This window comes from Leptodactylus fuscus, chromosome 2 (genome assembly GCF_031893055.1).
Source record: "Leptodactylus fuscus isolate aLepFus1 chromosome 2, aLepFus1.hap2, whole genome shotgun sequence".
Taxonomy (NCBI): Eukaryota; Metazoa; Chordata; class Amphibia; order Anura; family Leptodactylidae; genus Leptodactylus; species Leptodactylus fuscus.
Window position 1 is genome coordinate 64,801,314 of NC_134266.1, and position 72,089 is coordinate 64,873,402.

General features: G+C 42.8%; 1 protein-coding gene across 1 annotated transcript; it reads right to left on the reverse strand.

Moving 5' to 3' along the window:
- Nucleotides 1-22,526: 22,526 nt before the first annotated feature.
- On the reverse strand, nt 22,527-29,508 carry SUPT4H1 (SPT4 homolog, DSIF elongation factor subunit). The gene is made up of 5 exons (XM_075263900.1): nt 29,408-29,508; nt 27,980-28,086; nt 26,008-26,063; nt 24,975-25,028; nt 22,527-22,858 (listed from the first exon to the last, which is right to left on the reverse strand). Exons 1-5 carry the CDS (start codon nt 29,474-29,476, stop codon nt 22,791-22,793), a joined length of 354 nt encoding a protein of 117 aa, XP_075120001.1. The 5' UTR covers nt 29,477-29,508; the 3' UTR covers nt 22,527-22,790.
- Between the last annotated feature and the right edge of the window lie 42,581 nt (nt 29,509-72,089).

Sequence of the window (72,089 nt, forward strand, 5' to 3'; positions counted from 1 at the left end):
TGTTTCATCCAGTAGCCTAAGTCCAGTATATTGTCAGCTGCAGCTGTTAACCTTTTACTATTGGGACTTGAGGGGAAAACTGAAGTTTTTTTTCCCACATTCTGTATTTTCTATGCGGTTTTTGAAACCAAAAGAGTAGTAGCACATATCTTTGAGGCTGGGTTCATGATAACCCAGCCTCAAAGATATGATAACTACATTTAATTGCAGTAGCACATAGTATATTTTAATGGTTTTCCACATGGTGTTCTCTGCACCACTGCAGTCACACTTCAGGCTGGCGCCGGCGGTGCTTTCACTTAGTATATGAAATAATGATTGATTATGGGTTTCTTCTTTGTTTGTTGCTGCAAGAAGAAATTATTGTAATTATTTTTTTATATATTTAAATTAAAAGTGCCCCTGGCCCCAGTCTGGAATGTGGCTTGTGGTCAATCCTGGAGTCTAAGACCATGTGCGGCAGACCCCTATGAAAAGTAACACATTTTGACTTAAACGTGAAACTTTAAGTTTAACTACTAGTGAAGAAGAAAAAAAAAAATTCTCTGATCTATTTTTTAAATGCCACAAAATAGACATCAGCTTGTTTTATATTGATAAAAAACATGGATCCATTGGGTCCATGTGTCTGTGCAAAGATTGTGCATGTTGTTTTTTTGATGGATATTAAAAATTATTCCTTTCAGGTTATGACTTGAGCCTCTTTAAAAAAAAGGGAAAGAAAACAAAACACTGTCATGTCAAACAACATTAACCCTTTCATCGCCAGGCATGTATGCTATACGTGCTCCCAAGGTGGCACTTCAATAGCGGAGGACGTAGTTAGAACGTCCTCCCTACTAATGCCGATATCTCTGGACTGCATCAACATATCTTGATGCTTTAAAATTCATTTTAAAGAAGAGACTCTCATCTTTAAAATGATACCAGGGGCTTGATGATTTTACTTACAGTTTTGTAGTGATTCACTGTTGAAAACACTATTTGGCATTGAGATCCAACTGCAGATCTCAATTCCCGACAGCGTTTCAACAGTGAATTTCTCCAAAACTGTACATTCAATCATTGAGTTCTTGATATCATTTTAAAGATGAGATTCTCCTCTTTAAAATGCAATTGAAAGCATCAAGATATGTTGATGCAGTCCAAAGATATAGAGCTCCAAAGTGTCCCCCCCTCCTGTCTAATCAAGCAATTTGCGATCTAACAAGAAAGGAAGAGGGACACGGAGCAGTGCAGCAGAGAGAGAGAGAGACAGAGAAATCTGATCTGACGATCTGACTCTCTGCATAACTTGTATGTGACAGCAGGAGGGGGGTGGCAGGGACTCTATTGTCCCTATTAACCCTTCTCCTGCCAATCAGAGCGTATACTATACATTTGTCTCTGATTGTCACATACAGTTATAATGTAATTCCCCCCTGAGCTTTTCTAGTGGGGTATTCTTATGTTATACCTCCTGAACATAACCAGGAAGTTTATTGGCGCTGTGACCCAGACGTTTACCATTGCCCAGGTCGCAAGCCAAAAAAAAAAGTCGCACCAAACACTTACACAACATATACATAAAGTCGCAAATAAAGTTTACACTTCACCCAATCCCTGTCCTGTCTATACCTAAGCTTTCTACAGTAAAATACGTCTCTAGTGATATCTATTACACACTAAAATAATAGTAATAACGATTATCACTAGAGATTAACGTATAGATTGCTAAAATTATTATAGGGGGATGAAAAATAACATTTTTATGTAAAGTCCTATTTAATTTGCATGCACAAAATGGGATGGCGCATTTCTGCGATTTTGGCGATTCTTTAACATCCGCCCCTGTAAATATATACATGTGTGGTATGTATGAACTCCTCACATATTGCAGTTTTATGGACAGTACATTATGTTTGCAGAAAGGGATTTCTTGAGCCGCACTTTAGTGGCAAATTTGAATTTTTGCACAATTTTTGCTAGCAATCTCTGTTTGCGGCAAAGTTGAATGAAGGTGGTTGTATATATAAACTATTAAATTGTGTTTTTATATACGGTATGCTGTGTACTCTGAAAAAAGTTAGATTTTGGTATCACAGTCACAGTTTGGTAGGTGCAGCTTTTTAACATATTAGTGAACAACAGCAAAATCCTACTTGTCTTCTGTATTCGTGTTTTTGGGAGTCCGAGCTCTTGTTGTAGTTGATGTTTGCGGTACATATAGTATATTTACACATTGTATACACCATAAGCTATTATTTTAAAAGTATTTTGTATATGAATGTGAGATTGAACATGAGTTTTAGGTGCAAATATGTGTTTTAGCGTATTTTTTAAAAAAATTATTTGTGTTGGTCGCAAAGTTGCATGAAGGTGGATGTGGCTATCGATGACCCATTAAGACATTTGTAATCTTCAGATTGTCTACTTTCAAAAAATATATAGGGTTTAGGGGTTCACTTACTTTTCATGGTGTGTAATCCCTACATTTTATAGGATGATACTTTTAACATTTCCAGCTTCAAAGCAGAATTTTGTTCCTTCCAGTTCTAGCGATTTTCTGAAGACACGTGCATGCGGGTTCAGGCCATAGTGATATGTATGAACTCTGCACATGTTGAACTCTTATTTTTAGGAGGTTTGGTGCATTTAATTTTTTGTTTGGTTCCCGCTTTTAACAACTAATATACATTTATTTGCATTTTTTCATAAATCATTCACTTTAAATCAAAATTGCATGGAGGTGCCTGTTCGTATACAGTACCAAGTGGCATTCTGACAATGCAGCAGGTGTCTACTTTAAGAAAATATATAGGTATGGGGGGGTTGAATGCTTTTTTAATGTTGCAATTTAGGTTTGATTTGTCCATCTCAAAACTGTGAAAATTGCTCTGGCTACTGGAGGCAGGGGTGAACCTACCTATTTCGCCGCCCGAGGCGGACGACAGAAAGCCGGGGGATGGAGCAGAGTGGGCGGGGCGGAGCGAAGGGGGCGTGGTGGAGCGGCGTTAGCAGGCATAGAGCAGGCAGGGAGAGGACCTGCTCTCTGCCTGAGCGTGAGGGGAGGCCGCTGGAGCAGCGCTGCTCCAGCGGCCTCCCCAATCCACTGCTCAGTGATGGTGACGCTAAGCCAGTCCAGGACAGCTTGTCCTGGACTGGCTTAGGTAAGCAAAAATGCCGCCCTCCCCGGGGCCCTGGCATAGCGTCGCTGGAAGCGGTCGCTTCAGGTCGCCTCATGGGAGGTGCGACGCTGACTGGAGGTGCAAAATTTCCAGAGACCCTTGGCAGCGAAAAGGTTAAAAAGGGACAATTGCACCATTTTAAAGAAAAAAAGAGGCAAAGTGCACATAGCTTATAAAGTCACATCTGAAGTAAAACATGCACAACATTCAGCAAGTAGTGGGACCTGTAGGAAGGGCTTAATCACATGACATTGTATAATGGCCACTTTAAAATTCATTACGCTCTATCAGTGGCGTAACTACCGCCGTAACAGCAGAGGCAGCTGCCACAGGGCCAGGGACATTAGGGGGCCGGGGACAGCCGCTACCGCTGCATTTTTTATTTTTTTTTAATAGGCCGTTACCGGCTGGAGTAACTCCAGACGGTAACGGGCCCTATATACGTACCGATCCTGGCAGGGGCCAGGATAGGTAAGTGATGGTGCGGGCCCCACAAGCACTATTATACTCGGGGGTCTTTTCGGACCCCTGAGTATAACGATCAGAGGCCAAGGAGAGGTAAGATAACATAAAAACTGTGTTACTTACCTCTCCAGGCAGGTCACATGACGTCCCGGAAGATGACCGACAGTGACGGAGAATGCAGAGGAGTCGGGAGATAGGTAAGTAACAGACCCCAGAGTATAATAATTGTTCATGGGTGTCCACAATGGGACATAATACTGTGTACTGGGGCCAGTATGGGGACATAATACTGTGTACTGGGGCCAGTATGGGATCATAATACTGTGTACTGGGGCCAGTATGGGGACATAATACTGTGTACTGGGGCCAGTATAGGATCATAATACTGTGTACTGGGGCCAGTATGGGGACATAATACTGTGTACTGGGGCTACTATAAGGGACATAATACTGTGTACTGGGGCCACTATAAGGGACATAATACTGTGTACTGGGGCCACTATAAGGGACATAATACTGTGTACTGGGGCCACTGTAAGGGACATAATACTGTGTACTGGGGCCACTATGGGGACATAATACTGTGTACTGGGGCCACTATGGGGACATAATACTGTGTACTGGGGCCACTATAAGGGACATAATACTGTGTACTGGGGCCACTATAAAGGACATAATACTGTGTACTGGGGCCACTATAAGGGACATAATACTGTGTACTGGGGCCACTATAAGGGACATAATACTGTGTACTGGGGCCACTATAAGGGACATAATACTGTGTACTGGGGCCACTATAAGGAACATAATACTGTGTACTGGGGCCACTATGGGGACATAATACTGTGTACTGGGGCCACTATGGGGACATAATACTGTGAGCAGGGGCCAATCTAAGATATTATAGTGTGCGTAGAAATGCGTGGGGGGCGGGGAGGCGGTGTTAGGGGTCAGTTGGTCGAGGTCTTCAGTGTTGGTCGGGGGGGGGGGGGGGGGGGCGCCCATGTCAAAAGTTTGCGACGGGGCCCTGCCATTCCTAGTTACGCCGCTCGGCTCTATGTATGTCCATCAAAATAGACTAAGATAGAGCATTTCTGATTTTTGATGGTTGTGAAAAATGGTCTGTCAAATAAATTGGACATGTGAATAGAACCATAGAAATTAGTGATTTTAGAAAAAAGGCATGTGTGTCATGTGTATAAGGCCTTAGACTAGACAGTTAAACTGTGCAAAGTGTCTGATGCTGTTTGATAAATCTGATGTATTAGACTGTTTAATCTAACATCGCACTGTTTATAAATTAATTTAGTCATTCTGACCCTTAAGATGACCAGACACATTAGATGTCTCCGCCAAACCAGTCGATTTTGAAAGATGTAGCTGGTTTAGGAATGTGTATGCGCACATTCTCAGTTCTTCTCTGATGGCAGAGGTTAGCAAAAATAAGGAAGCATGCGTGTGTCTTTGTGGTAGTTGGGCAAGGTAGCTGTTTCCTGAACTAGCTTTCAGCCAGAGCTGTCTAAAGTGTTTGATTTTAGTCCAAGGCTACATGCGCATGACAAGGGAAAAAAAACATTAAAAATAGATGAAATTGTCAGTTTTTACAGTAAAATTTCCATTAGACGAGTTATTTTTCATCAGTTTTCTGGCTGTGTGTCAGTTTTTAAAATCCTTTTTGCATAACTTCATTGATCTCTTTTAGGCCCCATCCTATTTTTTTTGTCATAAACTAATACATCACTCAAAAATTGACCTCACCAGACTACAAAAACAGACAAAGATAGGATATGTGCTACCGTTTAGCTGAAATATTCAATGCACCCATTGATTCCGATTCTTCTAAAAATGGAGATGTAAAGGAGGTTTTTTTTGTTTTTTTTTTTTGTTTTTTTTTAAAAACACAGATTTGTACATGGAGCCCCACATATACATGACTGAGTTTCAGCCCTAGTGGGGGTGGGGTGGTAGAGCTGAACAGCTGTTTTGGGGGGGTTTTTTAACCGTTTTGCCTCCCATAAAAATTTGGATAAACCGTAATTAAAGCAACTGACATTCCTCAAAATGGTAGTTTAAAATGTACATCTTGCTCCCCCCCCCCCCCAAAAAAAAAGAATATTCTAGTTCCCATAACTTGTGATAATTTTACTTGAGAGTCATCCATTGAGATGGCCTCAAATAACATAACGCAGCTAAAAATGCTGCCTAAAAATCTGCTGTGCTTTCTATTGAGTTTCTGCTGCACTTTTAGGCCAGGGCCCCACGGGCTGGAGACGCCATGATTTGCCAGAAAAAATTGCGGTGTTTTACAGAAAAAAATAAACTGGATGGGATTCAAACGAATCCCATCCGACTTTGCGGTAAAAACCGCTGTGCGGACACACCGTGATTTCCAACAATGGCATGTTTTTGGAAATCGCTGTATTTCAATTATAATTACAGAAACACCGGTGGTTTCCCCATAGATATAATTGTAATAAAGTCCAGAAGAAAACTCCACAAACTTTCTGTTTTAAGCACTGTGGGAAGAACAGCGATGCATTGCTGCCGCATTTTTTCTCCCCCGCAGCGCTTTATTGCTGCGGGATGTCCTGTGGAGCCTTCGCCTTAGGCCAGGGCCCCACCTTGCGGAAACGCAGCTTTTTTTGTTGCAGATTTTGTTGCGGTTTTTGGAGCCAAAGCAAAGAATGGCTACAAAAGGAATAGGAAATATATAGGAAGCTTTTAGACTTCTCCCTTCTGCTCAACCCACTTCTGGCTTTGGATCAAAAAAACGCAACAAAATCTGCAACAAAAAAAGCTATGTTTCTGCAACGTGGGGCCTTAGCCTTAGACCGGGGCCCCACTGGACGTAAACGCCACAATTTGCCCACAGCAGAGACGCTGCGGGAAAAATCGCAGCGTTTTACAGTGCAAGCAAAGAGGATGGTATTCATGGAAATGCCATGCCCACTTTGCGGAAGAAATCGCAGCGCGGACTCGCTGCGATTTGCAAAGCCGTTACGGCTATGCAAATCGCAGCATGTCAATTATATCTACGGAAACGCTGGCAGCTTTCCCGTAGATATAATGTCTGCAGAGGAAAACTCTGTGAACTTTCTCTTCAAAGCGCTGCGGAAAGAACCTCAATGTGTTCACTCCGCGGTTCTTTCCGCAGCGCTTTAGCGCTGCGAATACGGCCCGTGGGGCCTTAGCCTTAAAGTGTTTTTTCTCCTCCTTTTCAATATATAGAAAGTGCTCGTGATTCCAGAGCAACAATTAACATGCTGCACTTTATGAAAACGCAGCCTTTATTTCCTACAATTGTGTGGATGAGATTGAACAAAATCTCATTCTCTTTGCTGGTACTGGAAAATAAATAAATAAAATAAAAAGCTTTATTCCTTAGCTGCAATCTGCCGTAGCCAAAAACATGGTGCCTTAGCCTTAGGTTAATTGCACACGACCATGCTATTTCAGTGTGCCGTCCTAGTTTTGCCTGGATAGCACACTGACCATTAATTTTAATGGGCCATGGACAGTATTGTGTTTGTCATGGGTCTGTGTGCCAGCCGTGAATCTTTGCCACAAAACTCAGAGCATGTCCTATTCTGCTTGGTCTTTGTGGAGTAGCCCATAGAAACTTATGGGATACAAAACAACTGGGTTAGGTCCATATTTGCTGAACAAATACCAAGCTACCGCCAGGATGTTTTTGTTTTTTTTCAGATTCGCAGATACGGATGCAATACTGATAGTTTTTGTGGATATACGACACTGTTACTGAAGACACACGGATCGTAGAAACTGAACACTGTGCCATATTTTGTAGACTGCAAATTGAACATGGTCACGTGCATGATGCTGTAAGCAGTTTCATATCATGGCAAAAGTCGTGCACATGACTGAAGTCTTGCATCATATTAATCATTCATTTTCACCATTTTTCAATTGCTACAGATAAAGCTATAATACTATTGTACTAGAGATGGGCAACTATGGCCCAATTCAAAAATAATTGGGCATTTTACTTCAATTATGATTAATAGCAATTTAGGCCACACCCCTTTTAAAACCATAGCCCTTTTTCATGATGGCTGTGTATTACAGCTGACTTTACTGTGCAAAACAATAAAGCAAGGTGTTCAGATACTTGCAACCTTTTAACATGTTCCCTTAAAACATGTGCAAGGATCATTCTGACCAATAAATAAATTCATCAGATTACATTTTAGAACCACTGAAGTAATAATTGAAATTGTATCAGTAGCTGAATCAATGGGACATGGGAGTAATCCACAGTGTTAAAGGCATCATGGTGCCAGCTAGAAACCAGCACACCCACTGTAAAGTCTCAAAATGAATGACCTTTGTGCTTACAACGCAGGATTTTATTTTTTTGTTATTCTTTAACAGATGGCATAATGAAGGTTATTTTAATTTTTACAGGGAGACTACAGGAAACCTTTGTCATAGATGTCATTGAAATGACTATTGATAAAGCCCATGGACAAGTGTAGTAGCAATTCTAGACAATGCCATTGCTAAATTGAAGATTGCAGGGAAATCTCTGAGATTAGGATAGTATCCTTGTAATTGTATAACATACATGCTGTGCTCAATTACATCACAAGCATCTGACCAGCAGATGTACAGCCCTACTAACAGGAGAAATTATTTGGTTTGGCAGTTTTAAGGTTTCAGCCTAATAGAAGGGAAACAAGAGATATACACCATGTAGAGATACGGCTAGACGCAGGAGTATTTTATGAGGCAGCACACAAAGAATTAGCCTAGGGATGCACAAAATGAGATTCTTAGCTGGATCTCTGTAATATTGCTATCAGCTACAGTATAATCTCTGTTTTGCCTGGGCTACAAAACACACACATCAAAGTTTCCACTTAGCTGAGGCAGGCAGAAGTGTGACCTACTTAGTATTTTGCTTATGCCATTGTTTTTTTTTCTTGCTGTACTGTTAACCACTTGAGACACTGAGCTATGGGGGTCGATCGCCATCACGCCATACACTGAAGAAATTTTAGTCTAGAGATACCTTATAACCAATGTACTCATCTTAATGTCTTACAATTTGTCAAAGCCATGTCTTCACATATAGCAGTACATAACATTATAGTGTTTATCATGCAGGTGGGACTATGCAATGAATCTTCCAGAATATCAGATTATAGAACAAATGTTAGAGCATCATCCACATATACATGCATTTACTTATTTCTAGAGTAGTAGTGTAAAAAAAAACAAAAAAAACTACAGCTTCTCAATATCCTAGGCTTAAGTATTGCATAAAAAAATAAATTCTAATAAGAGAAAAAAAAGGGTGCTGATCACAATTTTTGCTTAAACCCCCCCCCCCCCAAAAAAAAAAAACAAAACAAAAACCCAGGTCTTTACTGAAAGCTTGGCCTGAATTACACATTTGTATGCCATACCGTTGCACTGAGACACGACACACTATGCAGTATACATCTTTTTGTAGGAGCCATTGGCAGCAAAGTGCAACCCATGTACATACAAATCAGGCACACTAATCCAGTCTCACTTTTACACAGTGCAAATTTAGACAACACTAGATTTTCTAATGTCTAACACAGTTTGAAAACCTGGCGTATTACTCTGTCTAATCTAACTTTAAGTATTAGTTGGCTTAATTCCTCACTAAGTGCACCAAGTTTTTGGTGCAAGTTTTACATATTTTGAACAAGTTCCACCCACCTGTTAAGGTACAGAAGGATCGTCACCTGAAAGCACTGACGTACAATGCCACAGAGTCATTTCAATTGTACAACTTCTAAGTGCATGCGCAGAGTGGCTGTATAGTAGAGTTATCACAGTAGGTGATTCTGAGTGAGATCTTTAGATGGTTGAAAATAAGTTACTACTTAATATACTACCTATTGGCTTACTTTGGGCTACAATTTTACAGCAATATTTAATAACTCTAATCCATCTTAGAGAATTGTTGACTTTTTCATCAGATTACATTTAGGCACATAAGGCTGGGTGTAAACAGCATGTTTTTTTAAACTGCAGTCCTGTCTATAGACCATGGTACTATACACATTTCACCTTTATGCCAACCCCCAGTACACCAAAGGTTCAGTTTAATCACCTTTAACAAATGAGTGAGATACAGAGTAACCTATGCTAGGCATTACTGTGATTAAAAACTGCACTATGTTCTTTAGCAAAAGAAAGTGCCATGTGTACCCATAGTTTAACTTATTATATCCTGATCTGCAGTATGACACCATCATTGCGTGCAGCTCTTTTATAGAAGTGCAGTTTATTCGAGTGAATAAGCCCAAGCTGAGACAAAGACTCAACACCAGTGACCTTAGCAAGAGCAACACTGCCCTGTAAAGAGATCTGATGCCTTTATTATGTTGCTTGGTAAAGATCGTTAGGGAGCGCCTCCCCCCCCCCCCCCAAACCATAGCATTACAATTTAAGAGCCAGCATGGATCCAAACTTGCATATTTTTCTGCAGTGTGGATAGGATTCACTCAAATCCCAAACCAAATTTGGTTTATGCCAAATGGAGCCCCATCTTGAAGCAGCAGAAATCTGTTGATTGGCAAAAATGTTAATGGTCACCATATGCAACCCCTGGCAAAAAATTATGTAATCACCAGTCCCTGAGGATGTTCCTTAATTTTTTTTATTTTTTTTTAATGTAGATTGTGAGCCCCACACAGAGCTCACAATGTACATTTTTCCTTATCAGTATGTCTTTTTTGGAATATGGGATGGAAATCCATGCAAACACAGGGAAAACATACAAACTCCTTGCAGATGTTTTGTTTTTGTTTTTTTGCCCTTGGCGGGATTTCAAGACCAGGACTCCAGCGCTGCAAGGCTGCAGTGCTAACCACTGAGCCACTGTGTGGCCCCTCCCTTCAGTTTAATTTTATAGAAAAAAAAAAAAAGCAGATCACAGTCATGAAAAAAAACTAAAGGCATTTCATATGGCAACTTTCTGGCTTTAAGAAACACTAAAAGAAATCCAGAAAAATAATTGTGGTAGCCAGCAACATATTTTTTAGAACAAGCACAGGGAATAAATTATGGAATCACTCAATTCTGAGGAAAAGAAATTATTTTGTTTTTCATGATTCCATAGTTTTTTCCTCAGAATTGAGTGATTCCGTAATTTATTACCTGTGCTTGTTCTAAAAATATAACTTACTGGCTGCCGCAATTATTTTTCTTGATTTCTTTTAGTGTTTCTTAAAGCCAGAAAGTTGCCATATGAAATGCCTTTAGTTTTTTTTCATGGCTGTGATCTGCTTTTTTTTCTACAAGATTAAACTGAAGGAACAGCCTCAGGGACTGGTGATTCCATAATTTTTGCCGGGATTGTAATACATAGATAGTTGGCTCCTTTAGAGCAACAAGCAGTGTATGTGTTCTAATAGGAAAGGATATTCCCTGGCTTTCATATTGACAAGCTGATGTAAGACAGTAAAGTTATAGTCACTTAATACTCATTGAAAGACAAGTATAACAGGTAAACACACATAAGTACCAGAGTTTATTGATGTAAAAAGCTACAGACATGATTTTACTTATTGCTTTTCTAATTCTTGTCCCAAGACCGCGCTTCAAGTGTCTTTGTTCTTCAGATGACGTCCTGTAGTGCCCAGTACACTCATCCATAAAGTAGGAAACACTACAGCGTTCAGTCCTCTCTAGTAGTGCTTTCTACTTTATGGGTAACTGCACTGTATGTCAGTCTTCAAATTCCATCTGGATTTGTCTTCTCTGGATGTGTCTTGATGTCAGATTTCAGTATTTGTAACATTATATAAACTCCCCTAAAAACCTGTTCATCTAATCGTATACAATTTACTCAAACTATCCAAAAAGATGAAACTTCTGTATACAATTCTAGAATGTCTAATGAGCATATTCAGATAAGTCATGTTTAGTGGAAAAAGGTAAACCTGCTCTAGTGCCACCGTCTGAAAGGTAACTCCTATACTACCCCTTGTAACACAATACAAGTTACTTATTTCAAAATGTAGCTGGTTATACAGAAATTATATTATATAAGTTTAAGAAACAAAATCATGGTGTATCTTGCATTTCCGTAGATGTTGTCTTGTAGCGCCCAGTACACTCATCCATAAAGTAGGAAACACTACAGCGTTAAGGGCTGTCTAGTAGTGCTTTCTACTTTATGGATGGCTGCACTGCATGTCCATGCTTCCACAGATAAATCTGCTCCTTTTATCCAGGGTGGCCATTGCTGCGGTTTCCTCCAATATCACACTTACCAAAAAGAGATACAGGTGCTGTAATGACTTTCCATTGACCATCTACATCCTGCAAGACACCAAGAACAATTTGCAGTCAAGGGCGCGTTCAAAGTTTTAATGTATACCAAGTGTACTGAAACTATACACAAAATCTCAGTTATACAGCTAAAGAAAACTGCAATTTTGATGAAATCTAAAGAAAATTTACAAGTCAGTTTTGTCAGAAGGCCATGGACACAAGTTACCTTTACCACAGTAGATCAGTATTTCTACAAATGCTTTATGGAAAAACTTAGACCTTTCATCTGTATAAGCTTTGACTTTAGACCACCACAACTGTGAGTTAAGGTTGTCCCTTCATTCAGAGTGTAACATTGCAAGTAGAACATCAGCAGATCATGTGACTACTTAAATAGTTGTCTATCAACTACTCACATCTGTTGTTATTGTAATCAATGGACTAGCCAGCCTAGATTTTATCTACTGTTGTACACCATATAGCTTAAGGTAAATATGATGAAGTGTCCAATAGGCAGCAGCCCCCCCGGCCCCCCAGATACTTATGCCTATGCACCTGTAGAACTAGACAGTCATGTGAAGAGTGGCAAAAGTTGAAAATGTTTTATAACAGGACTTTAGTTTACTATGTACACTGGATGCTTTAAGAAAAATGTAGCATGTAATGTATGGTCAGTGAAAAGCTATTAAATGTGGTATTTAATTAGACTTTGTGTTACTACATAACAGCTAACGATTTTAAGCAAATATACAGCACTTAAGGGCTAGTTCTCACGGGGGCAAAGAGGTGGATTTTGACAGTGGATTTCACCTCAAAATCCACCTCCATACAATGGTGGTCTATGGAGACCACTAGCGCTCTTCAGGCGGATTCCGCGGCTCACCTGAATTGATTTGAGCCGACTTCGGAGGGGGAATCCACAACCGTGACGGTTGTGGCAGGCGGGTTTTGACCCGAGAGTGACGGGGAGCCATGTCACTCTCGGTGCCAAAATCCACCCCACCGCCCCCCGTGTGAACGAGCCCTTAGATGCATTATGCTTTATATGAAAACATTAGATTAAGTTTGCAGACAATATATTTGGAAAACAGAATTATCTTAATATCATTCTAAAAAAAAAAAATATTGCAGATTCAGGAATCTATAAGATAAGGCGTTGCACCCATTTCATGCTCATGGACAGTTACTGTATGCATATCTGTCCCTGTGGTACAACAGGTGTCGTTTCTAAACCAGGCCAGTACCTCGAGTGTTTTTTGAAGCCACATGTACATTATCCAGGTGGCATCTTCAACGGTTCTAAACTTCCTGAGCAGCTGAAATAAAAGTTCCTTCAGAGACATGCATCATTAATCCTGTCTTCAGTCAGTTAGTCCGCACCCTATTAGTGAGGAGAAATGCAGCCTGAGTATCATTTGTCAGATCACCTCCTCCCGCCAAACTACGTTTCACTTCTGCTTTTTCTGACTCATACATGTCTTCAATATTCATGAAGCTTGTATCTTCAAGTAGAACAGTGCATGACAGGAAATGGTGGCCATTTGAACCACGCCATAATATAGTCTGACATGTAGGCTTAAGGGGGCCATTTATGACACATCAAGCGATTAGTCATTTTTACTGGTTCATGTAGGCGATACCAGTACGGCACTTTGTTTCGGACCCTTGAGTTTATTAAGATATTTTACTAGCTGTAAAGGAGAAATTAACTTGATATAGCAAGTTTGTACAGTTAAGGTTCAGACTTTATTTCATTACAATATAACAATTCCCTTGTTCATAGTCTTCTACCTCAAGCATATAGTTACATGTATTGCCAATCACTAGTAGTGTTCATGATACAGACAGATGAGCGCTAGTGATGTCTAGTAGCATTTGACTGCTTAAGTTGAAATTGATATATTCTTTGCAACCACAGTCTTATTAGGATACATGTAACATACAAATATATAGCTGTACAAAGCATCCAAATAGGAAAACTGATTAAGATAATCTTGCAACATACCACAGACTGTGTACAGGAAGACAACTTAGTTATATGCAAGTAAAGCTTATGAGATATTAACGGCAAATAACACAGACTGCCCTACATATTGAGAAAAGAGGAAGAGTCTGGTTTATCTTTATGTGTATGAAGGATCGTGACAATTGTATGGCTGACAGTACACTTAAAATGGGAATATTCAGCCAAGTTACTGGAGCAGATGTGATCGGCAGCTAACGGAGACTTCTAGCATGGCTCGTCTCCACACCAGATAAAATATGTGAAAGATCTGTTACACAAGAGAAGACAGCCCAACCCGCAATGTTGGCAGTATTGGTCAACTATCTTAAGCTGATAAGGGCCTCCCAACTCTCTTTAGATGGGTGTCAAGGGATAGAAGGATAGTGTATGCCTTAACTCCTCATGCGTGATCCTTCATCACCTCAAGAGATAGAGGGATCCAGTGGCTTATTCCAAGTGAAGACACTTGGTTAAATCAAGCATGCATATGTATGAGTGGGCTGGAGGAATAGCTGTTGGTCAGACAGCCTATTGAAGGTGAAGGGAAATCTTAAATCCATTTGGTTGACATATTAGGTCACAGTCAGTAGAATACTATGGTCAACTTTACCATACAACAGTGATTCAAGCATTATGTTCTAGAATGTTTCACTATACAAGCTCGATATATAGGCATAGTTTCAGGAAGTTCAAAAATAAAATTGCAATATAGAAGGTAGATATATTGACTAAGTTCACAGGTTTATATGAGCCAATGAATATACCAAAAGCTTAATTTTATGGTGCCAGATAATCTAGCAAGTGTATAGCACTCCTCACAAGAGAAGGACAACACCAAGCTTACATTACGTTCTAGCTGCAGGGCTGTACTTTGAGGAACAGGCGATTGCCAAACTGTTCCTAAAACTATGCAACGCCATACAAGACTATGATCTAGTCTTCAGCGTTACACTTTCACTTGACACTTTTACTTGATCAGTTGACTTTAGAAAGGATAGGTACGTTCCATACTATTTACATAGAACATTAGACCTTAAAGAAATGAATACATGTTTATGTAAAACCTGAGTTAAGGGAAAAAGCTACAATGAGTTATAGAAAACCTACCCAGTCTTCATGAGAGAACACACTGTATTTTGACCACTATGCACTTACTGTAAGCGTTCACTGCTTGGGTTTATGGGGTGCTCCTTCTTCGTAATCCAGTGCAGCTTAAGCCTTGCCTTCACCAGAGACCGATGGGTAAAAGGATGGAAAGCAGGCCACCCTCCCCTTTTAACCTTTCCCAATGGCCAACGTCACTAACCACAGATAGAGGAACTAGATCTAACTCCACCCATGCACCATACAGCGAAACCTTAATGTCTGAAGAGGGGCAACTGTGTGTCGCAAGTGATGTCTTACAGAAAAAACACAAATTGAAAGATCTGGAAACTTAGTGAAATGTAGCAGCATATTTAGAGGAAGTCATCCAAGAGCCATCCCCCAATATTGGATCCCTGGGAGATATTTTATGTACAACAGAATTACTTTCCCTATAAGCAAGACATAACCACATACCTAAATACTAGTAGCCAAGTCTATATATTACACATGCACATCCACGAAGATAGAAGTTTTTTGCCCCTGGCTGGAACCCCCCCCTTCCCCCCCAAAACAATAGCTAGGCAGATAAATCCATTGCACAACCTGGCCTACAGAGATATCTGGTGCAACACATTGACTGTAGTAGCTTCCTACATTCCTCTGTCACACAAAGCCTAAAAAGCAATATGCACTTCTAGTGATGAAACTTAGATAGCTGGTAATCCACATTGTGATCCATACCTTATTATCTCTGACGTGACAACATATAGGTCTAGCAAACCCAACATATGCAAGGATAGAAGACGATGGCATACAAAGATCTGAATACCAAGGAATAGCAAGACTATATACATGAGGTGTGTAGCTGGGGCAACGATTAAAGTGACAGTCAGCACTTGTACATGGAAGCTGCTAAAGATACAAGTTATCTCCTCAAGCAGCCTCCTCCACAACTTGCTGTGGTTTGCATTCAGAACAGAGCAGAGCAATGGGGGTGGGTGGGGGGAGAGAACCTTGGTGAACAACAGTCAAGACTCAGTACCCAAAAGCTATTAACGGCAGCCCACAAATAAACCATGTACTGGATAGCATAGGTTATGCTGCTAACACTAAAGTATAAAAAATTAAAATTATATTTAAGAAGGAACACAACAGAGACTCTGCATGAAGAACTCACAATATAACTTGCTTGGACCATAGTTGTCCATAAATGAACAATTAACCTTCATTTGCAATGCAGAAAACAAAACTTACTTATGTGACTACCAGTGGTGTAATTAACGGGGCAGCAGGGGTAGTGGCTGCCACAGGGCCCAGGACATTAAGAGCCTGGTGACAGCCGCTACCGCTGCGTTTTTTTTTTCTTTTCTTAATAGGCCGTTACCGGCCGTTACCCGTTACCGGTAACGGGCCATATTTACTTACCGATCCTGGCAAGGGCCGGGATCGGTAAGTGACGCCATGGTCCCCACAAACACTATTATTATCTTTTCAGACCCCTGAGTATAATGATCAGAGGTCCAGGGGAGGTAAGGTAACATACAAAACAGTGTTACTTACCTCTCTGGGCAGGCTTCTATGATTCTCCCTGACGTCACATAATCGGGGCCTGCGTCCCGGGTCATGTGACATTCCGAACATCATTGAAGATGGCCGACACCACCGAGGACTGCAGCGGAGCCGGAAATAGGTAAGAAACAGTGTTTTTTATGTTGGTATCCCCTTCGGTCTCCGATTATTATACTCTGGGGTTATTATACTGTGTGAAGGGGTCACTATGGGGCATAATACTGTGTGTAGGGGCCACTATGGGGCATAATACTGTGTGTAGGGGCCACTATGGGGCATAATAGAGAGCACAGGAATGCGGGGTGAAGGGGGACGATCAGGGTCTTCGGCAGGTGTCGGTGGATGGGGGGCCCATGTCAAAAGTTCGGCCCGGGGCCCAGCTGTTCCTGGTTACGCCACTGGTGACTACTGACATTCTACCAGGCACTGGACAGTAGCAAGGCCATTTTAATCACAGAGGTGACCGCAGCATTCCTAACCACATCCAATACTAAGCCCCCCAGACACTGTCTGCACCTTTACATGCATATGCTGTAGGTGTAGATGCTTAACCAGCAACCTAGTCCTATAGCAGAGATGGACTAGGGATTGGGGCTCATACAACTCTTCCCCAATTGTACTCTTTCTTTCCCAATCCAACTCCAGGCTGAAAAGTCTTGACAACATATTCCCTGGAGCCTAAAACACATATGAAAGAAATCTAGATGAAATAAATCCTCCCGCCATGACTTCCATCATCACTGTCTCACAATATTAATAATGAAAATAAATGCCAGATGTTGGTTAAAAGGTCAGTGGAAAAGTCCTCGCTGTGTATGATAAAGTGGAATTAAAAAGTAGCAAAAAAACACCAATATGACAAATAAGAGGTTAGAATCATCATAGCACAGGAACGTTATTGATCATGGCTTGGGATATAGGCTGCTATATGGTAACCTTGAATGAAATGCGCCTGGATAATGAGCTGTTGTTACACGTCACCTCATAAAAAGGGGAGACAACATGGCGGTCTAGTGGTCAGCACTGTTACTGTGCAAGGCTGGGTTCATGGACAACCTCTTCATGGGATTTGTATGTTATCCCTGTGTATGTGTGAATTTTCTCTCACGCTCCACTCATGAGTTCTGCTTGGGACAATCAGAGGTGATGGGGTCTGTAAAGTAGGAGGAAGTGATATGAACCAAAAAAACACAGGAAGCTTAACATTGAAGACTATAAAATCTGTAAAATAATGAACGTGAGAAACATTGTTAGACATAATGCCTAACACATTACAGAACTGCTGAATATTTTTTGCATTATTTTTAAAGCCAAAACCAAGCGTGCATGCTGAGGCCTGGGCCCCACGGGCCGGAAACGATGAGATTTACCCACGGCGGAATCGCCGTGGGAAAAATTGCGTCGTTTTACAGTATCTGTTTTACTGTATCTGATTCGTGTGAATCCCATGCACACCTTGCGTTTAAAACTGCAGCACAGACACGCTACGATTTCCAAAACCAGAGCAGTTTTGGAAGTCACAGCATGTCAATTATAGCTATGGAAATGCCAGTGGCCTTTCTGTAGATATAATTGTAACAGAAAGTCCCCGGAGGAAAACTCTGTGAAATTCCTGTTCAAAGTGCTGCGGGAAGAACCACAATGCGTACCCGCTGCGGTTTTTCCTGCAGCGCTGTGAACCGTCCAGTGGGGCCTTAGGCTTGGTTCACACATCAGTATGCCATCCGTCCATTTGAATTCAGTTTGAGACTAAAAACGGACTGATACACATACTGATTGTATACTGATACCTTTTTATGCTGATAGCAAATGCTAGAGGACACATAAGGGGATTAAAAGTAACAATTGTAAACAGAGTAGAGATAAGGACATATAATAAATGTCCTTATCTTTACTCTGTTTACAATTGCTACTTTTAATCCCCTTATGTGTCCTCTAGGGGCCGGACAGCGTTTGCTATCAGCATAAAAAGGTGTCAGTATACAATCAGTATGTGCATCAGTCCGTTTTTTTGTCTCAAAGTGAATTCAAACGGACGGATGGCATTCTGATGTGTGAACCAAGCCTAACGCTAGGTTCACACCTGCGTTCAGCTGTCCGTTCTGTGGTTTCCGTCTTCTGCATGCCAGAAGACAGAAACCACAGACCGGGTCCGGCCGTGAGTGGTGGTGATTGTTTTATGCTCTCCGCCGCGAAACCGGATTTTTTAAATCCGGACATAGAGTACTGCATGTCCGACTGTGTCCAGATTAAAAAACCCAGTTTCGCGGCAGAGAGCGCAAAACGCTCACTGCCGCACATCTTTCTCACCCATTCAAATGAATGGGTGAGAAAGACTCCTGCAGGTTTCCATCTCCTGCTCTGTTTTATGCAGGAAACGGAAACCTGCAGTACGGAGAGGAGAGCGCAGATGTGAACGAGCCCTTAGCCTGAAAGTTTCTGTTATCCTTTGTTTGTGTTTAGGATCCAATAAGGGCTAGTTCACATGGGGTTCTGTGTACACATTCCGTCGCGGCATTCCGCGATGGATTAGGCCCAAATTAATGTGCCAAAGCCTCACGCCACGGACGCCGCTGCTGATTGAATCCACGGCAAGATAGGGCAGCTCGCTTCTTTTTTCCCGCTAAAAGCTAGTGGAACAAAGAAGTGAGTGGCTCCCATTGAAGTTAACGGGGGTAGCGGATTTTGAGGCGGATTCTGCATCAAAATCTGTTGCCAACTTGCCCTGTGTAAACTAGCCCTAATGGTGTTGGCTAAAAAAAAAAAACTTATGCAAAATACAGACCAAATTTGTAATGTTTGCATGGCCATATATTGTAGATGCACATTTCTTACACTATTAAAAGAAGTTGGAAATGTTCTGCTCCTTCTACTCTCAATGCCAATGGAAAAAAGTCTGTTTATCCTTAGTTTGGGTTCACACTGTGCTTTTTTGCTGAAGGACTGCCTGTGTTTTTTTTAATTACAGTAATGAGTAGCTCATGTTACTATGCATCTCACTTGTATGGTAACAGCCATTATATCAGAAGTTTTAATTGTAACTTTTTCCTGCCACAGGCATGTAATGATTTTTGGTTTTCTCTCCCAACTTCCAAACTATTCTCCGAGTGGGGGGCAGAGTAGAGTTTCTCATAGAATTGTGTTCCTGGGTTCACGAATTTAGTAAATAGCATTCAATGTCTGAAGTGCCCTCAACTTGGATTCTAACAATTGATCGGTTTTGTTGGCTAATCTATAAAAGCGTGCTTGGGTCCAATATACTGCCTTCTCGGTTTGGTGTATTAGGACAGAGTCAAACTGTAGTTTAACATATCTAATACTCTTAATTAAGTATTGCGAGGGTCGCAGCTGGTCAGCAATTTCAAGTTTCATGAGTTTATGTTCTAACCCGCCAGAACCTTAGTCTGTTCTCTTTTTAGGCGAGAGGCTTCCGCTATGAGGGTACCACAGATTGTGGACTTATGGGCTGCCCAGTTAATAGCTGGGTCAGTAACCGAGGCTGTTTTAAGGGTAAAAACATGATGAAATGCCTCTTTGGTGCATTCCTGGATACCAGTATCAGTTAGGAGGAATTAGTTTAAAATTTTTTATTTTTTTTTTCCAGGATGTTTGGTAGCAAAAGAAAGAAAAAAATGAAGTGTCCAGCTTGATCTTGCCAAAGACTGTGCAGTGCAAATCCCCATTGGAAAGCAGTCTATAGTGTCTGGGTACAAGTCTGCCTCAAATCCCTCTTCACTTTCCACCATGTGAAAGGCTCCTTAGTGTACTCCCTATTCCATCATATAGTTCCTCTATGAAGAGACTTCACACTAAAATCTGAGGCCGTTTCTAAGATAAGACTATTGCTGTGTGCATGATACCTTAGTTGCCTCATACACAAATGGAATGAAGACATAATACCAGTAGGATAGAATCAAAATACACTACAAGGAAGGCTCAAGTAAAATCAGTAATAGTAAGAATAGAATTATTGTAATCTTGTATGGTATGAAATATTTGTTAGTTGTAATCTTTGAAGCCTTCTATTTGTTCTTTCCTCCTGTAATCTCACTAAGGCTTGGTTCACACATCAGTATGCCATCCGTCCATTTGAATTCAGTTTGAGACTAAAAATGGACTGACTCCTTTTTATGCTGATAGCAAATGCTGTCCATCCCATAGAGGACAGATAAAAAAGTAGCAATTGTAAACAGAATAGTGATAAGGACATAAATGTTCTTATCTCTACTCGGTTTACAATTTTCTACTTTTAATCCCCTTATTTGTCCTCTACGGGATGGACAGCGTTTGCTATCAGCATAAAAAGGTGTCAGTATGCAATCAGTATGTGCATCAGTCCGTTTTAGGGTTGGTTCATTCTAGCGCTTGTATTCCGTCCGCAAGGAGACCCCCCCCCCCGGACGGAATACCAATGCTAATACAAGCGCTGTGCAGTTAAGCACATGGAGCTCATAGACTATAATGGGCTCCGTGTGCTTGCCGCGTACTGCCTGCACAATTCATTCATGCGGGCAGTGCGCGGCAAGCACACGGAGCCCATTATAATCTATGGGCTCCATGTGCTTTGCAAGCACATCGCTTGCAATTGCATTCCGTCCGGGAGGGGGTCTCCATGCGGACTCCTTGCGGACGGAATACAAGCGCTAGTGTGAACCAACCTTTAAAGTCTCAAACTGAATTCAAATGGACGGATGGCATACTGATGTGTGAACCAAGCCTTAGGCTGGGGCCCCCATGTTGCAAAAAACACAGCATTGTAACCACCATGTTTCACAGTACTTGCGAAGTAGGTGGGATTGCAGAAAAAAAATCTGCAGCAGAAAAGCTGCAACTTGAAACACACATTTTGCAAATTGTATGTCACTTATACTTATGGAAATGATGGCGTTTTCCGTAAAGGTGGGGCCTTAGCCTAAATATATTTCCCTTTGCCATCAGCACTATCTCCTCCCCTACCTCAGCTGCTAAGACCTGTAACAAGTGCACTGCTTTTTTACCTACCCATGAAAGTTAATGTTTGCAGCACTTTTTTTCTTCAGTGTTATACAGTATAAACCAGGGCTCTTTTTTTTTTATTATATACCAGTTCCTTGGATAAGCAAGATTGTTCGCTAACAGTTCTGGCAAAATAATAATAGCTACATAAACTGTAATATAAAACGGAATACATTCGCTGAACGAAGAGTCACCAGGTCATACATGTTGGTTTTAAAGAAGTGATTGTAAAGATAGACTGAATGTTGACTGCAGACTCGATAGAGCTAGTTTCCTGCCCCCTCTACGAGAAAGCTTCTCTTTCTGCCTCCCTTCTGACCGCACAGGAAGTGACAAAGCTTCTTACGACTTGCCGGTTTTAGGGCCGCGAGTTTAAGAGAAGCTGTTGTATCCATATATGGAAATATGTGGCACGTTGAAATGTAACCCTTTCTAACTCCTACAAAATCTGCTTCAAGTTCAAAAGGCAACCCTAAACACTATCATGACAAATAAATAAAATAATATGGCTATTAAAACATACATCAAAGCTTGTGGGGGTGCATATATACTCATTCAAGGATAAAACCTGGGCTCTGTGCTATTTAGGGAGACGGGGGAGAGACACTTTTAGTCACCATGTTCTTTCAGTTTAGCTCTCACAGTAACTCTTAGCCACTTCCTTTCCACAGCTCTAGTAGATTTAAGACTTGTGACGTCTATGTGGTGGGGAAGGGGTTAAGAGCGAACTGTGGTGTCGCTGCGCAGTTTCACACTTACTAGTTATTTTAAACAGTATGTAACTGTCTGTCAGGTTCCGGAAATAGGCAGCAATGGAGGTCTCTGCAGTTTCGTGTAGCAAGACGACATAGATGATATGACAAGAATATCAATTTGACATTTATTTAAAAAAAAAAACAAAGAAAAGAAAAAAAAAAAAACAACACAGAAATATATCATTGTGTGTATACCAGAATAGGATCTTATACAGCAAATCATCTTTATTGTTTGTTTTTTTCCTTAAACAAGACTGCAAAAATATCCCCAGAACTCTTCTCTGGTTTTTATCTGTCTGATGTAAGAACAGAGACATAATGTGCCTGTATATGCGGTGCACTCAGTGGCACAACCCTCCCCCCCCTAACTACAGGGAAACCACAGCTTCAGCAACATAACAGGAAAGTAAAACCAACGGAAGAGAAGACATAGACATCAACCCAATCTCTGCTTCGGCCCTTCTGTTGCAGTCACGTCTTGATGGCAGTGTCTCTGGATTTGTAAACCACGCCACGGCTCTTCAGCTCACGTACAATACCTATAACAAAGTCAGAGTACAAGTGAAAGATAATTAGATGATGTCTATTTGCTTCCTGTAATATGCACAACCCAGTCTACGGTCTAAAACCAAACACCCATGTATGGATATACAGCATGCATAGCTCCAGTTATAAGAAAAGCTGCCGTACGTGATGGGAAATGACTGAAAACATTGAATTAATCCTTAAGCTGGTCATCGATGTAATGCTTATTTATTCGTGACTTAGAAGAATACTTATAGTATATGAGATACAGTTGGTTTTAACCAATGTAAAACTGCTGCATTAGTCTAAACACAAAGGGATTGTCCAAATGATTTTTTTTTTTAAACCACTTGGTAAATAATAATAACTCACGTTACTGATCCCTAAGCTCCTGTATATGGACCTCCAGCAACATGCGACCACTACAAGCAATCACTGGCAACAGCAGTAACTTTAGGCTGAGTTCACACAGAGTTTTTTGCTCAGGAATTTGGTCAGGAATCCACCTAAAAAAAAAAAAAAAAAAAAAAAAAAAAAGCCTCCCAATAGAATCCTATTGGGAGGCTTTTTTTTGGAGGCTGATTTTGAGGCAGATTCCAGACCAAAATACTCAGTGTGAACTCAGCCTTGGGCTGAAGCCCCATATTGCGGAAATGCAGCTATTTTTTATTGCAGATTTTACCGCGTTTTTTGGGTTTTTTTTAGCCAAAGTCAGGAAATACTGAGCAGAAGGGAGAAGTATAAGAACTTCCTAGATATTTCCCATTCCTTTTGTAGCCAATCTTGGCTTTGTCTCATAAACCCGTAGCAAAATGTGCAACAAAAAAAGCTGTATTCCCGTAGAGCAGTAGACAGTCCGTTTCCAGAAATGAGGAAACGGATCGTCACTGGATAATCAGATAACGTCCCTGGGGCCGTCACATCATGACGGCCCCAGGTATATGGGTAACTATTCATTTTGATCATTGATATTATTTATAAAAGTAGGAGGGGGAAGGGTACTTAGAGTAGTGTAGGGATTTTAAGTTATCCCAGACAAGCCCTTTAAAATTCTCAGATGTCACACTATTACCTATGCACATATATGAGAAGTCAGCTCAAAGCCTGGATACACACACATTTTGAGTCAAAGCCAGGAGTGGATCCAGTAGGAAGGAAAAGTAAGAACCAATGACTAATATTTCTCCTTTGTTGTGTCCACTCCTGTGTTTTAATCTGAAAACAATGTAAAAACCGCTACAAAAAACACATGTAAGCTTAGTCAAATAGCAATTCCTTAGCACACTTAAAGGGGTTGGCCACTTTCAGACCAATATTGAAAAACAAATGTAAAATAAAAAGATATACAATTTTCCAATATATTTTCTGTATCAATTCCTCACGGTTTTCTAGATCTCTGCTTGTAGTCATTCATGCTGTTACTTCTAGTGGATAAAAGTCTGACCATGGTCATGTGATTTACGGTCTATGGTCATGTGATTTACGGTCTATGGTCATGTGATGAGTACACAGGTGCACAGCTAGTTATAGTCACAGCACAGTAATCAGACATCTGCCTGATAATCAGCTGTGCACCTGTGTACATCACATGACCATGGACCGTAAATCACATGACCATGGTCAGAGTTTTATCTCCTATTTTTTTATATTTTTATATTTATTTATTTTTTTATATTTGTCAATATTGGTCTGAAAGTGGCCAACCCCTTTAAAGACTTAAAAACACAAACCATTATAATGCCTATTAGGATATAGTTACACAATAAACTGTCAACATGCAACTATTAAAAAGAGACTGTCACCAGAGCCTGGCATAATAACCAAGCCTCGCAGATAGGTTAGAGTCAATCTGTGTTTTCCCCTTGTGAATTAGTGCATCTGCTGCAGATATATTAATGTTGATGCCAATTCTTAAAGAGTTTTTTGACAATCAAAGCATCAAGATTCAGAGCGTAAGTGAATAAACTATCGAATTAATGATCCCCTAATGTGGCCACTGAACAACATCACATCTGATATATCTACAATATATGGCACTACAACAATCATTTACTGTATATAAAGCAGCAACAGTAAATGGTACCATTTAGGAACCCTATTTTAGTAAGGATTAGGTTGTCAAACATTTACCTTGCGGTAGTCGCCCCGTGACAGATACGGCATACACCCCAGGTTTGAAGTTAGCTGAGTGAGAGAGAAAGAAAACGCTCAGTATATCAGCTGGATAGAGTAAAATGACATAGGATTCCCTGCCTACATATATTTGTCCTGCAATCTAAGAAATACGGCAAAAAGACATTTTACTTAGGCTGGATTCCACATGGATGGCTGTCTGTGAGCCAGAACAATGGTTCATACATCAGCCAGATTTACCAGCGGAAACAAAGCTCAGCTGAACTGAAATTTCCACGTCAATTTAGCTAAGCAGTGTTCCAGCCTATACAAAGTCTGTTTACAAAGCAGTAAATGGTCCTAATGCTTTGGGATCCACTCTCTACTCACAGTTGTAATAACAGATCTTCAGCCAAAGTTGTCTTATACAAATTGATTTCTGCCGGCAGAAGACGGAAAGCTGTCAGAGCGGGTCCGGCCGTTAGCGGTGGAGAGCGTTTTATGCTCTCCACCGCGAAACCGGTTTTTAAAACCGGACACAGAGTACTGCATGTCCGACTCTGTGTCCGATTTTAAAAAACCGGTTTCGCGGCGGAGAACATAAAACGTTCACTGCCGTTCACGGCCGGACATCTTTCATACCCATTCAACTGAATGGGTTTGAAAGAGTCCTGCAGGTTTCCGTCTCCTGCCTCTGTTTTGTGCAGGAAACGGAAACCTGCAGAACGGAGACCGGGCGCAGATGTGAACGAGCCCTTAGCTGCTTACTTGACTGCTCCAATGCTCTGAATGCACATGGGGACAAACAAAGATGTCACTTATAAAAACTAGTGCAGAAAGATGCAAAGTTTTAAAAATACACTACCCACCGGGGAACCCCTTTAAGGCTGGGAACCACCGTTTACAGTAGTTAAGCTCTGACCCCTGTATTCTATACCCCCAAATAGAGAAGTTGCTCCAGTTGGATGTAGAGTATAGAAGCTGAACTTTATAGGAACCTTTAAGTACCAGTTAACAAATCTTCCCCAACTTTTGGGTAAAGCGCACTCACTTATTCTCTGCCACTTGGATACCCAGCTGTCATCAGGACTCATCATTGCAACAATCCTGCAAAAAGAATTCAGGCAAAGTCATTTCCGTATACTCTGATGATGTTCCAATAAAATATAATCCTTATGTAAATATTTGTTACTGGAAAACTATCTTTTAGAGAGGTATCAATGTAACTTATTTCTTTTACAGCTCTAGATTAGGTATCTGAGTCTATTTCCCTTGCTCACTCTATGCAAATTGATTATGAGGCCAGAAATCTTCTTAATGGTATAGGATGCAATACGACATATTAGTAGCCCTGTCTTAAGTTTAGGTTGTGCAAACTTTTTTTTTTATGTAGATTGTGAGCCCCATATAGGAATCACAATGTACTTTTTATCAGTATTTCTTTGTAGAATGGGAAGAAATCCACACAAACACAGGGAGAACACACAAACTCCTTGCAGATGTTGTACCTGGCAGGATTCAAACCCAGGACTCCAGCGCTGCAAGGCTGCACTGCTAACCACTGAGCCACTGTGTTGCCCCAGGCTGTGTGAACTTAAGTGTTCAGACCGGGGTGTTTCGATGCTACATTTCCCTCCAATATTTTATAGGACGTGCTGTACAAATATTTAAACGGAGCATCGGAACACCTTCGAGCTACAAAAAAGGTCATGTGCATGAAGCCCAACTTTAAGCCACCCATCATCTGGCTTACTTTGTGGCACACTGGCTCATTTTGTTCTCTCTGGCTAATGCACATATGCTAGTTATTTGGCATGCCAGAGGAAGAATTCTGGAAAATGTAGCTTACATCTCCCCACTGACCACAGAGACTGCTACAGTGCTGTTTGGCGCACCCATAGGTGACTTTTGGTCATTGTCAAAGAATGTAATTTGATCCAGCATGCATTTACTGTTCACTTGAAAAACAACTTATTCATTTAGATGGGATACAATAAATGAAGTGACATTTCACTTTTTGATGCATTTTAGCAGATGACTTTCCCCAGTGAAGTCAAAAGACAATCTGCATAGTATCAGTATGACACTGTTGTCTGTTTTTCTAGGTCTATAAAAGCACATTTTGCAGAACCGAGATAACAAGCTTTAATGGAGTCTACTGCCATCACATTACAGTAATAAACATTGTATCCTTATTAGGCATATCACTTGTAGAGTTGTAGAAAAACAGCTTTAGGCTAAGGCCCCACAGTACGGAAACGCTTCACTAATGCGAAGAACGACTGCAGCGGGAACACATCACAGTTCTTCCCGCAGCGCTTTAAACAGAAAATTCATGGAGGATTCCTCCGCTGACTTTCTGTTACCCTTATATCTATGGGAAAGCCGCTGACGTTTCCGTAGATATAACTGACATGCTGCGATTTTCAAAACCGTGCTGGTTTTGGAAATCGCAGCATGTCCGTGCTGCGGTTTTTCCCACAAAGAGGGCATGGTGTTCGCATGAATCCCATCCACTTTGCATGTACTGTATAACGTGATTTTTCCCGCAGCGCAAATTGCGGCGTTCCCAGCCCTTGGGCCCCTGGCCTTAACGTTGTACATGAAAGAGGCAATTGGTGCACTAGGATGAGGCCTTCAGCTCTAGAATTGTTCTTGCTGCTCAAGCAGGATGTAATAGAATATCAACTCCATCTGTATGAGGTGGTGCAGGCAGGAGATTACAATGGTTTGAGTAGCAGAAGCAGTGCTCCTGATCTAAAGGCATGCTCCCAGTGCACCAACTGCCTCATCTGCATAAGACTTCAAAGTTGCTTTTCTTGAAATCTGCAAAAGTGACATACATAACAGGTATGTAGTTTATCACTGTAATGGGCTCTGTAACATAGTGGTGGCAGCTGAATATGCTCAGGGGACGTGGTAGACTCACTTTAACCAGGGAATCTATACTGAGCAGCGACAGCCAGAAACCTCATTATACTTACAAATAGAGAAAAAATGCCGACAATATAAAAGAAACCTACCCGTCAAAAGAAGAGCTTGTGCAATCATATACCATCTCCCTATTGCCCTTCATCTGTAAGTAGGCATCACAGTTATCACATCCATCGTATTCAAACTGGTCAATGGTCTGCAAGAGAAATTAATAACAAATATAATTGGGATATGACAACCTGTTATCAGAGCTCCAGACTCTAATACACAATAGGACAAATGTCATAGTTCTAATTAGTAGGAAGTGATACAAAAATAACGAGGCTTGTTTGCTATGAACTCCGTAAAGATGCTTTTGTGGTTTTATAAGCAAGTTGGAAGAGATGTAACTTTCTGCTGATAACCAAGAGAACGATTGTTGGCCATTGCATTGCTGAACTGGACACAGACAACGGTCTAATGCCCAGCAAGTATCATAAAATAACAAATGTAGTAGTGTCAACAAGTGGACGCTGCAGTGACATTGTTGACACTACTAAGGTAATCTCTGATTGGCTGCAGAGTTCACATGCTGTATTGGCACATCATTGCTGGATAAACACAGTAAAAACACCAGGAGAGAACTGGCATGGTAGCTGTAGAGGTTTGGTAGGGAGAATATCACCCCTTTTATTTTTTTTGACAATCAGCTGATTTATTTAAAAAAAAAAAAAAAAAACACAGTTGGGAAACTTCAAGACTTTTGCTTAAAGGGGTTGTCCAGAATAAACTATTTTTTCTTTTATATATATTAGGACAGGGAAGGTTGAAAACGAAAACCCAAACACCACCATTCTCACCTGTCCCAAATGCTCTGGTGTTTCCGAACGTGGTCTGATTTTGCTACTCTGCTGTTTTCATACAGCGCAAGGTCCTGCCACACTGTGATGTCCTGTGTCCCTTTCCCATAGTACAGGACACAGGATATCACAGGTAATGATGTCCATTAATGGCTGAGGCCATTAATAGTCACATGTAGTGGGGACTTCCACCAGAAGAAAGCACCGGAGTAGCAGGGCCAATCTGCGCTGGAAGACACCAGATCAATGGGAACAGGAGAGTATGGTTTTTATTTTCTCACCTTCCCCAGCCAAAAAAAATGGTTACCCTAGGCAACCCCTTTAATATGTGATGGGCACTGGACGGTTGCCTTGGCACTTTAAATGAGATTGGAAAGCTAAATTCGTTTTGCTCCCCTCCATTGACCCGGAAGTAGTTCATTTATGTTACGTTTACTGATCTATACAGATCTCCATCATATGGTCGTTACAAACACATACCGTGCAAACACAGTAACCGGTACCGGATACGTGACCACCTCCTGCTGACTCTGCGGCCAACCAGCATATAAAAGCTCTACAAGTCTCAGCATAACATGTACACGTAAATGGCTCGTGCCTTCACTCCGGTGTGGACAACGCAACAAATAACACAAGTATTACTTTACACACAAGTCGTCCATCTCTTAAACCTCTTACCTTTACCAAGGAACACAGTAAACACGCTCTCAGGTGCCTCAAATCTTTCGGTACGGTTTCCAACGCCATTGCTGTGCAAACCGGAAACACGTCGCCGCTGCAGGAAGTAAAGACAATTTCTGTAGCACACGCGGCGTCTCTATGGTGGACGCTCTGTGACTGCTCCGGAAACTCTATTGTCTGCTAGCGAGTGAGCGGTCACGTGATGTGATGGCCGCGTGTTCTGTTCTATGCGATGTGATGTTGTACAATACGGAAGTGTCTGCTCTAGCTCCTGGGTGGAGGCATATGGCTGCTACTCATCAATCACATACTTACTTAGAGACGGGAATGGCAGGTGTGGCTGTCTCTTAACTGCCTTATTTTAAATTGTCCAGGGTTATTTTTTTTTTATTAGTCTGGTGGAGGTGAAAAAAATGTAAAAAAATAATCCCCTGTCCTTGGTGCTCCGGTGTCCTCCCACTGCGGTCCAGTCCTGCTGCACAAATGCCTTTTTATGCGTAGGTCCTCATCAGCTGTGATGTCCTGAGGCCGCTGACTGGTCTCAGCAGTCACGTGCGGAGGGGACTTGTGCTGAAAGAAACATTGGAGCAGCAGGACAGGACCATGCTGGGAGACACTGGGGACAGGTGAGGGCGGGTTCACATCTGCGCCCCGATCTCTGCTTTCAGGTTTCCGTCTTCTGCCGACAGGCGATGTAAGCTCAGCAGACAGTGCCTACCCGTGAGCGTTTTGTGGTCTCACGGCAAAACCTTTTTTTTTTTTAACCGGTCACAAAGTCCTACATGTCTGACTTTGTGTGTAGTTAAAAAAAATAAACCTGTTTCACTGCGGAGACCACGAAACGCTCACGGCCAGACACTTTGCAAACCCATTAAAATGAGAAGTGGCTGCTGTTTCCATCTTTACAGTTTCTTGGGCAGAAGATGAAAACTTGCAAAGCGGAGACCAAGTGCAGGTGTGAACACGCCCTGAGTATGTTTTTTGTTTTGTTTTTTTTCACCTCTCCCGGCCTAATTAACATTGATGTTTGAAAATGTCCTTAGAGAATCCTCAGCAGAACTCTTATGTAAAGTCTAGAGGTTATGCTTATTGCCGTAAGCTACGGTGACAAAACATTTTTACATGCTGTGTAAAATCTTGCCTCCTATCTGCTGCGGACGGCCTTCTGCTCCTCCCGACGGGAAATCATGCCATAGGGTCATTCCACATCAGCTGCAGCTGGTGCTGGAAGTATTGCAATGATTGCTCGGGAATCCAGCAGGTATAATTTCTCACCGGCCAGTGAAAGAAGCTAGCTGGTCCATGAGGATGCATAAAATTTATTAATGCATCATGGTCGTCGACTGAAATTTCAGAAATATTTCCCATCCACCAGTTGCTATCGTAAATACAGGCAATGTATCAGCTGCAACAGCAATGGGACGACAATACAGCTTCTCTGAACCGATTATGTTGCAAATTCAGCAACAATTCCAGACCACTTAGACTGAACATTATGGCTTGGGAACCAACAAAAGATACCCAATATTAGGCTTGGGATCCTAGGCAAAGACACCCACCCTCAGGCTTCGGAACCTGCGATAAAGAGACCGCCCGTGGCTGGCCTTGCATGGCTATCGGCCATGGCTCCTAGGCGATGGGGCTGCCAATTCTCGAAAGACAGTATTATTACAATTCTTAATAGGATTATAATACCAATTCTTAGGGAATTGGTAGTGGTATAACCACCATGGACCAACGCAAGGGTTTGAATAGTGCAGTTACCATTCATTGCGTATGATTAAAAAAAACCATGTTCGGTGGCATTTTTCTTTTCTTAAACTGAGAGGCTCCAAAAAAAAACAAAAAACGATCCTTGTAGAGAAAAATGTGCTCTTTCCAATGATATCAGAGCTGATAGATTTTAGGGGTACCCTTTTTGAGAAATTTGACCTAAAATAGGTAAAATTTGAATTTTATATGTTTTTCATCATATGTGGGTGTGAATATCTCCACAAATACATATGCTTTGACCATGATATTGCAGCAATGCAAAGTCATGTAGATGTTTGGTGTACAGGGCAAAGCACCAGTTACTATTGTTTTTTGGTCTTGAGTTATATTTGGGCAAAGTTTGGCATAAATGTCATGCGGCGTGATTTTCAAGCTACTTTGACACAAAATTGCGGCCGATATATTGTTTTGTGATAGCCGGTAATAATTTTATCATGTTTAGCAGCAAAAGTTGAGCTAGTATGTCAAATTTCAGCACCATAACCAGTATAGAACTCTAATGGCTATGTGCCAAAGTTTGCAAAATCCTCTTAGCTGATTTTATAGTGAAAGGTCAACAGTGCCCCAGGTATTTGATAACTGGCCCTAAAAATTTACAGAACCTCGTTTCAAACATACATGTACATCCTTATAAATTTTCAGCAAAATCGGAGATGGTTGAGTGGGAAGCACTGGTCCACTTGACATGGAATGACCCCATAGTCCACACAGTGCAGATATTCCTACTATTCCTATCGGTGCCGGTACCGTAGCTCTTCACTGTCAGAAGGGCGTTCCTGACAGTCAGTCAAGAATGCCCTTCCTCACAGCAGCGCCTATAGTGCTGTACTGTGAGAGCGGTGAGGATCCCCCCCATCAGTACAGTATGAATACTATCAGGAAGAGAGGCAGGTGTTCCCGCTCTCACAGTACAGCGCTATAGGCAGTACAATCAGTCAGGAACGCCCTTCTGACTGTGAAGAGCTACGGTACCGGCACCAATAGCTCTTCACCTGGGGCACAGATCGTGAAAGCCAACAGTGCACTGAATTCAGCGCACTGTCGGCTTTCCAGCGGTATATATAACCGCATGTGCGCCAACTCATGAAAAGTCCTCTTTAAACCACATATGGCATCCCACAGCAACAAAGCTTGACAGCAATACATTACGATTCTTCCTGCATCGCTTTATACAGAAAGTTCGCAAAATTTTCCTCTGTGGACTTTCTGCTTCAATTATACCTATAGGGACACTACTGGCATTTCTGAAGGTATCATTGACATGCTGCGATTTCCAAAACTATAATAGTGTCTGCAGCGTTTTTATTTTTTTATTTTTGCCACATAGTAGGGAATCCACTTGGCTGTGAATGTAAAACGTGGTGTTTTTTTCTGCAGGTACACCATGACATTTACGCCATAGTTACGCCCCGGTCTAAATGTTGTGCACATGTTAACACGTGCTTAGATGTGCCTTTATAAGCTATGTGCACTTTGCCCCTTTTTTGTTCAAAAAGGCATAATTGTCCCTTTTTAAATGGGTTGTCCCATCACAAAGATCCTATCTATACTGCTTGTTAATGTGAATGTAAGACTTTTCCTAAATACACTGCTTCAGCAAAACTGCTTTGTTTGTCCACTATATTACCTTATTCATTTTTTTTTTGACACAACCCTTGACTTTTCTGGTCATAAGTCAAGTGATGTATCTGCTGCTCTGAGGGAGGAGGGACTAAGTGCACGGGAGCGAGCCTGGAGGGGGGGTAGTTTACCCTTTGGGGGGAAGGGGCCGCCAATAAAGACCTGGCATCCGCTGTAATAGAGAGGGGGATGCCGGAGAGGGTTAGACGTCGGCACAGATGCCTGCAACATCGCTATGCTCCTGCCCTGCATGAAGCCAGCAGCAGCAGGAGCGATGCTGCTATTCGGGGGGGGGGAGGAGCGGAAAAACAGCGGATGCCGGGTCTGTATTCACATATGCAAAGCCAGCGGCGAGATGCCGCTGGCCCTGCGTGCAAGCTCATAGATGAGATCCGCTGTAATAGAGAGAGGCGGATGCCGGGTCTGTATTCGCATTGTGAAGGCTGGTCTCACTATCTATGAGCGTGCACGCAGGGCCAGCGGCATCTCGCCGCTGGCTTTGCATATGTAACCCTACCCACCAATGACACAACAAAGCAGGAAGACAGAAGATTTTACAGCAACGAAGACTGGTGAGTATGCGACGTGGGACTACCCCTTTAATGCTGTCTGACCTGAAGGGCTTGACTGAAGCTTTCTTCCGTTATGTATGTTACTTATCTAACAGAAGAAAAAGTTGTGCATGCAGGAATTTTTCTTCATTAAAAGTAAACAAACATGACGGAAGACAGTGTCCATCGTGGTTTTTTTTTTTTTTTTTAACAATAGAGTCAATGGGAACAGACACAGGCAGATGTGGGGGCATTAAAAATAAATGTGAAAATACAGTTTGTTTGTTTTTTTTTCCTAGAGGTCAGGGACATTGAAAAAAGGCTTGAGAAACCAGCAGGTTCAGTCTAATAACACATAGATATTAAGTCTGTGCTTCCCGAGCTGTCGCAAACTATTGCAACTATTTTGCAACGTATAGCTAAATAATGGAGACCACAGCTCTAAATAGCCAGTTATCTACCTGGTTCATCTGCAGACATTACTGGGTTGTGACATCTTCAGCAGGAAAGGCTGCTCATAGTGCTATACCCAGAATTGCTGACTTATAGCAAGTAAAATAATACTTGTGTAGAAGCCTGTGTTTTCATTTCTACAAACTCCCATCAAAAACATTCCAAGTAGTGGCCATCTTTCAATTACTGCAAAAAGAAAAAAAAAAACTCTTATATGTCAGTATGTCGAATGAATAGGAGCTAATCTTCAGCAATATGCCGGAGCTATTACATAGTGTACAGACCCAACTGCTTCTGGGTCTATGGGCTGCGTATTTGAGTAGTTGGAAGCAGCTGATATGAGTTAGTCTAAGATGATACTGGGTGTCACTTTCATACCTGCACCTATCCTCAGGATAAGTCATCAACATTTATAAGGCGATCCAACCACTGTAATATCTGTATGTCTGTAATACTCAAGGAATTATAAGTATAATCAAAATATATATGTTATTACATCTTTTACATTAGTTTATGGAGGAGAGATGAACAAGGAAACATCTTGTTGACCACTCTGATCAGCATTTTGTCCCTGATAGCATAAAATATGAAGGGTCACTCAATAATGTGAATTCTCCCTTAAAGGGGTTTTCAGGGTTTTATTAATTAAAGAGGACCTTTTACCTCCTGGGGCACGTGGGAACTATCGGCTTTCATGTTCTGTGCCCCTGATGAAGAGCTATCGGTGCCGATACCATAGCTCTTCACTGTCAGAAGGGCGTTTCTAACAGTCAGTCAGGAACGCCCTTCCTCACAGTAGCGTCTATTGCGCTGTACTGTGAGAGGGGGCATTGCTTACCGCCCAGCGATGATGATTGGTATGGTCGAGCACTATCAGGAGGGGAGGGAGGCGTTCCTCACCGCTCTCATAGTACAGTGTTATAGGAGCTGCTGTGAAGAAGGGCATTCTGACTGTCTGACTGTAAGAAATGCCCTTCTGACGGTGAAGAGCTACGGTACCAGCACCGATAGCTCTTCACCAGGGGCACAGAATGTGAAAGCCAATAGTGCGCTGAATTCAGCGCACTATCAGCTTTCTAGCGGTGTAGTACACCACATGTGTCCCAAGATGTGAAAGGTCCACTTTAATGACCTAACTTTACAAAAACTGCGACTGCAGCCCAACTGCTTAAAAAAGCTCATTTATAAACTCATATCTTTTATGCAAGATTGTCTGAAACACATTGGCCAGTATAAGCAGGGATGCGCTGCCAACAGTCAATGAAACTTTATGGGGGCCAAGAGATAGCTGCAGTGATTATCTTATCCCTTGTGTACTTTGCATCAGCCTGTGCAAAGGCCAGTGCAAAATAGGTGGCAACCTATTAAGAAACAATATAGTTTTGAAATGCTAATTATATACTTAGTTTTGCGTCTCTTCCAGTGGAACATTATCTGCATTTTTCAAGGAATACAAAATTGTTAGAATTTTGCTACTTATTATGATCTGTTTCCAGCCAAATATGCAAACAAAGCATATTTTCGAGTTTCTAAGGCTATATTCAAGTGTATAGCTATAATGTAAATCAACTGCTAATCTTCTATTTCTAACACGAAAAGATGGTCACCAAATGGAGAGTTTCAGCACTGTCAAATCTTTAAAGCGTTTTGATACATTTAAACATATGAGAAAAGATGTATGGCCAGATCAGAATTTGAAGGTATCACTCTTCATTCCATCTGTTTGTCTTGCTTGCAAAGGGCAGAATAGCTCACTATGCTACACTAGTCTGTCCAATCATGTCAATAAGATCTGTGTTGTCACGGGATGTTTAGAGTCTATACTATAGGCAATGTGTAATATATATTTCGTGTGGAATGTATTCTCTAACCTGTTGTATACATCAATGTGTAGTTGGCTGATTAGGGTCTAGTGTGTTAGCACATTGTATGCAAATACCTCTAACTAGCGAGGACAAGTGAGGACAATGGGTGGAGATAATCTGATTGGTGTCTCCAAGAAGATGTTGGATGGTGCATTGTCCAAAGGAGACAGGGAGTCTGACTCAGCCCTTCCCACCCACAGATATAGGATGGAACAGTGTTAGTTTATGTTTGTAGTTAGCAGTTAGTATGGGTTAGCCGGCCTGTGAACTGCTCTGCAGAGAGCCAGGATTTAGTTAAAGGATCAAGGAACCAAAGCTATCATTGAGTTGTGACTTCCGTGGACTTATTGTTATTTCGGCTGATGTGACCGCTGCCGGCTACTAACTTTGTGGAATACAATAAATTGCTGCTATCTCCGTCCTCTTTTGTCCCTGTTGATTCAAGAGATCTTCAGCTCTTTGACAACTGGTTGGCAGCGGTGGGATCAACAGCGGACAGCGAGATGGACTACAACAGCCCAGCAATTAATGGAGCCACAACCTCAGAATACAGGAACTGGACTATGGCAAATCTACAAATAAGGGCCCGGGAACTAAACCTGAGTTATCAGGGAAGAACGAAAGATCAACTGATCGAGGCACTGGAGGAGATGACCCTGCAAAGCGACAATGAGGAGGGCTGCCCCCAGGAGACAGTAGAGATACGGGAGCAGCAGGTACAGACCCAAAAGAGCAGATGGGTTGTTTTGTATGAGGAGGAATTGGCAGTGCTGGGGCTAGAAGCAACTGCAGAGCAAAGGAGTAGAGCATTACAGAGGGCTCAGGAAAACAAGAAGGAGGAACAGAGAATAGCGCATGAAAAGGAAAGAATGGCGCATGAAATGCGAATGGCTGAGATAACTAAGGGGAATTATAATCAAACGCCGACACCTAGCCCAACAGTGAGAGAACCACAATATGTGTCCCATAAACACTTCAAGACCTTTGATGAAGCGGCTGGGGATGTTGATGGATATTTTCAGGACTTCGAACACCAGTGCCGCCTGATGGAAGTCCCAGAGAAGGATTGGGTCCGGTATCTGGTGGGGCACCTACGAGATGGGGCTGCGGAACCTCTCAGAGCCATGGACCCTAGTGGTCAGCGGGACTATGAGGCCATTAAAAGAGTGGTGCAGAAGTATTATGCAGTCGCTCCAGAGACCTACCGAGTTCAGTTCCGCCTTTGTCTTACAATGGAGGAAGCTCCTTCCACATGTTCGCCCACAAGTTGAAGCAAGCATGCAAGCACTGGCTAGAAGGAGAGGGGGCTGTCACAGTCGATAAGGTCCTCCAAGTCATACTTAAGGAACAGTTCTATTCCCAGTGCCCCGCTGAGATCCATGAGTGAGTGCTGGAACGGAACCCAGCCACAGTTGAGCAAGCTGCTTCTCTTGCAGATGAGGGCCTGACCATCAAGCCGCAGTGGAAGAGGTTGTTTGCAGACGAGCGGAAAACTACCACAGCCCCCCAGACACCCTTCAGCCAGCCACCCACCTTTCGTGTCCGGCCTCAGGATTACACTTCACCCTCTACCCCTGCCCCAGCCCATCGGCCTCCAGCTATGAACAACCCTGTTCCTAGACAATGACCTACTGTTAGAACTCTAGAGCGATGATGTTTTGGGTGGGGGCGGCCTGGACATTTGCAAACTAGCTGCCCTGCTAACTTGGGGGCACGGGCCACAGTGGCATCTCGGCCTATTCACTACCTGGGAACCACCCCTAAGACAGAAAGTTTGGCCCCATTCCCAGATGACTCCATGAATGACCCATCTGTTCCACCTCCAGGGGTCTATGGGATTCAGCCCTCTGCCACGCATCCCGCAAACCCTCAGCGGAAGCACTTGCAGGAGGTACTCCTGGATGGCCGAACAGTTGTTGGATTCTGGGACTCGGGAGCTTTCCTAACGGTAGCGGACCCCCGAGTAGTTCGACCCGAGGCCCTAGAGGAGGGCCCTGGCCTTTCTATCGAGTTGGCAGGGGGTACTCGGAGACGTGTTCCTAAAGCTACCGTGGAACTCGACTATGGTTATGGACCAAAACGATGTGCAATTGGTGTGATGAGCGGGCTGCCGGCCGATGTTCTGTTAGGCAACGATGTTGGAAATCTACAGTGCCACTTTGTGGGAGCAGTGACCCGAAGCCAAGCTCAGAGAGAAGCCAATATGGATCGATCAGATTTTCTGCCAGATGCCATCCCAGCGGCCTCAACTTCCCAACTGGTGAGTGACTTTTCCCTTGGGGCTAATAATCCTGTGATTTGGGACAAAACACAGTTTAGGAGGGAGGTAGAAACGGACCCTACATTGGATAGTTTCCGAGCCCGGGCTGAGATTGGACAGATAGGAGAAGGTGGTGAGAAGATTATTAAGGAAGATGGACTCCTCTACCGGGTTACAGAGGCTTGCTCTCCAGATAAACCCTGGACTTATTGTAGACGGCTTGTTGTTCTCCAGCGATACCGGGCCTCCCTACTGCACCTTGCCCATGACATTCCCATTGCTGGCCATCAAGGGAAAACTCGCACAGAACGGAGTCTTACTCACTTGTTCTATTGGCCTGGGATCTCTCAGGCTGTTGTGCAGTTCTGTCGGACTTGTGATGTATGTCAGCGTAGAGGCCGACCAGGGGACCACCCAAGAGCCCCCTTACAGCCTTTGCCCGTCATCGATGAACCCTTCCAACGAGTGGCTGTTGATATCATCGGGCCTTTGGCTAGACCTAGTAAATCTGGGAAACAATATATATTGACAGTAGTTGACTATGCCACCCGATACCTGGAAACTGTGGCACTATCCCGTGTCTCTGCCGCCAAAGTAGCCGAGGCCCTTGTGACTGTCTTCACCAGAGTTGGCTTCCCAAGTGAGATCTTGTCAGACCAGGGTACCCAATTTATGTCCGAACTGGTACAGCGTCTATGGCATACCTGCGGGGTGCGGGCGATCAGGACCACCCCTTACTACCCCCAGACCAATGGACTATGTGAGCGTTTTAATGGTACTCTAAAGAACATGTTAAAAGCCTTTACTGAGACTGATCCAGACTGGGAAAGGTACCTACCACATCTCCTGTTTGCATATCGGGAAGTGCCCCAGGAATCTACTGGATTTTCCCCCTTTGAACTGCTGTATGGCAGGAAAGTTCATGGTCCGTTAACCTTAGTCAAGGAGCACTGGGAGGGGCCAGTGGAGGATACCGGAATTCCTGTTGTCCCTTATGTTCTGAAGCTTCGGGTCATGCTGGCCTGGTTGGCCCATTTTGCTAAAGAGCAGGTCCAGAGGGCGCAGACTCAACAAAAGACTTGGTATGACTGCAAAGCACGCTATCGGGAATGTATTGAGGGGCAACAAGTTCTTATGATTGTCCCACATCCCCAAAATAAGCTACAGACCACCTGGGAAGGGCCTTTTAGAGTCCTCCGAAAGCTCAATGACACCAACTACCTCTTACCACTAGATGAGCAGGGGCTCCGACAAAAGACTGTCCATATTAATATGATTAAGGAGTATCACGATCGGGCTCCACCTATGATTGCCATGTGCCAACTTGCCTCTGAGGAGCGCTCCGAAGGAGACTCCCTCCCGGATCTCCTAGAAATGGATCTCCTAGAAAGCGAGAGGGAGTGTCCAATATACTCCATCAGCACTGTTAGGATCACATCTTCCATCTTGTATTCTGTCAGCCATCTTGTAACCTTTTTCTTATATAAGCTTCATAAGGATGTCTGTTTAGAGTCTAAGAGACCCCTTTAAGGGATAAGGCGTGTGGAATGTTGATGGTTGGGTTATAACTCCTTATCTATTTGTGGTCATCTTTGAGGGTGGGTGTAGAAACCGGTTCAAATAACCTGTTGATCGTTAGCCCCAAGGCCGGAGTGGACCAGTATGTGATCATTATCTCTCTTGCTGTGATATACATCTAGAATTAGTGTAAGATGTTGGTTTACACATAAATATTTTAGATTCTTCTTTAAAGGTCATCCCAGGTTGGAGTGTAATAATGAGATGCAGACCTTATCCAATAGTCATGTGCCACAGCTTATGTTATAACCAATCATGTCAAGTCCAACCTGCTTTTGTCTGTATAAATATTGACTCCTTGTAACAATAAATCAGAACTCTTTTGATACACCACCATCTTGTGTCTTAATCAGTTCTCCAGGCTTAAAGAAGATGGCTGCAGTCCATCTAGGCCTGTTAATTAATTATTTAATTTGGAGCCCTGCAACATACTCTTCCCCAACAGCACAGGGCCGCGTTTTCCTCCAGACCAGGGCAAACCAGGCTGACCCAACACAATGTGGACACCCCCGGTGTCCCACCAATGCAACAAGCACCTTACCGGGTCCCTGAATCTGTCAAAAACATCATGTGCAAAGAGCTGGAGGATATGCTAGCCCTAGGGGTTATCCAAGCCTCGCACAGTCCCTGGGCCTCTCCAGTGGTGCTTGTATCCAAAAAGGATGGCAGTACGAAATTTTGTGTGGACTACAGGCGACTGAATGACCATACTATGAGTGACCCCTACCCTATATCACGCATTGATGAGCTTGTGGACAAACTCGCTGCGGCTAAGTATGTCACCACCTTGGATCTCAGCAAGGGGTACTGGCAGATTCCCCTGACCGCTGCAGGGAGGGAAAGGTCAGCGTTCATAACCCCTTTCGGACTGTTTGAATTCCTAAGCACGCCTTTTGGAATGAAGAATGCCCCAGCAACTTTCCAGAGGATGGTGGACCAGCTACTTCAGGGATGCAGAGACTTTGCCTGTGCTTACTTGGATGACATCGCAATCTTTAGCCACACGTGGGAGGACGACTTGCATCATGTTGAGGCTGATCTAGATTGGATACAGGAGGCCGGCCTGACAATTAGACCAGACAAATGCCAGATAGGTCTGGGCGAGGTGCAATACTTGGGGCATAGAGTGGGAGGGGGAAAACTGCGACCAGAGCCCGCTAAGATACAGGCTATTAGAGACTGGCCCATACCACAGACCAAGAAACAGATCATGGTGTTCTTAGGTACTGCTAGTTATTACCAAAAATTTGTCCCTAATTTCAGCTCCGTGGCCAAGCCCCTGACGGACCTGACAAAGAAGAACCTGCCCAGAGTGGTGAGCTGGACCCTGGCCTGCGACAGAGCTTTTAACCAACTGAAGGACGCCCTTGCCTGCTCACCTGTCCTTGCTTCCCCGGATTATAAACGAAGGTTTATTGTTCAGACAGACGCCTCCACATATGGACTGGGAGCCGTCCTCAGCCAAGTAAATGCCGCCGGGGAGGAGCACCCCATTGCCTACCTCTGCCGGAAGCTGCAGGACCAAGAAGTAGCATATGCCACTATAGAGAAGGAATGCTTGGCAGTAGTTTGGGCCCTCAAGAAGTTACAGCCGTACCTGTATGGTCGGGAGTTCACCGTAGTTACCGACCACAACCCTCTCACTTGGCTGCAGAGAGTCGCTGGGGACAATGGACGACTGTTGAGGTGGAGTCTGGCCCTTCAACCCTACAACTTTACCATTCAGTACCGCCGAGGGAGCCAACACCAGAACGCAGATGGGTTATCCCGGCAGGAGGACATATGAGCTATAGAGACTGATGTGCATTCCCCAATTTACCTGTGTAGGCCAATTGCGTCATGTACATGTTTTGGAAGGGGGAGAGGTTGTCACGGGATGTTTAGAGTCTATACTATAGGCAATGTGTAATATATATTTCGTGTGGAATGTATTTTCTAACCTGTTGTATACATCAATGTGTAGTTGGCAGATTAGGGTCTAGTGTGTTAGCACATTGTATGCAAATACCTCTAACTAGCGAGGACAAGTGAGGACAATGGGTGGAGATAATCTGATTGGTGTCTCCAAGAAGATGTTGGACGGTGCATTGTCCAAAGGAGACAGGGAGTCTGCTCTCTTTGGCATAGGTGAGGGGGGAAGGATCTGTGACTCAGCCCTTCCCACCCACAGATATAGGATGGAATAGTGTTAGTTTATGTTTGTAGTTAGCAGTTAGTATGGGTTAGCCAGCCTGTGAACAGCTCTGCAGAGAGCCAGGATTTAGATAAAGGACCAAGGAACCAAGCTATCATTGAGTTGCGACTTCCGTGGACTTATTGTTATTTCGGCTGATGTGACTGCTGCCGGCTACTAACTTTGTGGAATACAATAAATTGCTGCTGTCTCCCGTCCTCTTTTGTCCCTGTTGATTCAAGAGCTCTTCCGGAGGAAAGACGTATACCTCAGCTCTGTGACATGTGTGTTAAAAAAACCCAACCCCATAAGCAGGTCGTAAGGGTTGTGATCAATATTAAAGGGTCTGTCCTTGAGATAGGTCAACATTATCTGATTATTGGGGGTCTGATACTTAATTCTCCTGTCAACCAGCTGTTTATAGCACAAGTTATGAAGCTGGAAGAAACCTCACTCATCACTTTTGAAAAAAAAAAAGGGTCTTGGCAGTGCTTAGTGAGAGAATACATGGGCTCTCACTGCCGAAAACATCATTATAGTTTATACCAGAAACTTGTGGCAACAGTTCCTTTCAGCATAAATTTCACTTCCACTCGGAGGTCCAGAAATTTTCATTATTCATTAAAGGGGTTTTCTGGGCAAAAAAAAAAATCATTTTACAAAAAAGGTCTGTTAGTGCTATTATTGGGTTAAAGGGGTATTCCCATGTACATAATCATATCTATATTTTTAGATTAAAAGTTAAACACTTTTGCAAATATAAGTAATTAAACTTTCTGCAAAGTTTTAAAGATTTTCTCTAGCTATCTTAGTGGTGACATCTGTTGTCTTGATCAGTTGCCAATGGTTATGACTAGAGATGAGCGAACACTGTTCAGATCAGCTGATCCGAACAGCACGCTCCCATAGAAATGAATGGAAGCACCTGGCACGTATGCTTTGCCGGTGGCCGGTCGCTTAACCCCCCACGTGCCGGTCGCTTCCATTCATTTCTATGGGAGCGTGCTGTTCGGAACGGCTGTTCTGAACAGTGTTCGCTCATCTCTAGTTACGACCACTAATGCAGAAACTTTCTATGGCCTGGACCTTGTCAGGAACCCAGCTATGACTTTCTTATTGTAGCCGGGTTTATCAGGCAGTAACACTACATGTATCAGAAGATATCCCGGCCACAATAAGGGAATCATGGCTGATTTTCTGACCTTAGAAAGTTCCTGCATTCATGGCCGTATCCACTGGCAACAGATCAAGACCACAAGATATTTAGAGAAAATCTTTAAAACTCTGCACAATGTTTAATTACTTATATTTGAAAAAAATGCTTAACTTTTAATTATCTACAAATTTAAAAATAATTATGTAGATGGGAATTCCCCCTTAATAAGTGCAACCAAATACCTTTAGCCGTGTTTTGAGTGATTTCTAGGCTTCTGAGTGAGCTCCTGGCATCTTCTGCACATGTATACATCCCTAACTTTATGTGGTTTGTTTCCTACATGTTCCATGATGCCTCACTTCTCCTCGCTCTCTCACAGACCCCCTCCCTTTCCCACACACTCCCCACTCTCTGTTTCCCTAGCTAGCCCTCCACTACATCATCAGTAGCCATCTGTAGACTGCCAGTTCTAACACACCACACCTTCCTCTCTCACTCATTGACCCCCTCCCTGTTTGTTATTTTCCACCATGAAAATAAGTCAATGAAATAAGACAATAAAAATAAGACATGCAATAGCTAACAATCGCCGGCTTGTCTTACATATTGTATGTACTTGTGATTCCCCCTGTGAAGAAAGTTAGGTGCATGGGGATCGGAAGTACATCCAATAAGTAAGACACATATTTGTGATGTTTCCAGGCATGCGCAATAGAGTAGACTGGCTTGGGAACGCTATTGCGCATGCCTAGTTTTAAACTGTTCTGCGCTGATCTATGACAGGAGGTTCAGGCAGGAAGAAAGGTAAGTATGACAGGGAGGGGTGTAGCAAGGGGAGGGGAAGGTTTTGGGCAAAAAAGCCTTCCCTTGACTCCAATGGGCTCCTTTTTAAAGAACCCATTGAAGTCTATGGGAGGCTTTTTTTTCAGCGCTGAAATTCCACACCAAATTCCTCACCATTTTCCTCCACGTGAATGGACCCTAAGAAAAGACATTTGAAAAATATGCAAAATGTGTACCTAGTTGTTCATCAATTTGCTGCTGAATATTTTACACCACACTGGCCTAGTGCCCTCCTAGACTATATAAACTGTGGGATAACTAAAGTGGTTTCAGAGGTTGCAGTCACACACAGGTGGTGTCTGAGAAAGTACCGTACATCTTCTGCCATGGAAGGGGACATTTGTCTAAGTGGGTTGTACAGAGATGTAAGGCATACAATTGTACTCTAATACTGTACATAGAAAAATCTTCTGATTGAAACCTTCAATTATAAGGTTCTGTTCACATCTGCATTGTAGCTTCTGTGTTGGGTGAATGACACTAGGGTTGGCAGCTGGCCGGTAAGCTACTGAACTAGACAGTATTTTTTTTTGCCAGCCTTATTGGAGACCAACATTTTCACATGCCTCCCAGATCCAGGGGCACAGTTCTGGATTTTGGGTGCTGTTCCGCTGTTCTGGGATGCAGGTAGCATGGCCTATTACAACTTCATTTGGGTCCTCTTGAATATAACAGTGGAGCAGAGAGCCGTCTTCTCCCTGCACCTCCATTTGCTTTGTGGTACCCTATGTCTGCTACTTGATTCAGCCAGATTCCTTCCTCGGGAAGGATTTTTTTCCCTGAAATGGGGCAATTGGCATAAGCCTCATGGGGTTTTCCCCTGGATCAACACTGTAGGGATTGTAGGGTTATAGGTTGGACCTGATGGACTGATGTCTATCCAATGTCTACTATGTAACTGTGTAATACAATGATGATACTTTATGATGATATGTCCCTGTGTTTGGTTCAAAAACAAGCAGCAAAATCTTCAACAAAAGAAGCTGCGTTTCTGCAATTTGGGGCCTCAGCCTAAGGCTGAAGCCCCACATTGCGGAAATGCAGCTTTTTTTGTTGTAGATTTTGCTGAGGTTTTTTGAGCTAAAGCCAAGAATGGCTACAAATGAAATTGGAAAAATATAGGAAGTCTTTATACGTCTAACTTCTGCTCAATCTAGTCCTGGCTTTGGCTCAAAAAAACGCAACAAAAATCTGCAACAAAAAAAGCTGCGTTTCCGCAAGGTGGGGCCCTGGCCTAAAGGAAAGTTTCTGGTTGCAAATGAAATGATAATTATTCTGACATAGTTTTTCCATTATCTTCTATCATTTCCAGAAAGTTTTTACAAAAGTCTCAGCTATTATCAGATCAGATTAAATAAATAAAGATAGAGACCTTTTTTTTAGTTTATCTCAACCACGTTTGTCATGTAAACCACATACCATCACAGTCCTACATGATATGTATTATATTCTAAAGTACTGTAGATACAAATGAAACGTAGACAAATTGATAGGTGCACTGCAGCAGTCAATCAACCGGCTTTAGGGCCTGTGCAGACGGAGTTAACGCGAGCGCATTTTAGTATAATACATGTGTATAGAATACACATGTAAAAATAACACTCCCATTGACTTCAATGAAATTTTTAACGCGTGAAAATACGCGTCACATTTTTTGGCGCGTATTTTGACGCATTTTTTCATGTGTAAAAAATTTCATTGAAGTCAATGGGAGTGTTATTTTTACACGAGTATTCTATACACGTGTATTATGCTAAAATGCGCTCGTGTTAACTCCCTGTGCACGGGCCCTTAGGGATGGGTTGAACCTGAACTTCAGCGCTGAAGTTTGGGTTCAGGTTCCCCAACCCACGATGTTCGTCACGAACTCTAACTGTGCGGTTCGAGCTCACCCACCATTACACACTACCCATGTACAGGGGTGCATCTCCCCCTGTGGTTTGCACCTTTGAAAAAGTAGCATTTCAATGCAGTATAAAATATTAGTCCAGAGAAACCACACCACTTTCTCAGACAAAAAAGGAAAATAATGAGCCTGGTGTAAAAGGTTTCAAAATAGGCTCAAATACATGATACATCTTGCAGACAGATTATTATTATTATTATTATTATTATTATTATTATTATTATTATTATTATTATTATTAGAAGAATATAGGCACAAGTTGTTTATAAATATCCCCCAGTGTGTCATCTCCTGTTCTACAGATGAAACTTCCATAGAGTGTGATGGAGCGAAAACTCACAGAAAGAAATAGTTTTTTGGGGGGATCTCCTGAAAGGGGTGGTCTTCTGGGGAGGTTTCACTGTATATGCAGTATGTTGATTTAGTTCAATGGAGATAATTGAGGAAGGGTACAAGGATATGTTATCAGTATCTTTCATATGATAAGTTCTACATTCAAGCAATATATTAAAATTGTATATAAAAATGTTTGTTTTTTTTTACATGTTTTTAAGGGCCTCTTGCATTTTTTGTGACAAGTTACAGACAGCAAATTCGTTAGTTTCTTCCGACAAAGTGATGTGCAGGTTAACACCCTGTATACGCAGTCACCATGAACTGCACACTTGTCAACGGAACATTTTGTATGGCCCATCACAGCTCTGGTGTTAGTGGGTCTTGTGGCTGGGAGGGGACCTGACTTGTTTCTTGTAATGGGGCCCAGGAAGCTGAATCTAGATCACTGTGGTAACTTCAATGCTGTGTAGGTTTTCGGCAGTGAACATTTTCTTGGCGGTGAAGCAGTTAAAGCGTTGCTGAGATGAGCAGTGTGTAATCACTTCCCCTGTGTTGTATATAGAGAGAGGAAGGAGTGGTTTGTCAGGCTTATCTCTGTACACTGACTAGAGATATAGAGAAATGAAAGCTCAGTGCAGGGTCAGGCCAGAAACACTTTTTAATTTCAACATACTTTTCTTAATGCTGAAAAAAAAAATTATATATATTCTTATATTCTTTAAGTTAATATTCTTTATATTACTTCTTCTGTCTGAAGTCTGTATGCCATCACTCGGTTTAATGGGTTCAGTCTGTAAAGAAAGAATAAATAGTTGCGTTATCAGCTGATAAAATGTGTATACATTTTTTGGGACATCCTGTATATATATATATATATATATATATATATATATATATATATACAGGGTGTCCCAAAAAATGTATTCACATATATATATAGACATTTACAATGATGAAGGCGAAAATGATAGATTATGTAGCGTTGCAACAACATATATACAGTATACTGTGACCCCTGCCAATTGAATATTGAATATGCGCCCTTATTACAGCTATGCAATTAATGGGAGTTCTCATTGATAGGCAGATTATTAGTGAAGGCTGTGGTCCTGAACATTGGACTCTTTTGCATTCATTTCTTTTATTTGCAAAGTGTGCAACACAAGATAGAAGGCCATGTTAGAACTCAGCACATCAGCTTAGTAAATATGTATTTTCTCAGTTGTGCCAAATACGTGAGCCACGAATACACATGTAAAAATAAGACTCCCATTGACTTCAATGACATTTTTTACACGAGTAAAAAATGCTCCAAAAAACGTGCCAAAAAACAGTTGTTTTTTTTTCCAAAAACAGAACATCCTCTGTCCATGTCTTGCATTGCAGTACCAATATACACTGGGTGAAGGGATACCATACTTCTATTGGACAAACTGGGCACCCAAAATGACAAAATAATAACCCGTCTAAAACTTAACTTTTATTAAAATAAATAAATAAAATCCCAACAACGTTATAACCCCACAATGAAGGTCCCACTACTCAAATAGTTCAGATGCTTATCCCAGAGATACAATATGGTTCCTGGGACCTCGATGATGGGTCCCGGTACTTAGTCAGTCCAACGACTCTGACGTACCAAGCACAGCTTGTGGAAAAAACATGTAGGACCCATGTGATAGGAGATAGCTGTAATTGGTGGGGATACTACTGTTGAGACCACCACCATCTCAAAAATGAAGGTGCCTTGTACCTTGTATAGTTAAAGGCAGCAGGTGTATTGTCAATTGGTTTTAAAGTGTTATCTGGGGAATAACAAATCTTAACAGTAAATTCCCTGCACTTTTAATACTCTGCTAGTGAGAAGCATATGACTTAGATATGAACATCAAAACACTAGCAGGAAGAATGATTGATAAAGAGATACACAGTCGCACATCACAGCTCAAAGACGGTGTTACTACATCTGTAATGAAGAAAAGATAGAAGAAATATATCGTCCTTGTAAAACTGGAGCAGTAATGGTCTGACACTGCTGAAATGCTTTCTGGAGAGTTATTTCATCCATGTGATATGTGAATGTGTCAGTCTCAGTGTGATTGAGCGCATGCTAATGTTTTACTGTTGTGGAAAGAATACGCGTGCCGCCATTTATTTTCTACAGGATCTATTCTCTAGCCTTGGATCCATGTTTCATTAGACTGTCTAGGTGACTGTTCAGTTCTGAGATAATAAGATAGAAAGTGGAATTTGAGAATAGGGAAAGGGTTGGTAAATTGCTGAGGAGTTGAAGATGACATCTGTGCAGCTTGTTCTTGTAAGAACCCTGTAATTTGTGTGCTGGAGAACAATTGCGTTGGCGTGCGGTAATCTGTCGGTACGATGCATTCCTCACTGGAAAATCATTGTTGGTTTCCACGAATGATAATTTTCTTACTTTTCTCTGCAGTCACAAACATCTATACACAAATGTAAAGATCAGCAGAATATGGAACAATCCCTTTAAGGCTATGGACCCCTTATTGCGGAAACACAGCTTTTTTTGTTGCAGATTTTGTTGCGGTTTTTTGAGCCAAAGCCAAGAATGGATACAAAAGGAATGGGAAATATATAGGAAGCTCTTATATTTCTACCATTTGCTCAATCCATTTCAGGCTTTTTCTCAAAAAAACGCAACAAAATCTGCAACAAAAGAAGCTGCGTTTCTGCAACATGGGGCCTCAGCCTAAGGGGGGTTTTGCGATAGGAATGGCCTATTCTTAGGGCACTCAGCATCTGGACTAATGTAAAGAAAAAGCTGCACAAGAAGGTTGGCCTTTACATGCATCTGACTTAAGGAAAATGTTCGTTGTTGTACCGTGTTAGCCAGTGGGTTGGAAATATAAAAAAAAAAAACGAAAACTTGGTAATCTTCAGTAGTTGATACCTTTTTAATGGCTAACTCATAATGATGACAAATGGCTGACGTTTCGGAACGCTAGGCTCCTTTCTCAAAGCAAATTTAAAAACATTTTTGAAGGATGCATATATATATATATATATATATATATATATATATATATATATACAGAGCAGGCACAAAGGGTGTTAGATTTCAGGAGGCGGGGGGGGTTGGTTGTTAGTAATTGGTGAGACAATGTAAGCATTTGGTAGAGACAATGTGGTATTTGGTGAAGACAATGTAAACACTTACAGGTCCTTATCAGTTCGCACTGTAAAAAGACATGAAACCCTGTGATGCATTAAGTCCACACTCTAGTGTCTGAAGCAGTGTCATGAATTTATATTCATGTATGCGCCTTTCTCTCTTTGATCTGAAATTCCCTCTCAAAACCAGAATTTTCATGTCATTGGTGATGTTGTGATCCCCCCTGCAGAAATGTTTAGACACAGGAAGGTCAGTTCTTTGTTTTTTAATTGTATGGCGATGTGAGTTCATACGCAGTCTAAGCTGCTGTCCGGTCTCTCCAACATACAGATTATCAGTGGAGTATTTGGTACACATAATTAACCCCTTCCCGACATGCGCCGTAATAGTACGGCGCGTGTCGGGTCTGTAACTATGGCGACCGCCCGGGAGCCGGGCGGCCTTCATAGCCGCCGGGTGTCTACTGCTTTAAGCAGTAGACAACCGGCTCTAATGCCTCCGATCGGTCCCCGGACCGATCGGAGGCATTAACCCCTCCGGCGCTGCTGTCAAAGGCGCCGGAGGCGCCATCTTCCCGGCGGCGCATGGGCGCCGCCATTTTGGCAGGGATCGCCGGCTCCTGGAGCATGCTCCAGGGCCGACCCCCCGTTGCCATGACAGCCGGGAGCCTTGTTAAGGGCTCCCAGCCAGTCTGCAAATTCTCTCTTTTGCAGGCTGGTGTATACAGCCTGCAAAAGAGATGATGATTTTTTGCAATGCATTGCAATGCATTAGCATTGTAATGCATTGCATTAGTGATCAGACCCCCTGGGGTTCAACACCCCTAGGGGGTCTAATAAATGCAAAAAAAAAATAAAAAAAAAATATAAAAAAATATAAAAAGTATTAAAAGTTCAAATCACCCCCCTTTCCCTAGAACAAATATAAAAGTAGTTAAAAACTGTGAAACATATACATGTTAGGTATCCCCGCGTCCGAAATCGCCCGCTCTACAAATCTATAAAAATATTTTTCCTGTTCGGTAAACGCCGTAGCAGGAAAAATAGTCAAAAGTGCCGAACCGCCGTTTTTTCACTGTTTTAATTCTGATAAAAATTTGAATAAAAAGTGATCAAAGCAATAACATTTCCCGAAAATGGTAGAACTAAAAAGTACACCCGGCCCCGCAAAAAAGACGCCCTATGCATCCCCGTACACCTATGTATAAAAAAGTTACGGCCGTCGGAATATGGCGACTTTTAGAAAAAAATTTTTTTAACACCGTTTTGGAATTTTTTTTAGGGGTCAAAATGTAAATAAAACCATATAAATTTGGTATCCCTGGAACCGTACCGAAACACAGAATACAGGGGACATGTCATTTTGGCTGCACAGTGAACGCCGTAAAACCAAAGCCCGTAAGAAAGTCGCAGAAATGCATTTTTTCTTCAAATCCACCCCATTCTGAATTTTTTTCCTGCTTCCCAGTACATTATATAGAATAATTAATGGTGGCATCATGAAGAAAAAATTGTCCCACAAAAATTAAGACCTCATATGACTCTGGGAGCGGAGAAATAAAAAAGTTATGGGGTTTAGAAGGAGGGGAGTCAAAAACGAAAAACGAAAATCAAAAAATGCCATCGGCGGGAAGGGGTTAAATACACTACATTGGATGTGTTGCAGGTGAAGGTACCTGGAATTTTATATTCCCTGTTAGAGTTTGGTATCTCTATCCTGTCAGTGGTCAGTATGTGGGGGCAGGTTTTGCACCTCTTATTTCCACATGGAAATGTTCCTGTGTTAGTTGGAGGTGACAGGGTGACAAACCCCCCCCCTCCTGAAATCTAACACCCTTTGTGCCTGCTCTGTATATATATATATATATATATATATATATATATATATATATGCATCCTTCAAAAATGTTTTTAAATTTGCTTTGAGAAAGGAGCCTAGCGTTCTGAAACGTCAGCCATTTGTCATCATTATGAGTTAGCCATTAAAAAGGTATCAACTACTGAAGATTACCAAGTTTTCGTTTTTTTTTTTTTTATATATGCATCTGACTTGTGAGAGTGGCGGGAATTGAACCCTGCCAATCTGGCCTGATCCTGGAAAACCCAGGGACGCATGTAACATACATGCAACAGATTAGTCACTGCAAAATAGCTGATGGCTAACCCACTGCGGTACATTAGCAGTATAGTGGACGAGAATTCAACAAATACCATATACATTGCAGAAAAAAAGCCAACTGTCAAGGAATCGCAGCAAAGAACAGAGGCTAAATTCAGACACAGTTTTTGTAGACCTTTTTAAGTGGCGTTTTTACGTAGACAAAAATGTTGTGAGTAGGGGTTTGCTGTTTGTCCATAAGAGAATATGAGTTTCCAGTGCACATTGGGAGATGTATCAGATGGAATATACAGAAGCAGCGGAGTAGACAATTGTGGCAAACTATCTGATTGCTGCTTTCATATTTCAGAAGGCCTCTGAAAAATAAAAGGCTATATGTAATTGCTTGCAAAAGGCAACTAGTCTGCTTTTCATTGGCAGTATTGATAATGTACCTTAGGCCAGATACGGCGCAGGAAAAATCGCGGTGTTTTACAGTATCTGCAAAGTGGATGGGATTCAAGCTAAAACTGACGCGGTTTTGGAATTCGGAGCTTGTTAATTATATCTATGGAAATGCCTGTGTCTTATTTGAAGAGATATATTATACAGTATCAGATACAGTTCTACTAATTCTGGATTTCTACATGCAAAGCCTTTCTTCCTCCGGTAGATAAGCGTTACCATAAATGTCTGGCAGTGACTTATCTCCTTTATCCTTATTGAAATAAACAGGCTTGTTTGACCACTCTAAGTGTGAATATTTATACAGGTGTTGGTAAAGAAGACTGTTGGCTGAACACTCTCTTTTATATGTATGGTCAGCTTAAAGTAAATCACCCACCTTTTTAACATCATGACATTTTTAGGGCCAAAAATCTCTGCAGATAAATGTCTCAATATATGTCTATAACAGTAGCAGTTATAAAATTCCCTGCCTAGTCACCAATAGAGGAAGCTTACTGTATTCTATGTTGTTTAGCTCCCTCTAGTGGCGACTGCGGACAGACAGAACTTTCCTATGTATCACTATATCGGTGCAGGGGTTTTGGTGCTCTTTTTCAGAAATATAGACCCTCAACATGTGTAAAAACATATTAAAGAGGTTTTAGAAAATTATCAATACAGAATGTTGAATCTATTTAAATGTAAATGGTGGGTATTAATTTTAAGGCTGCATTCAGATTCTGTAATAATCCAAGACTGGTTCAATGGAACTTCACCACCTCCAACAAGTCCAACTCTTTACATCATTTAACAGGTACTGTTCCACTGATTCTGACACTGATGGAATTTTTTCTTTATCCCCCACCATTCCTGAGTAATTACTGATATTAATTTGGGGTGCCTGATATTCTATTTAGGCTCTGTACTGTTAGGAAGGCGGTGTCAGGCAGGGGCAGACTAAGGGGTCTAAGTATTGTAGCATTAATATACTGAAAATACTAAAATGAACCCATATCATGGCAGCCTGAAAGCAGCCCAAGGCACATATATTGGGACGTAATTATAGCAATTACAATACTGTGCAAAAATGTTTGACTGGTGTGGAAATATACAAATAGAGAAATTGTGTTATTTCTTATGTACACACATAACAGCTTATCCTCAAAAGTCAAAGAAAGACACACATAGGGGCAGGACAAAGAACAGAGGAGAATTAAAGCTGAAAAGGGGAGCTGGAACATATGAGGGGGTACTGTAAGTAATAAGAGGCACTAACATAAAGGGGCATTAGAATTAATAAGGGTGAACTAGAAATAATAAGGGGGGACTAGAACTAATAATGTGCCACTATACTAAGGAGGAACTAGAACTAGTAAGGTGACACTATAATAACAGGGAACTATAATTAACAAGGGGGCACTATAATAAGGGGGAATATATATAATAAGGGGGCACATAATAAGGGGAAGTAGAACTAAAAGGTGGGCACTATAATAAGGGGGAACTAGAACTAGTAAGGTGACTGTAACATCTCTGCCTGTTCGGGCCCCTGCGCCACCCTCTGCTTGTGTGCTGCGGCGCAGGAGGCGCGTGCAGTTTGATAATCTGCGTAAAGTTTTTAGTTGCACTGTGTGAACACGGCTCTAGTCCTTAATTGGATTTGCACCACACCCGTCTTCTGCCTATGTTGCCTCTGTCCATTAAGTGGTTAATCTGGCCTTGCCCTTTGATTGACAGCCTGCCTTCCTGTGAACTCCATGGGCGGGTTCTTCCTCCCTATTTAGCCTTGGTTCCCATTCACACCAGTGCTTGTTATTGCCGTGCGCATACCTGCTCTTACTGTCCCTGTTTGCTTATACTATTATACTTGACCTTTGGCTTTTCTCATTGACTATTCTCTTGACTCCGATTTGGCACTGCATCGCTCTCCTGTTAACGAACCCTGGCTAGCTGACCTCCCTTTGTTGTTGTTCGTCTTGTCTGCGTTTTGTGTGTCACATACTCAGGGAGGGATTGTCCTCGTGGTTGTCGCCTATTACCTAGGATAGGGCCTGGCAATAGGAAGGGAAAGCGGGGGGCTTCAGCTTAGGGCTCACTGTCTCTTGTGCCCCTCCCAGGGTTTAACAGTTCTGGGAATTGCTGTCTTAGCAATTCCCTTACAGTGACACTATAATAACAGGGAACTATAATTAATAAGGGGGCACTAATAAGGGAAAACTAGAACTAAAAGGTGGGCACTATAATAAGGGGGAGCTAGAACTAATAAGGGGACTCTATAATAAGGGGAACTAAAACTAAAAGGTGGGCACTATAATAAGGGGGAGCTAGAACTAATAAGGGGACTCTATAATAAGGGGAACCAGAACTAAAAGGTGGGCACTATAATAAGGGGAAGGAGAACTAAAAGGTGGGCACTATAGTAAGGGGGAGCTAGAACTAATAAGGGGACTCTATAACAAGGGGAACTAGAACTAATAGAGGGGCACTATAATAAGGGAGAATATATATAATAAGGGGGCACCATAATAAGGGGAACTAGAACTAAAAAGTGGGCACTATAATAAGGGGAAGTAGAACTAAAAGGTGGGCACTATAGTAAGGGGGAGCTAGAACTAAAAGGTGGGCACTATAATAAGGCGGAGTTAGAACTAATAAGAGGACTCTATAATAAGGGGAACTAGAACTAATAGAGGGGCACTATAATAAGGGAGAATATATATAATAAGGGGGCACCATAATAAGAGGAACTAGAACTAAAAGGTGGGCACTATAATAAGGGGGAGCTAGACCTAATAAGGGGACTCTATAATAAGTGGAACTAGAACTAATAGAGGGGGCACCATAATAAGGGGGAATATATATAATAAGGGGGCACTATAATAACGAAGAACTAGCAGGGGGACACTATAAAAAGGGGGAACTAGAACTAATCAGGGGACACTATAACAAAAAGTTACTGTAGCTGAGCACTATAATATATATGTTGCCACTGTAATATATGAGGTGACACAAAGTGGGTCATTATTATTGTGTGGAGGCACAAAAGGGTTGAACTGTCCGGGGATCAAAAAGGAAGTGTTATTAATATAATAAAGGTGTTGTCCAGAAATGCCCTGTGATGCCGCTGGACCAGACAGCAGTGGGGCACAAGGTAGCACAGAGGACAGGTGAACATGGATTTTAATCTATTTTTCATTTTCCTTGGTTTCCTTGTTGGCACTATTACCAAAAAATATGATACATGTATATTGGTAATGGTTGTCATCATAGTGTGGCAGTATTATTTGGGCCTTGTATAGAGGTATCATTGGTAACATTAGTGCATGGGGTGCTTTGTTTCATAAATGTATGGACATGATATTTACATTTGGTTTTTACATAGAATTTTAATTTGATAACTACAAATGTGTATAAAAAATTTTCTTGTGCGTGTAGGGAGTCATACCTTGTGCCCCTTATCTTTTAAGACCCTGGCAAATTCCCTTGTGCTAGGAATCAGTGCACGTTGTGTCCTGACTATATGCAATTGGATGGAACAATATGCCAGAATTTGGGGCCCCACTTGTAATTTTGTCCAGATCCTTTATCTAAGAGTAGTTCTGCTCCTAAGTAGAGATATACTTCTAGGTTGCTTAATTTCTGAGTATGCAGCCTACATGTCACAACTATACTCTTGCATACCCACAATTTCAGAATTTCAACACTTGTTCCAGCAACAGATAAGGTAATGTAAAACCTCTTGGTAAAGTGAATAAACCCTGAGAAGAGGAATATTACTTAATGCCAAAAAGAAATGACTGAGAGCAAAGCTAGAAACGTAGTGGTTTGTCCATACTGACAAATGAGGCAGACTACAAAGTAAAACAAAACTACATATGAAGATCTCTACTGCATTGTCTAATACGGGAAGACAGGGGCGTTTTATATTTTGTAGTCTTTTCTTTTTTTTTTAAGGCACCATGCTTCGATCTTTGCAGGTGTATAGCAGAGGATGTGAAAAACTACTGAGCTCCAAAAAAGACCAAATGCTAAGACTTGGTTCAGTATGTCTGCGAGGCGGACAAGTGTCACCCCTGAGACACTGAATGGGTATCAATGCATATGTCTGACCTTGACTCTGATCAAACGCCTTTTACTGTCATGTAATGAGGAGTAATTGGGGGCACAGGACCACTGTTCTAGTGATTGGTGCAGTTTCTGTTGATATGTAATAAATGTTTTTGTGCGATAACTCCTTTAACAGCCAATTTGAAATTGTGCTGCCTCATGAATTTTCTTGTGGATGGCCCGAAAAAATTTACCAATAATTTTGCAAATAGTAGAGGCCATATTTAGGGTCCATTCACATGGAGTAAATGTGCGCTAATTTTGGCAAAATACACATGTAAAGAATACACGTGTAAAAATAAGACTCCCATTGACTCCAATGACATTTTACACGTCTTTTTTGACGTGTATTTTTTTTTTTTTTTACACATGTTAAAAGATGTCATTGAAGTCAATGGGAGTCGTATTTTTTACATGTGTAGTTTGCCAAAATGAGCGAGCGTTTACTCCGTGTGAATGGACCCTTACACCTCTGCATTTTGCGAACATGTGATGCCCATGATAATCACGGACAGCACCCCACCCTGCTTATTTGTGGATCAGGTGCTGTCCGCGGTTGATCTGTTTTTCACATGTTAGGGTTGGTTCACACTAACGCTTGTATTCCGTCCACAAGGATTCCGCATGGAGACCCCCTGAACGGAATACCAATGCTAATGCAAGCGCTGTGCAGTTAAGCATACGGAGCCCATAGACTATAATGGGCTCCGTATGCTTGCCACGCACTGCCCGCACAATTCATTCATGCGGGCAGTGCGCGGCAAGCACACGGAGCCCATTATAGTCTATGGGCTCCATGTGCTTTGCAAGCACATCGCTTGCAATTGCGATTGCATTCTGTCCAGGGGGTCTTCATGCGGACTCCTTGCGGACGGGATACAAACGCTAGTGTGAACCAACCCTTACTTTTTTTTTTTTTTTTTTTTACATTTCTTGTACTTTTGAATGTCTATGGGTTTGTGAAAAATAGATGGTAGATGCCATCAGTTTCTTTTTATGGACTCATAGGCTTGCATTGATGTCATGCATCTGTGATGAATCTGCATCAGTGGAAAAAAAGGGATGCCTGAATAAATGCATTGTAATGAATGGAAATGTATGCTGTGGATGTCATACAGTCCTATGAAAAAGTTTGGGCACCCCTATTAATCTTAATCATTTTTTGTTCTAAATATTTTGGTGTTTGCAACAGCCATTTCAGTTTGATATATCTAATAACTGATGGACACAGTAATATTTCAGGATTGAAATGAGGTTTATTGTACTAACAGAAAATGTGCAATATGCATTAAACCAAAATTTGACCGATGCAAAAGTATGGGCACCCTTATCATTTTATTGATTTGAATTCCCCTAACTACTTTTTACTGACTTACTGAAGCACAAAATTGGTTTTGTAACCTCAGTGAGCTTTGAACTTCATAGCCAGATGTATCCAATCATAAGAAAAGGTATTTAAGGTGGCCAATTGCAAGTTGATCTCCTATTTGAATCTCCTCTGAAGAGTGGCATCATGGGCTACTCAAAACAACTCTCAAATGATCTGAAAACAAAGATTGTTCAACATAGTTGTTCAGGGGAAGGATACAAAACGTTGTCTCAGAGATTTAACCTGTCAGTTTCCACTGTGAGGAACATAGTAAGGAAATGGAAGACCACAGGGACAGTTCTTGTTAAGCCCAGAAGTGGCAGGCCAAGAAAAATATCAGAAAGGCAGAGAAGAAGAATGGTGAGAACAGTCAAGGACAATCCACAGACCACCTCCAAAGAGCTGCAGCATCATCTTGCTGTAGATGGTGTCACTGTGCATCAGTCAGCAATACAGCGCACTTTGCACAAGGATAAGCTGTATGGGAGAGTGATGAGAAAGAAGCCGTTTCTGCACGTACGCCACAAATAGAGTTGCCTGAGGTATGCAAAAGCACATTTGGAGAAGCCAACTTCATTTTGGAAACAAAGATTGAGTTGTTTGGTTATAAAAAAAGGCGTTATGCATGGCGTCCAAAAAGAAACAGCATTCCAAGAAAAACACATGCTACCCACTGTAAAATTTGGTAGAGGTTCCATCATGCTTTGGGGCTGTGTGGCCAATGCCGGCATCGGGAATCTTGTTAAAGTTGAGAGTCGCATGGATTCCACTCAGTATCAGCAGATTCTTGAGAATAATGTTCAAGAATCAGTGACGAAGTTGAAGTTACGCCGGGGATGGATATTTCAGCAAGACAATGATCCAAAACACCGCTCCAAATCCTCAGGCATTCATGCAGAGGAACAATTACAATGTTCTGGAATGGCCATCCCAGTCCCCAGACCTGAATATCATTGAACATCTGTGGGATGATTTGAAGCGGGCTGTCCATGCTCGGCGACCATCTAACTTAACTGAACTTGAATTGTTTGTCCAAAATACCTTTATCCAGGATCCAGGAACTGATTAAAAGCTACAGGAAGCGACTAGAGGCTGTTATCTTTGCAAAAGGAGGATCTACTAAATATTAATGTCACTTTTCTGTTGAGGTGCCCATACTTTTGCACCGGTCAAATTTTGGTTTAATGCATATTGCACATTTTCTGTTAGTACAATAAACCTCATTTCAATCCTGAAATATTACTGTGTCCATCAGTTATTAGATATATCAAACTGAAATGGCTGTTATAAACACCAAAATATTTAGAACTAAAAATGATTAAGATTAATAGGGGTGCCCAAACTTTTTCATAGGACTGTATGTACATTTATTGTGGATGTCTGAATAAGGCCTTAGAGAAAGAGGAAGGTTTGTAGGCAGCACTGCCAGCACAGCAGACAGTATAAAAACTAGATGTCTGAACCTGTTTGACCAGAGAAGATAATAATGTTTCCATATAGCGCCAACATATTCTGCAATAGGAAGCAATAAATATACAAAATGACAGACAGTGAAAACAAGTCACCAACACAAGGCAAAAGGAAAGGATCCTGCTTGTAAGAGCTTATAGTCTCATGTCTGTATTGCCTCATCCAGATGTCTGCGGAGGATTGTCATGTCACAGATCCTGGTTAAACAGCTGGCTGTGCAATCTGTCCCAGTCCGAGCAACAGATGCCCTTGTCTGTTCTAGAATTACAATACGAATGGGTTTCCTTGCCGATGTGCTGCTGCTAAATCAGTTATTACATTCTAGCTGTGATGAATTATTCTGCAATATTTCAGGAATTTGCTATAAACGCAGTCCTTCATTATGCATCATATTATTGTATCAATCTGTAAATTATTCTGGGCTCTCGGCCAGGACGAATAATTATGGCTAGCAAAATGCAACGATGATTGAAAGTTGATATGTTTAGTATCATGGTGGAATTATATAGTTGGATCATTCCTGAGCTGAAAAATGTGCAGTGCATTGTTATACAAGTGGATGGTAAATGGGATAATCAGATTTCTTACAGGATATCGCCTTCCATAGACTTATTATCAGTCACAAGTAAACTGATTAAGTGGCAAGGTTCAATTAAATCATCTCAGTATACATGGATAGCTTCATGGGTAGGAGGACTTGAGAAGTGCTTAGGAAAGCAATGCTAAATATTAAAGGGATAAAGTGACATCTTTTGGTCAGATGTGGAATAACAGGGTAATTACAAGTAACACTAGAAGGTGGCCTAAAATCCTTGTAGCAAGGCAGCTGTTAATAGAGGGGGGCAGTGAGGTAGGATGGTAGGATAGAGTATAAAATGGCTTTGACCACACGACTACAGGTGCTTGCAAGTCTTGGGGAGGGGAGTAGAGAACTGAGCTATTGGCTCTGACTGTTCTGGTTCATAATTTTGGGCATGGGGCTTTGGTTATGGAGTGTGGTGTTAGACCTTATTTAGATTTGCTGCCCTATTGATTTTAAGTGGGCCTTGGCACAAAGTTATTTTGTAGTTTTGAACTGCTGTGGACAAACACATGGATTAACCTCAGTCAATTGCTGTATTGCTGTAAGCGCTGCCATTTCTTTCGGCAGATATGAGATGTTTTTCATGCTGAATCCAATGCAATTTCCTCATCAAAATCAGTGTGAAAAAAATTCTGTGAGAACATACCCTTGTATTTCCTGCTAGGTCCACTTCTGCTTTTGACTTAAAAAATGCACTGAAACTGTAGTGGCAGTTTTCTAAAAATGCTAAAATGTGTCCCCCTCCCCCCCTTCAGTCTATGCACTGCACACTGTCTTTGTGCTTACGTGTATAACCACATGTGCAGTGGACATGCCCGTATAGATATAGACTGTATTTATAATTTATATACAGTATCGGCTATAATGTCTTCACCGGTCTGTGTGCAGGATGCAACACTCCTGGGTTATGTTCCTCTTTCACAAGCATAACTTTAAATTGCATAAAGTGGTTAAAAAGCCCCCAAATAAATAATAAAGTAGAGTCTGAAATCCACAACCCAGAAAATAAACTCCTATACTTTGTAATGGCCAAGTGCAAATTAATATTTATTTTTCTGCTATTTTTAAAGGGGCTTCTACTTTTATGTATGGAAAGGGTTTTCCTACAAACATAACCATATTTGAGTTGTTGGACAAATGCAGTATATGTAAGAGTTTTCTCAAAGATTTTCTCTAACCATCTCAATGGTGACAGTATTTTGTCTTGATAGGTTGCCAACAACGAATACGACAAAGGATGCAAGAACTTTGTATGGTCTGTCCTTATTGTGGCTGGGTTATCTTCTCATGTAAGGTGAGATACAAGTCTGCTCTGAGCTCATCGTTTGTTCAGGTCCACCAGGCAACATGAACAGCCGACAGCCCAACTGCCAAAACATTGGTTACCCATGGACATCGGCAGACGGTTGCAAGCTATTAATTCTTGCTTTACTACTGGTAGATTTGAATATATACTGTACTAGAGGGAGGACCCGGCTTCGCACGGGTATATTACATTTTATGTTTGTGTAGTGGCCCCATAAGAATTGTCCTATTTTGCACTGATGTATTTTGTATGTGGTTTGTGTGTATGTCCATAAGCGTCATGTGATTATGTGTATCTCATTTTGAATGTCAGTGAAAAACCTGTGATCAGTTGTTATGGATACCTGGAGTAAAGCTGTATCTAATCCTTCCCCGTGTAGTACTGTGTTTAGATGCAAGTATCCAATCCTTGTTGGTGTGGTACTTTGTGCAGATGCACATATCTAATCCTCCCCGTGTGGTATTATGTGAAGAGGCGCGTATCTAATCCTCCAATAAGTGAAACTGTGTGCAGACGCGCGTATCTAATGACTCTGGCGTGTGGTACTGTGTGCAGATGCACGTATCTAATACTCTGGAGTGTGGTACTGTGTGCAGATGCGCGTATCTAATCCTCCCCCATGTAGAACTGTGTGCTGAGACGCGTATCTAATTCTCTGGCATGTGGTACTGTGTGCAGAGGCATGTATCTAATCCTCCAAAGTGTGGTACTGTGTTCAGATGCACGTATCTAATCCTCCCCTGTGTGGTATTGTGTGAAGAGGCGCGTATCTAATCCTACTGCATGTGGTACTGTATGCAGACGTGTGTATCTAATCCTATGGCGTGTACAACTGTGTGAAGATGCGTGTATTTATTCCTCTGGCGTGTGGATCTGTAAGTAAATGCACGTATCTAATCCTACGGCATGTGGTGCTGTGTGCAGACCTGCTTATCTAATCCTCTGGTGTGTGGAACTGTGTGCAGATGCACATATCCAATCCTCTGGCATGTGGTATTGTGTGCAGACGCATATATCAAATCCCCTGGCGTATGGTACTGTGTGAAGATGCGAGTATCTAATCCTCCGGTGTGTGAAACTGTGTGCAGACGCGCGTATCTAATCCTCCGGCGTATGGAACTGTGTGCAGATGTGCATATCCAATCCTCTGGCGTGTGGTAATGTGTGCAGATGCGCATATCTAATCCTTCCCCGTGTGATACTGTGTGTAGAAACGCGTATCTAATCCTCTGGCGGTGGTACTATGTGAAGACATGCGTATCTAATCCTCCAGTGTGTTGAACTGTGTGCAGATGTGCGTATCTAATCCTCCCCCGTGTGGTACTTAGAGCAGACACACGTATCTAATCCTTCAGCGTGTGTAACTGTGTGCAGACGCGCACATCTAACCCACGGTCGTATGGTACTGTGTGCAGATGCACGTATCTAATCCTCCCCTGTGTGGTATTGTGTGAAGACGTGCGTATCTAATCCTACGGCATGTGGAACTGTGTGTAGACGTGGGTATCTAATCCTACAGCATGTGGAACTGTGTGTAGACGTGGGTATCTAATCCTCTGGCGTGCGGTACTGTGTGCAGACGTGCGTATTTAATCCTCCCCTGTGTGGTATTGTGTGAAGAGGTGCGTATCTAATCCTACGGCGTGTAGAACTGTGTGCAGACGCATGTATCTAATCCTACGGCATGTGGTACTGTGTGCAGACATGCGTATCTAATCCTACAGCATGTGGTACTGTGTGCAGATGCGTGTATCTAATCCTATGGCGTGTACAACTGTGTGAAGACGCGTGTATCTAATCCTATGGCATGTACAACTGTGTGAAGACACGTGTATCTAATCCTCCCCTGTGTGGTATTGTGTGAAGAGGCGCGTATCTAATCCTCCCCCGTGTGGTACAGTGTGCAGACGCGCGTATCTAATCCTCCCCCGTGTGATACTGTGTGCTGAGACGCGTATCTAATTCTCTGGCTTGTGGTACTGTGTGCAGAGTCATGTATCTAATCCTCCTCTGTGTGATATTGTGTGAAGAGGCGCGTATCTAATCCTTTGGCGTGTGGAACTATGTGTAGACGCGGGTATCTAATCCTACTGCATGTGGTACTGTGTGCAGATGCGTGTATCTAATCTAATTATTATTATTATTTATTTATATAGCACCATTAATTCCATGGTGCTTTACATTTGGGGGTTACATACAATACACAGAATATACAGGTAAATATAATACTAACAATGACTGACTGGCACAGTGGGGTAGAGGGCCCTGCCCGCGAGGGCTTACAATCTATGAGGGAAGGGGGTAGAGACAAAAGGAGAGGGGGAGACTGTACAGATGGGGGTGCGGTGATAGTGTTATTGGAGGTTGTAGGCCTTCCTGAATAGGTGAGTCTTCAGGGCCTTCTTGAATCCTGTGATTGTGGGGATCAGTCTTATGTGTCGTGGTAAGGAGTTCCAGAGTATGGGGGATGCACGAGAGAAATCTTGGAGACGGTTGTGTGAGGAGCGGATGAGGGCAGAGCGGAGAAGGAGGTCATTGGAGGATCTGAGGTTACGTGTGGGCAGGTAGCGGGAGATGAGGTCAGAGATATATGGAGGGGACAGGGTGTGGATGGCTTTGTATGTTAGTGTTAGTAGCTTGAACTCAATTCGCTGGGCTATAGGTAGCCAGTGGAGGGACTGGCAGAGGGGAGCAGGTGATGAAGATCGGGGGGTGAGGTGGATTAAGCGAGCAGCGCAGTTTAGGCTGGAGGGGGGCGAGGGTGTTAGCTGGGAGTCCATGGAGAAGGGTGTTGTAGTAGTCTAGGCGGGAGATTATGAGGGCCTGGACGAGCATCTTGGTAGTTTCCTGGGTGAGGAAGGGGGCGAATTCGGTGGATGTTCTTGAGTTGGAGGCGGCAGGAGGTGTTGAGGACTTGAATATGTGGCTTGAAGGATAGTTCAGAGTCCAGGGTTACCCCAAGGCATCGGGCCTGTGGGACAGGGGTAATTGTGGTTCCATTAACTTTGATAGATGGGTCAGGGGGTGGGGCCATACAGGATGGGCTGAAGATGATAAACTCTGTTTTCTCCATGTTGAGTTTGAGAAAGCGGGAGGAGAGGAAGGAGGCTACGGCCGCTAAACAATCTGGAATTCTGGCCAGCAGGGAGGTAATGTCTGGTCCAGAGATGTAGATTTGGGTGTCGTCGGCATAGCAGTGGTACTGAAAGCCGTGAGATTCTATGAGTTGGCCCAGGCCAAGGGTGTAGATGGAGAACAGGAGGGGTCCTAGGACGGAGCCCTGGGGGACACCTACAGAGAGAGGGCGTGGTGTGCGAGTGGGAGACGCTGAATGTGCGGTCGGTGAGGTATGAGGAGATCCAGGAATGGGCCAGGTCTGAAATACCAAGGGATGAGAGAATTTCTAACAGGAGGGAGTGGTCAACTGTGTCAAAGGCAGAGGAGAGGTCGAGGAGGAGGAGGACAGAGTAATGGCGCTTGGCTTTGGCGGTTAGCAGGTCATTGGTGACTTTTGTTAGGGCAGTTTCAGTGGAGTGCCGGGGTCTGAAGCCTGACTGAAGTCTGTCAGAGAGCATGTTGGATGAGAAATAGGAGGAGAGTTCAGAGTGGACATGCTGCTCAAGAAGTTTTGAGGTGTACGGGAGCAGAGAGATGGGACGATAGTTGGCAGGAGAGGACGGGTCAAGGGATGGTTTCTTAAGTATAGGAGTGACAGTGGCGTGTTTGAAGGCTGAGGGGAAGGATCCATTGGTTAGGGATAGATTGAAGAGATGGGTTAGGGCTGGAGTAATGACTTCAGCGAGTTTGGGGATGAAATGTGACTGAATTGGGTCGAGCACGCAGGAGGTGAGGTGGGATTTGGAGATAAGGGAGGAGAGTTTTTCGTCAGTTATGGAGGAGAAGCAGGTCAGGGATGAGGAACAGTAAGTAGTTGGGTAGAGGGGTTGTCGGGGGAGTAGGGTGAGACTGTCTCTGATGGTGTCAATTTTAGTTTTAAAGTAAGAGGCAAAGTCGTCAGCTGAGATAAGTGATGTCGGAGGGGGGGGCGGGAGGACGGAGGAGGGAGTTGAAGGTGGAGAATAGCTGTTTGGGGTTGCGAGAGAGTGAAGATATGAGTGTGGTGAAGTAGACCTGCTTTGCGGAGGTGAGTGTGTTCTTAAATGAGAGAACTGCTTCTTTGTACCTGAGGAAATCCTCCTTGGAGTGGCTTTTCTTCCAGAGGCGTTCTGCAACCCGCGAGGCATGTCTCAGTTTTTTAGTCAGGTCAGTGTGCCAGGGTTGTCTATTGATCGGTCAGGCTCTGGTGTATGTGTAGGGGGCTACAGAATCAAGGGCTGAGGTAATGGTGTTGTTATAGAAGGCAGCAGCGGCATCTGTGTCCTGGAGTGAGGAGATGTCAGCGAGTGGTAGGAGAGAGTCTGAGAGGGTGCAGGTGTCAAGGCGGTTGAGGTTCCTGCGGGGGCGTGTTGGTTTAGAGGTTGGGGAGTCTATTGGAGAGGAGAGGGCAGAGAATGTCAGCAGGTTGTGGTCCGAGAGCGTGGATGGAGAGTTAGAGAGGTTGCATATGGAGCAGAGGCGGGTGAATATTAGGTCTAGTGTGCCCCCCTTTATGTGGGTGGCAGAAGAGGACCATTGGGAGAGACAAAAGGAGGCGGTGAGGGACAGGAGACTGGAGGCGGAGGGGTGGTCTGTGTTAATGGGGATGTTGAAGTCGCCTATGATGATGGTGGGGGTGTCTGTGGAGAGGAAGTGTGTGAGCCAGGTGGTGAAGTGGTCGATAAAGGCAGCGGTAGGTCCCGGCGGTCGATATATGACGGCCAGTTGGAGGTTGGAGGGTGAGTAGATACGAACAGAGTGCACTTCAAAGGATAGGGGGGGTGAGGGCAGGTAGCGCCTGGATAGGGGCAAATGAGCACTTGTCTGACAGGAGGACACCTACACCTCCACCAGGTTTGTTGTTGGGGCGGGGGGTATGTGAGAAGTGCAGACCTCCATAGGAGAGGGCGGCGGGGGAGGCGGTGTCTGATGGTGTCAGCCATGTTTCTGTGAGACAGAGAAATGTAAGTTTGTTAAGAATAAAAAGGTCGTGGATGTAGGCAAGTTTGTTACATACGGAGTGGGCATTCCATAGTGCACCAGGGAGGGAAGGGGGAGGGGTAGGAGTGAGTGTGATTGGTTTGAGATTTCGGAGGTTCCGTGTGCTAGCGCCAGGTGTGGGGATTTGCTGGGGAGGTCCAGGGTTAGGAGATATGTCACCAGAAGTAAGGAGGAGTAGGGAGAGTGACAGCAGTTGTAGGTAGGAGAGGCTGTGGGGGGGTTGTATGTGTCTGGGGCGGAAAGCCTGCAGGTTTGTGAGGAGCTGTGCAGAGAAAGTTATATGGTGGGGTAGGAGAGAGGGAGAGATGAGGATTTCTTTACTGACAAGGCTGGTTTGGGGTGGAAAAGTGGTTTTTACAAGGAGTGGGAGAACAACAGTGATTAAAATGAGAAGCATTTCTGTTAGAGCAGTTTACAGCAGTTAGTTTGTGTCACCTTCTGGTTCAATTCTGGTATAATTCTGAAGTCTACACTTAGATGCACACTTTGATTGCACGCTGGATTGCCAGATGACCAAGGTCAGATGACCAGAAGCCTTACATTTATACCAGCCAGAGTTAGTAAGATGGCTATCAGGTGTGACTAGGATGTGCATATAAGCACATGCAGTCAGGCCAGAATCAAAGTAAAGGAAATGAGACCAGGGGGAGCCCAGCAGGGTGTACAGACAGACAGGTATCACAAGTGATATAATGGCTACAAAATGCTTAGAAACATACCAACAGAATGCTTGAATGATAATAGCAGGTACAGAGAAATACAGTTAAACTGGACACAGGGGTGATGCTGAGGATATATGTTCGTGTGATAGAAACATACCATGTCGTGTACAACTGTGTGCAGATGCGCGTATCTAATCCTCTGGAGTGTGGAACTGTGTAGACGCCTATATCTAATCCTTTGGCATGTGGAACCGTGTGCAGATGCACGTATCAAATCCTTCAGTGTGTGGAACTGTGTGCAGAAGTGCGTATCTAATCCTCTGGCGTGTGATACCGTGTGCTGATCTGTGTATCTAATCCTCTGATGCGTGTATCTCAGTTTGGATATCAGTGTTGTATTGTGTATGTGGAGTGACCGTGTGTATTGCAGTTGGAATATGAGTGAAAGTCTTGCAGGTTTGTATTGGCTAAGGGGGGGGGCACTGTGTTTGGAATGCTGTATCTCAGCAACGGTATGTCCGAGCAAGTTGGAGTCTCGTCTTAAACCTTCCCGGATATCTGAAGTATCTCTGTACCAAATTTGGTGAAGATCGGTCCAGTCGTTTGGTTCGCATTAGAGAACAGACAGACAGACAGACAGACAGACAGACAGACAGACAGACAAGAATTCATTTTTATAATATAGAGAGAAGAGATATACCTACCATCATGTCTATTTTAGTAAATACCCCACAAAGTAACATTTGTGAAGTAGCATTCTTAGGATTCTCAGCTCTGTTGTTCCTTTGTTATTCCTCCTTGATATTTATTAATAAATTGGCAGCTGAGTATTACCAGTTAAGGGTTTTTCCCTAAACACAATATTGTGTAGGGGCACACTGTTTTGGAAAGTAGAATATTGATTCATAATTAGCTAGAAGAAATAGCTATAATATTGAGTTATGATAAAAGATGCTCCACAATTGTTATTACATGTAGAATGCAATTATTTACTAAAAGAGACATGTCAGGAATATTGACAGTTGCTCTTTAAAGGGGTTGTCACTATCACAAGGATCCTATCTATACTGCTGGTTTATGTGGACTTAAGACTTTTCCTAAATGCATTGCTTTATCAAAACTGCTTTGTTTGGCCGCTATCTTACTTTATTCACTTCATTGTTTACACTCCGTTTCTATGGCCCTTGGGATTATCTGCTCATTTGTCAAGTGATGTAGCTGCCTGCTCTCAGAGGGGGAGGGAGGGGCTGGGAGCAGCTCTGAACTGTTTGTGTCATTTAAAGGGATTCTACCATTAAAAAACTATTTTTTCTAGGTAACACGTCAGAATAGCCTTTAGAAAGGCTATTCGTCTCCTACCTTTGGAAGTGATCTCCACCGCGCCGTTCGTTCGAAATACCGGTTTGTACCGGTATGCTAATTAGTTCTCTCGCAGCTATGGGGGCGTCCCCCAGCACAGGAGATGCGATGGGGGCGACCCCATTGCTGCTTGAAAGCCGACTCCAGCGCCGACTCTATCTTCTTCTGCATCCTCACCTTGCTTCTTCGGCTTGACGTCGGACGCCTGCGCAGTACGCTCTGTTCGGCGAACTTCGACGAACATACTGCGCATGCCTGCGGCCATAGTGCCAACACCGCAAAGTCAGCTAGAGAAAAAAAGAAACCTATGACCCTTCTTCAGGTGAATTCTGATTTGCAAAGCCCATTGAAATGAATAGTAGGCATAAAAAAACTGCATTTTTAAGCATTTATTTTCTCTTTCATATATTTCAATGAGCTTTTCAAGGCATTATACTTTTCCCCTTCAAGCTGAAAAAATCAGCTACAGGAAAAAAATCTGCCCTTTGAAATGAATTGGAGAGTTGGAAGGTGTTTTTTTTTAGGAAAATTCCACCTCAAAAATACACCTGCATTGAAAACGTCAGTGTGAACTTACCCTAGCTGTGCCTGTTAAAGGATGCAAAGAATCAGAGATGGTAAAGGTGGTGACTGGTGCTCTTAAAGGCTAAGGTCCCACGTGGCGAACTTTTTGACTGCAGAAAAAAACGCGCCTTTAACGGACAGTCTGCAGAGTTTTCTTCTGTGGACCTTCTGTCTCTATCAATCGTATATGGAAAATGCCAGCGTTTCCACAGGTATAATTGACCCGCTGTGCAAACATTTTTTTAATTTGCATAACTTCCACTGCAGATTATTTTCTGCAATGTGTAGATGGGATTAGCCTGAATCTGATTCACTTTGCAGGTACTGTTAAATGCAGTCGATATGCAGCATTTTCTCAATTTAGGGCCATGGCCAAGCAATTGCATATAGTGCCCACCTCTGTGTAACGTATAGTCTTGAAGACTTCTTGGTGCCCCTACACAATATAGTGCTCCATTAGTGCTCCCACACAGTGTAATGTCACTATATAACAATGGCCCCATAATGTCCCCAAACAGTTCAGTTCCCCACAATCCTCCCTCCTGCCTCTACCATAGAGGAGTGTTATAAAGACAATGGTCCCTCTTGCACAGTATCACAGTAGCGGCAGCAGGGATTGGCAATTGTCCTGTTTGGGGAAGGAATGATTGCCAATGCGAACTGATGCAGCACAGAAGAGACAGTGGTCAGGGATCAGTCTTTCTCCCAACTGCTGTCATTATGATGGAGCAAGGAGACAGGGTCTGGACGGCTGTCATCTATCTGGATTGCCAATTCAGTATCCCTGCTATATGGTATTATAATACACATGAAATATTGCAGTAATCTGTATTAGAGTTTAAGGTTGTTTCTATTGGTTATCAAATGTTAAAAAGCAGAACATTGCATGATATTATTTGAGTACCTCCAGTTACAGTACACTTCACAAAAAACCTGCACAGATGAGTTTTCTTGATGAAAAAAGGAAAACTGTGCCTTTAGCGCCACCTATTGGAAAGTGGCAAACCTATACGTCTCGTACAGCAAGCATGAATACAGAAAAGGACAGTAGTTCCACAGTAAAATAGTGATGTGGATAGCTATGATGTAGTGAGACTGGGTCCTCATACAGTGTTAGGCCTGGTTCACATTTGCGTTTGGTAGTCCTTTCCGGGACTACACTTCGGCACCCCAAAACACAATCTTTTATGCATTAAAAAGCAGTTAGCTAAGAAACCACACAGACTATAATTGGTCTGTGTGGTTTCCACTCAGTTTCTGCACGAAACACGCAGAGGGAAAAGTGGTGCTTTTATTGACTTCAATTGAAACGCAGATGTGAACCGGGCCTTAAGTCTGTGAAATACAGCTGACGCTAGGTTCACACTAGTGTTCGGGTCTCCGTTCTCAGCTTTCTGTCTTCTGCATGTAGAAGACGGAAAGCTGTCAGAGCGGGTCCAGCCGCGAGTGCCGGTGAATGTTTTATGCTCTCTGCTGCGAAACCGGTTTTTTAAAACCGGATTCAGAGTACTGCATGTCCGACTCTGTGTCCGATTTTAAAAAAACAGCCGGACATCTTCAAATGAATGGGTTTAAAAGAGTCCTGCAGGTTTCCGTCTCCTGCCTCTGTTTTGTGCAGGAAATGGTAACCTGCAGAACGGAGACCGGGCGCAGATGTGAACGAGCCCTGACATACTGTCCATATTTTACGTACTGAATATTCCTGTCTGAAACTGTTCTAAATCTTTTAGCCAGATATTAAAATTACAGGGGTTTTCTGATCAAATCAAGGTTGTCCCTGTATAGTAGCCAGCAGTGGCGTAACTAGCAAAGACTGGGACCCCCAGTAAACTTTTGGCTTGGGGCCCTCCAATGGCATAACACACCCTTTCCTGGCCCTAAAAAGTATAACGCCCCATTTGCACACACTATAATTTCCGAAAGTGGCCTCCAGACAGTATAATGTCTCATAGTGGCCCCTCCTCACAATATAATGTCCCATAGCAGCCCCTACACATGGTGTAGTGTCTCATAGCGGACCCTCCAAACAGTATAATGTTCCATCGTGGCCCCTGCACATATGCTATTATGCCACACAGTGGCCCCTGAACACAGTATTATCCCCCACAGTGGCCCCTGCACACAGTATTATGCCGCATAGTGGCCCCTGCACACAGTATTATCCCCCATAGCGGCCCCTGCATACAGTATTATGCCGCATAGTGGCCCCTGCACACAGTATTATCCCCCATAGTGGCCCCTGCACACAGTATTATCCCACAGTGGCCCCTGCACATATGTTATTATGCCCCTTAGTGGCCCCTGCACACACACTATTATGCCCCATAGTCAGTGGCGTAACTACCACCATAGCAGCGGTAGCAGCTGCCACAGGGCCCGGGACATTAGGGGCCCAGTGACAGCTGCTACCGCTGCTATCATTATTCTCGGAGGTCTTTTCGGACCCCCGAGTATAATGATCGGGGCCCCCTGTTGGTGGAATACTTTCCACCAACAGGGGGCCCCGAAGCTGCAGCAACGGCTGAGACACAGGAGCTGCAGCTCTGGCTCCTGTCAGCGCTTCAGGACGCTCCCCCTCTCCCCCCCCCCCCCCCTTTCTCTGCTGTCCTCTGCCCACCAATGAGAGGAGGAGGCGGGGCTTATCCCTGCCGAGCTCCTGCCGTCCTGCACTGGAGGAAGAAAGGAAGAAGGAAAATGAAACTAAAGCTACACAGTTACGTACTGGGGTTACTTATTAATGTCAGGCATATGGGGGGATTACTTGTGTTTTAGTAACTCCATGTGCCTCATATTAATAGCAGTTAACCCCATCATCTCCCTCACTTTAACCCCTGTGTGCCTCACCATAAGAGTTACTGATATGTGAGACATATGGGGGTAATAATAATGAAGATACTCTATTATTACCTCCATGTCTCTCACATATCAGTAACTCTTATGGTGAGGCACACAGGGGTAATGTGAGGGAGATGATGGGGTTAACTGCTATTAATATGAGGCACATGGAGTTACTAAATTGTAATGCACGTGACCAGATTTTTTATCCACAATTTGTCCTGGTATAGCGGTCAGCGGGTGACGTGACAGTATTTAGTCCTGTAGGGGCCACTAAGGGACATAATACTGTGTGCAGTGGCCACTATTGGGTATAATACTGTGTGCAGGGGCCACTATGGGACATAATACTGTGTGCAGGGGCCACTATTGGGTATAATACTGTGTGCAGGGGCCACTATGGAACATAATAGAGCGCGCAGGAATGCGTAGGAGGGACTCGGTCGAGATCTTCGGTGTCGGGGGGGCCCCATGTCAAAAGTTTGCCACGGGGCCCCGCCATTCCTAGTTACGCCACTGCCCATAGTGGTTCCTGCACACACACTATTATGTCCCATAGTGGCCCCTGCACACAGTATTATGCCACATATTGGCCCCTGCACATATGCTGTTATGCCCCTTAGTGGCCCCTGCACACACACTATTATGCCCCATAGTGGTCCCTGCACACAGTATGTCCCATAGTTGCCCACCCATGAAGAATTATTATACTCTTTTAGACCCAAGAGTATAATGAGACCCAGAAGAGGATACAAACATAAAAAATACTGTTACTTACCTCTCTCTCGAGCTCTGGTGCACTCCCTGCTGCTTTCAGATCTCTTCAGTGTTGGTACAGATGTCACATGAGCCAGGCTGGTGTTGTAACGCATAATAACGCTGTCTTACCCACATGACGTATGGGACGTCGCCAAATAGGCCTGAAGCCTGCTGGAGAGCAGGAGAGGTAAGTAACAGGTTTTTTTTTTATGTTCCTTCACCTCCCCTGGGCCTCTGTTCATTATACTCTGGGGTGTGAAAAGACCCCCGACTATAATGATAGCAATGTTGTTTGAGGTTCACAGGCTGCAGCCTCACTTACCGATCCCCGCTACAGCTTATATTCGCCTCCGCTTCCAATG

What these genes read in the sequence shown, in the direction of transcription:
- SUPT4H1 (XM_075263900.1), bottom strand. Translation starts at nt 29,476, where the DNA reads ATGGCGTTGGAAACCGTACCGAAAGATTTGAGGCACCTGAGAGCGTGT. An exon ending in TACTGTGTTCCTTGGTAAAG is followed by an intron (nt 28,087 to 29,407) that starts GTAAGAGGTTTA and finishes TTTCTCTTGCAG; the next exon opens with ACCATTGACCAGTTTGAATA. An exon ending in ACAAGCTCTTCTTTTGACGG is followed by an intron (nt 26,064 to 27,979) that starts GTAGGTTTCTTT and finishes TTCTTTTTGCAG; the next exon opens with GATTGTTGCAATGATGAGTC.